This window comes from Nerophis lumbriciformis, linkage group LG20 (assembly GCF_033978685.3).
Source record: "Nerophis lumbriciformis linkage group LG20, RoL_Nlum_v2.1, whole genome shotgun sequence".
Classification (NCBI taxonomy): Eukaryota; Metazoa; Chordata; class Actinopteri; order Syngnathiformes; family Syngnathidae; genus Nerophis; species Nerophis lumbriciformis.
The window spans coordinates 26,494,989-26,567,077 of NC_084567.2; the positions used below are offsets into that span (position 1 = coordinate 26,494,989).

General features: G+C 39.8%; 3 protein-coding genes and 1 long non-coding RNA gene across 4 annotated transcripts in view; 1 reads left to right on the top strand and 3 right to left on the bottom strand.

The window, feature by feature from the left end:
• The window catches only part of june (JunE proto-oncogene, AP-1 transcription factor subunit), a 23,132-nt gene extending 15,294 nt beyond the window's left edge, over nucleotides 1-7,838 (bottom strand). Inside the window, exon 1 of the mRNA XM_061980713.2 lies at nucleotides 7,749-7,838. The gene's annotated coding sequence lies outside the window, so the exon portion shown is untranslated. The remainder of the gene's footprint in view (nucleotides 1-7,748) is intronic.
• A 7,616-nt stretch (nucleotides 7,839-15,454) lies between these two features.
• Nucleotides 15,455-18,771, bottom strand: LOC133619795 (uncharacterized). Its single transcript, XR_009817463.2, has 3 exons — nucleotides 18,643-18,771; nucleotides 17,114-17,168; nucleotides 15,455-15,576 (listed from the first exon to the last, which is right to left on the bottom strand). It is a non-coding gene; the product is annotated as an uncharacterized lncRNA (long non-coding RNA).
• A 7,832-nt stretch (nucleotides 18,772-26,603) lies between these two features.
• On the bottom strand, nucleotides 26,604-54,589 carry LOC133619713 (uncharacterized). Its single transcript, XM_061980953.2, has 7 exons — nucleotides 54,454-54,589; nucleotides 49,800-49,931; nucleotides 45,120-45,528; nucleotides 34,713-34,949; nucleotides 34,413-34,630; nucleotides 27,331-28,776; nucleotides 26,604-26,955 (listed from the first exon to the last, which is right to left on the bottom strand). Exons 2-7 carry the CDS (start codon nucleotides 49,928-49,930, stop codon nucleotides 26,604-26,606), a joined length of 2,793 nt encoding a protein of 930 aa, XP_061836937.2. The 5' UTR covers nucleotide 49,931; nucleotides 54,454-54,589.
• A 10,715-nt stretch (nucleotides 54,590-65,304) lies between these two features.
• Nucleotides 65,305-72,089, top strand: part of ajm1 (apical junction component 1 homolog) — a 30,546-nt gene continuing 23,761 nt past the window's right edge. The window contains exon 1 of the mRNA XM_061980714.2: nucleotides 65,305-65,519. The gene's annotated coding sequence lies outside the window, so the exon portion shown is untranslated. The remainder of the gene's footprint in view (nucleotides 65,520-72,089) is intronic.

Sequence of the window (72,089 nt, forward strand, 5' to 3'; positions counted from 1 at the left end):
AGAGGTGAAGTCGGACTAAGTAGGACATCACTAAAGGTTTAGGTGAGAAACGCACGGCCCGCCACTGATATATATGTGTGTTTTTGTGTGTGTGTGTGTGTGTGTGTATGTGTGTGTGTGTGTGTGTGTGTGTGTGTTCTGGCAATGCTTACTTAATGGGGACATCGCTCTGTTTACACCGTGGGTGTCACACTCTGGCCCACGGGCCAAATATGGCCCTCCGTGTAATTTCACTTGGCCCTTGAGGCGATATCAAATTAACACTAGAGCTGGCCAGCCGATCATATACAGCGGCGGTCAGGGACGTGCACATGATTATAGAGGGGCAGGGGCTCAAAGTCAGAAAAGGGCAGGAAACAATTTTTGGGTTCTTTGCACAATATGGAAATTAATGTAGAATTAAATTTGCTAATAGGAAGCTAACTACTTAGCTGTGTGTCCTTTGTAGGTAAAAGTGATTGCCACTTCTTTTGTGTCAACAAATTATTGTCATAATGAGTTAATTCACATTATCATAGGCTTGGAAGACATGAAAAGCAACAAAACACTGGTTTATTATTAGGCTATTTATTGTTCAAGATAAGCACTTTAATATTGAACATTGAACAGTGCAACATGAACTTTGAAAAAAAATACAAAAATAAATACTCATATGGAAAAAAATTCAATGAGAAAATCTGTCCTTCTTCCCTTAACTTGATGAAAACACCATCAAGTTGTAACTTATGGTCTTTCTCACTTAATGCTCAGACTAAACAACTGAAACGCAATACAGGCCCAAAAATATGGACCAGGGGCCAGTAGAGGGCTGTAGAATGGAGGCCACCCATACCCAAATATGCTCCTCAATGTAAATTCAGGGCTTCCATGATGCTAGTACTTGGTTTTAGCCATGCATTAAGAGGTTTGCTACCCTTAGCTGCTTCCAGCTGTCGCTCCTTCTCTTTCCTTTTCTGTATCCTTTCTTTTTTTGGCATTGTGCTGCAGGCATAATCAACATGAATCAAGTTTAAATACAGATGGTAATATTCCTAACAGATAACCTACATCTTATATCCCCAGAATGCTGAAATTATTATTATTAATAATAATAATAATCATTATTATTATTATTATTATTATTACTTTAATTATTATTATTATTATTATTATCATTATCATTATTCTTCTTATTATTATCATTATTATTATTATTATTTTGTTAACCCACACAGTAATAGCAAAGTCACAATAAACTTTATATCTAAACCTCTACTGTGAGAGAAATGTGATCCGCCGTAAACAGTGCATTTTATTTTGAAAATTAACCTGGTGTTTTATTTTGTATTTTGTACACTACTTCCTGTCCCGCACGATCCGCTCTGCTCTGTGCGGACTTGATGTGCCGTGCTCAATTGATGCGCCGTGCTCCGACGTCCGGCAAAAACAGAAACTGACACATTGAATAATACAGCGTTTTTCTGAAATATTACCCATATTAGATGCTGAATAAGTGGACGGCGACTAGACCATAACTCACTGGTTCAAGTTGCTCCACTGTCACGTGACGTCTCCTCAGGGGCGCAGTTGGCTCTCTCTCCTCTCACTTACTCACTCACTCGCCCTCTCTCTCCCTCTCTGGCGGAAGCGGCAGGCTCAAACAACCCGGTATTACAAGAAAACGTGGAGCTTTTGTACCGCTGTTTTTTTTTTACATCCCTGACAGGAATTTATTGATGTTATTTAAAAAAAAAAAAAAAAAAAAAAAACACACACAGGCAAAGGGCACTTTTTAAGACGAGGCGAAAAAGGGCAGGGGCTCAAGCACCCATAGGGCCCTATGTGTGCACGTGCCTGGCGGCGGTAACACCGCATTCACTGCCAATTCTCATACTTGCCAAACGTCCCGGGAGACTCCCAAATTTCAGTGCCCCTCCCGAAAATCGTCACGTCCCTCTTTCGTCCAGTCCAGTCCAATGATATAATAGGTGCGACTTTAGCACGCACACAGATGTGAATGCAACGCATACTTGATCTTCAGCGATACAGGTTACACTGAGGGTGCCAGTATAAAAGCCTTTAACATTGTTAGAAATATACGCCACACTGTGAATCCCTACCAAACAAGAATGACAAACACATTTCGGGAGAACATCCGCACCGTAACACAACATAAACACAACAGAACAAATACCCCGAACCCTTTGCAGCACTAACTCTTCCGGGATGCTACAAGTTGTGTGTGTGTGTGGGGGGGGGGTGTTTGGTGGTAGCGGGGGTGTATTTTGTAGCGTCCCGGAAGAGTTAGTGCTGCAAAGGGTTCTGGGTATTTGTTCTGTTGTGTTTATGTTGTGTTATGGTGCGGATGTTCTCCCGAAATGTGTTTGTCATTCTTGTTTGGTGTGGATTCACAGTGTGGCGTATATTTCTAACAATGTTAAAGTTGCTTATACGGCCACTCTCAGTGTAAACTGTATCGCCGTTGATCAAGTATGCGTTGCATTCGCGTATGTGTGCGTACAGATGCTGCTCATATCTTGTGACTGGGCCGGCTGTTGTTAGAAGGGATGAAAAGCGGACGTGACGTCAGCTCGTAGAGGACGTTAAAAGGAGTGCCGGTAAGGCACGCCCCCAAGACTGTGGAATACGAGATATAATGACTGATGAACACCTTTGTTCGATAATGAAGGTTGCCTCAGCTCAAAGCCTGAGCCCCGACATTAATGAACTAGCATCCCAGAAAAGATGGCAGGTATCTGGCTTGAGCACATCAGATTGGATCAGTGTGTTGCAAACTGAGCAGTTTAAAGTCCTGAATAGTTGGTTTATTCATTGTTATTTTATTTTCAAATTTATTAGCCTGTGGAAAAAGTTAATGTTGATATTTACCTCAGAAGGCTGCAAATAGAAAAGAGGCATCCAATTTTTATTTGAGTTGAATTTGATATGTCGTTGATATTTTTTTATTATTATTATTATTATTATTATTATTATTTGAAACTCGATTTTGCATGTCACTATAAAGTTATATAAGCCTTGCTTGTTCAATATTTAATGCAAAACTTGTTTGGGTCCTTATTAAAAGGGTTAATTTGTTCAACCTTGGCCCGCGGCTTTGTTCAGTTTTAAATTTTGGCCCACTCTGTATTTGAGTTTGACACCCCTGGTTTACACAGTCCCCTTTAGGGGACCTCTGATGGTATGGGGACAAAAAAACAGGTCCCCTAAAGGGAAACCTTTTAAAATGATAGTCAGATACATTCTGAAGATGCCTAAGTGAAAAGTGAAACATTTGTTATCCTTGCATTAATAGTACTGTGATTCTGTTTGGTATCCATCCTTAGTTAAAACCAATATATTTTTCCAAAAATATGGTTTAGTGTTCCTTAGGATGACATTTTCATACAGCATGATTATAAAACATTATTACCTTAAATTATGATTCACATTCAGAATGTTCCATGTGGTAGTAGACAACTTCATGACTGCTAAATAGCAGTTTTCAGTAATGTCACAGAAGATGCAGGATTTGCTTTAACATTTAAGTGGTGAAACTTCCTATAAGAGGACAGCTGTAGTGCTGTATTCTGACGATTATGTCGTATTTAATTTGAACTTTTTTTTTTTTTTAATGGTCCTCAGTAGTCACAAATTTGTGTGAATTATGCAAAATCATTTAAATTTGGTCCCCATGAACCATATTAACTCTTTTTTCCCCAGGATCCCCGGTAAGAATGATCAGCACATTACTTCATCAATCCAGAGATTTAAAGACGTGTATGAGCTAACTGGGCAGTGGCCATTTTACCAAATTGTTTTTATGCCTCCACAACCTGTAGAAAGGGTGGTCCCCACAAGTGATGATCAAAAACTTGGTCCCCATTCCAAATTATAACCAGTGTGTGTGTGTGTGTGTGTGTGTGTGTGTGTGTGTGTGTGCGTGTGTGTGTGTGTGTGTGTGTGTGTGTGTGTGTGTGTGTGTGTGTGTGTGTGTGTAAATCAAATTTGTATGGCAGATATGAGCATCAACATACTCCCACATTTACCCACATTTGCGGTCCTCTCCAAGGTTTCTCATAGTCATTTTCGTCCCATGGGTTGTGAGTTTTTCCTTGCCCTTATGTGTCGTTGTGGCTTGTGCAGCCCTTTGAGACACTTGGGATTTAGGGCTATATAAATAAACATTGATTGATTGATTGAATAACATGAACAATATGATTTGCCTGAGTGGCTGGACAGGATATATTAAAAAATATTTAAAAAATAACAATAATAATACTTCACGGAAATGTGTTTACTGTGGTCAGGCCTGTAACCAATTATTCGCGATAAACGAGGGGATACTTTACATTATACACTGGGCACCACTGCCTTTAAGGGGTCATGTTATGATTACTTTTTCTTCATTTAAAACACTTCCTTGTGGTGTATATCAGTGTTTTTCAACCACTGTGCCGCGGCACACTAGTGTGCCGTGAGATACAGTCTGGTGTGCCGTGGGAGATTATGTAATTTCACCCATTTGTGTTAAAAATATTTTTTGCAAACTAGTAATTATAGTCTGCAAATGATGTGTTGTTGTTGAGTGTCGGTGCTGTCTAGAGCTCGGCAGAGTAACCGTGTAATACTCTTCCATATCAGTAGGTGGCAGCAGGTAGCTAAATGCTTTGTAGATGCCGGAAACAGCGGTAGGCAGGGTGCAGGTAAAAAGGTGTCTAATGCTTAAACCAAAAATAGACAAAAGATGAGTGCCCCTAAGAAAAGGCATTGAAGCTTAGGGAAGGCTGCAACACAAAATTAAAACTGAACTGGCTACAAAGTAAACAAAAACAGAATACTGGACAACAGCAAAGACTTACAGTGGAGCAAATACGGCGTCCACAAAGTACATCCAAACATGACATGAAAATCAACGATGTCCCCACAAAGAAGGATAAAAACAACTGAAATATTCTTGGTTGATAAAACAAAGTAGATGCGGGAAATATCGCTCAAAGGAAGACATGACGTCTTAGCTAAGTACCGTGACTTGTTGAAGGGTGGACTAGCAAAGTAAGATTTTCATTGTACGGCAAACTGTCTGTTTAACTGTGCATATGACAATAAACAATCTTGAATCGCCCTGTGATGAGGTGGCAACTTGTCCAGGGTGTACCCCGCCTTCCGCCCGATTGTAGCTGAGATAGGCTCCAGGGCCCCCCCGCGACCCCAAAGGGAATAAGCGGTAGAAAATGGATGGATGGATGGAATCTTGAATCTTGAATGAAACTGCTACAGGAAAATACCAAAAAAGAGAAAAAGCCACCAAAATAGGAGCGCGAGACAAGAAGTAAAACACTACACACAGGAAAACCGCAAAAAAGTCCAAATAAGTCATGGCGTGATGTGACAGGTGGTGACAGTACACCTACTTTGAGACAAGAGCTATATTGATGCATGCTTGTTATGCTTTAAAGTCATATCCAACAATTGTGACAACGACTTTTTACTGTCAACTGAGTTTCTTTTTTTAATGATGTCTGCTGGTGGTGTGCCTCCGCATTTTTTCAACGCAAAAAATGTGCCTTGGCTCAAAAAAGGTTGAAAAACACTGATGTATATAACATGTAATGGTGGTTCTTTGGTCAATTTTTTTGCATATTATTATGTTTCGCAGACCGGCTTTCTGGCCGTCTCTTCAGGATGCGCCGTTTTGTGGGCGGTTTTATTTACGTGCCCCTACTTTGACTGTCCACTGTACATCTCAGCATAACTAAACCACTGACACTTTTGTACGTAAATGTATGTGATTCTTGCTGGAAGTGGAAATGTAGTTAATAATAATAATGGTAATTAGCTTTATTTTCTCCGAAGATAAATTTGTCTTGGACATCAAGACACAGCATTTTTACATACATACATACATACATACATACATACATACATATATATATATATATATATATATATATATATATATATATATATATATATATATATATATATATATATATATATATATATATATACATACATATATATACATACATATATACATATATATATATATATTTATACATATATACACATATATACATATATATATATATATATATATATATATATATATATATATATATATATATATATATATATATATATATATACATATACATATATATATATATATATATATATATATACATACATATATACATATATATATATATATATATATATATATATATATATATATATATATATATATGTATATATATACATATATACACATATATACATATATATATATATATATATTAGGGATGTCCGATTTCGGCTTTTTGCCGATATCCGATATTCCGATATTGTCCAACTCTTTAATTACCGATACCGATATCAACCGATATATGCAGTCTTGGAATTAACACATTCTTATGCCTAATTTGGACAACCAGGTATGGTGAAGATAAGGTACTTTTAAAAAAAAATTATAAAATAAGATAAATAAATTAAAAACATTTTCTTGAATAAAAAAGAAAGTAAAACAATATAAAAACAGTTACATAGAAACTAGTAATTAATGAAAATGAGTAAAATTAACTGTTAAAGGTTAGTACTATTAGTGGACCAGCAGCACGCACAATCATGTGTGCTTACGGACTGTCTCCCTTGCAGACTGTATTGATATATATTGATATATAATGTAGGAACCAGAATATTAATAACAGAAAGAAACAACCCTTTTGTGAGTGTGAATGAGTGTAAATGGGGGAGGGAGGTTTTTTGGGTTAGTGTACTAATTGTAAGTGTATCTTGTGTTTTTTATGTTGATTTAATAAAAAAAATAAAAAATAAAAAAACGATACCGATAATAAAAAAAACATCCATCCATCCATGATACCGATAATAAAAAAAAAAACGGTACCGATAATTTCCGATATCACATTTTAACGCATTTATCGGCCGATAATATCGGCAGGCCAATATTATATGGGTGTTGTTGATAAATAAATATATATATATATATATATATATATATATATATATATATATATATATATATATATATATATATATATATATATATATATATATATATCCAGTTGTGTTGTTTATTTTTGCAGGAAGTGCGCACACACACACAAACCCACACACACACACACACACTCACACACACATATATATACACTTATATATACATACACATACACACACACACACATATATATATACACTTATATATACATACACATGCACACACACATATACATTAAAAGGCAGACTTTTATGCATAATGTGTATTTCGCAATTATAATCTAATGCAACAATCAATATAGCTTAATAACTGTATTATAACTGTAATTTTGCATGAAACACATGAAAGGCAGATCATTCATCTGCGCCTCTTTTTAACAGATTATAAGTGTATCACTTAACACTTTAAAAACATGACATCACCGTTAAGTCAAATACTGATAAATCACTCAAATGCATCTTCACTGGGCACAACAAAAAATAAATATTAATATATGATCAACTATATTTGGGTTAAAAAATGCATCATGAAGTGTCATTACCTATATTAAAGTACGCTTTCCTAAATGCTAAATAAAGTATTAAGTCTATTAAAGAACACGTGACAAATACATGAGACGTATAGTGTGAATACGCGCCAGTAGAAAACATGGTGATTGTAAAGACATGGTCACAATATTGCTTAAATAGTTTCATCAAATAATAACACATGTATTAAATGCAATGGATTAAAGTGAAATAATAAAAATACTCACATGGAGAAAACAAAATATTTTCTTTCCTTTTCCAGCAAGTATCCTCACTCACACATGACGCGCGCTCACATACGCTCACGCTCCAACTTGCCTCTCCTCATGAACGTCCACCAGTGACGTATGTGATGACGTATTCATTTTGCTGCCATCAAGTCTTTAAATTGATGTTAAAATACAGTAAACACCAATTAAAGTTGGTATATAATATGTAATATGCATTCTTCACGTAAAGGCAAAAACGTGTATTATATGTATTTACATGCATAAAGTATTCATAGTTATACAGCTAATCATCATGTTCATGGAGTATATGGCAAGGTGCAGTACTAGCGCTCCCCTCTGGCCAACGCTTGTAATACAGCCTTTTCCCCCTGTACAATTTTAAATGTCTGACAGTATTTTACATACAATGGAAACCTGACTTTAATATAAATTCTATCATTATATTTCTAAAGCAATGGTACTCTAATGTTCCAGAAATGGAGGCTCATTCAAATTCTCAGTTTGTTTTCATTCATTCGAGAAAATACAGTACAACGTACGTCAAACCCAGACCTGGGCGAATTAAGGCCCGGGGGCCACATGCGGCCCGTTAAACTTTTCAATCTGGCCCGCCGGACATTCCCAAATATTTTTTTTAGATCTTTAAGATGGAAAGTGTAGCTGCCATTATGATGTGCAGTGATGTTTTCAAATGACCGTAAGTCTTGAACTATGCAACATATTTCAATGGTTGGAATCTGCGCTTTTGCATGATATTTTAGTGACTAGTATTGTCCTGATACCAATATTATTTTGATACTTTTCGGTACTTTTCGATACTTTTCTAAATAAAGGGGACCAGAAACAATTGCATTAGCGTTATTTTAACAAAAAAATCTTAGGGTGTGGCGGACCGGTACTTTTCAGAGGCGGTATGGTACCAAATATGATTCATTAGTATCGCGGTACTATACTAATACCCGTATACCGTACAACCCTCCTAGTTACTATGGTAATTTATGTCACTGCAGGTCAGAGGCACCAAGCAGTGTGGGTGGGGAGTGTTTCCAGAGCGGTCAGCCTGAAATGTGGGTGTCAGGGACAGACTTAGAAGGAGATTTTAACAAGAAAGTTCTAAAGCTTAGTGATGTATCACATATATCAGATTGTAGATGTTTTTTGTTTTTTTTACCCTCTACGTTCATATTTTGCTGTGTTTGTTGCATGTTTGTTGAATGTAAAACATGTCGATTGAGAGGGGGTGTGACTTTCATATGTTCTCAATATTCGGGGTTTTATCGTTCATACAAAAAATTAAAATTCCATTCCGTTTTGAAGGCGGTCCGTCATAAAATTTTTAGCATTCAATCAGACTTTAGTGTGAGGTTTTGTATTAGTTTTCCTAAAAATAGATATACCGGCCCCCAGACACATTTTTTAATCTAAATTTGGCCCCGACTCAAAATAATTGCCACCTGGAAGGGACCGCCCACAATGGTGACAACGGAAGTAAAGCACGCTGAGAACGGAAGTGAATCAGATGCATTTCAAAGAAGGAATAAAGGTGGTATAATTTAATCGCAAATAATGTGATCTTAATCAATTTGTTAATGCAAACAATACGTGACCTAAGAATATAAACATGTATTTAGATAGCTCGTCATTGTAGAAAGCACTTAGCAGAATAATTTGAAAAAAATATGAATTAGGTTCGCCTAATTGTTAAAATTATGTACATATTCATTAGATTATATTTTACTGATATTTAAGAATTTCCAGATGTGTAAGTTGTTTCCAAATGAGAATAATTGAATATTTTGTAATATGGTTATGGTGTTAATTTATTTGTACATCCAAAAGGGACAAGCGGTAGAAAATGGATGAATGGATGTACAAATCCCAAAACCAGTGAAGTTGGCACGTTGTGTAAATGGTAAATAAAAACAGAATACAATGATTTGCAAATCCATTTCAACCTATATTCAATTGAATAGACTGCAAAGATAAGATACTTAACGTTCGAACTGGAAAACTGTTATCTTTTGCAAATATTAGCTCATTTGGAATTTGATGCCTGCAACATGTTTCAAAAAAGCTGGCACAAGTGGCACAAAAGAGTTGAGGAATGCTCATCAAACACTTATTTGGAACATCCCACAGGTGAACAGGCTAATTGGGAACAGGTGGGTGCCATGATTGGGTATAAAAGCAGCTTCCATGAAATGCTCAGTCATTCACAAACAAGGATGGGGCGAGGGTCACCACTTTGTGAACAAATGCGTGAGCAAATTGTTCAACAGTTTAAGAACAACATTTCTCAACAAGCTATTGCAAGGAATTTAGGGATTACACCATCTACGGTCCGTAATATCATCAAATGGTTCAGAGAATCTGGAGAAATCACTGCACGTAAGCAATGATATTATAGACCCTCGATCTCTCAGGCGGTACTGCATCAAAAAGCGACATCAGTGTGTAAAGGATATCACCACATGGGCTCAAAACACTTCAGAACACCACTGTCAGTAACTACAGTTTGTCGCTACACCTGTAAGTGCAAGTTAAAACTCTACTATGCAAAGCGAAAGCCATTTATCAACAACACCCAGAAACGCCGCCGTCTTCGCTGGCCCGAGCTCATCTAAGATGGACTGATGCAAAGTGGAAAAGTGTTCTGTGGTCTGACGAGTCCACATTTCAAATTGTATTTGGAAACTGTGGACGCCGTGTCTGCTGGACCAAAGAGGAAAAGAACCATCCGGATTGTTCTAGACGCAAAGTTGAAAAGCCAGCATCTGTGATGGTATGGGGGTGTATTAGTGCCCAAGACATGGGTAACTTATACATCTGTGAAGGCACCATTAATGCTGAAAGGTTTTGGAGCAGCCCTGCGATGAGATTTTGATTTAATTTAGATTTGTATTAAGGATCCCCATGAGCAGGTTGCCTCAACAACCCACGAGTCTTCCTGGGGTCCACAATTCAATACAATTACAAGTAAAAGCATATAATTATAACTAAACAATACAGAAAAAAATAAAAGCATCAATAAGAAAACAAGCAAACAATTTACAGTCACAGAATAATAATTACCATATAAATATAACTACACAATATAAAACGATGAGGTGGTGACTTGTCCAGGGTGTACCCCACCTTCCGCCCGAATGCAGCTAAGATAGGCTCCAGCATCCCCCGCGACCCCAAAAGGGACAAGCGGTAGAAAATGGATAGATGGATGGGTTTTGGAGCAACATATGTTGCTATTCAAGCAACGTTATCATGGACGCCCCTGCTTATTTCAGCAAGACAATGCCAAGCCGCGTGTTACAACAGCGGGGCTTCATAGTAAAATAGTGCGGGTACTAGACTGGCCTGTCTGTAGTCCAGACCATGACTATTTGCCAAAAAAAATTAAGTTTCTCAGTTCGAACATTAAATATCTTGTCTTTGTAGTCTATTCAATTGAATATAAGTTGAAAAGGATTTGCAAATCATTATATTCTGTTTTTATTTACAAATAACACAACGTGCCAACTTTACTGGTTTTGGGTTTTGTACATTAGATTTTATATTACTGATATTTAAGAATATCAAAGTGTAATTTATGTTTCAAAATGAGAATTAAAAATTCTGTTAACATCAAATTATAGAATTATTAAAGTTTAATCACATGTTTTTAATGCAGCGTTTGCACCTGAAAACATTGTCTCTTGTTCAGATCTCACGTGTAGTTGACTTTATCGACAGTGTCATCGCACCTCAACCATGATTATATTGTATTTTTTAAACCACACTAAACCCACTAATGAGCTAAATCGTATATTTTGTTACTTTCTCTCTGAACGTTTTACATTTCACATCCTGGCTCTAATGATTCAGACTTATTTGTTAATTCACCTTTGAAACAAGTCATGTCATGTGCAGAAAACATTTCAAAGCTCCAACAAGCTGCCAGTGACCTTACTTACCTCCTCTTAGATTACTTTTTCCCTGCTCTTATTAACATGAAGCCCCTTGGCTGTCAATTGTGGGTCCACCAGTGTTCATTTTCCATGTGAATTATTGATCAAATATTATAATTTGTCATAAAATGTGCCTCAATTCGAATTTCCCTCAATATCCCATTACTGCTTTATTTGTAAAAAAAAATTTGAGCTGTGTTTTTCAACCTTTTTTGAGCCAAGGCACATTTTTATCATTGAAAACGTTCTGAGGCACACCACCAGCAGAAAACATTAAAAAAAAATTAAACTCAGTAGCCGATACTGACAGTAAAAAGTCGTTCTTGCACATGTTGGATATGAATTCAAACCATAACCAAGCATGCATCAATATAGCTCTTGTCTCAAAGTAGGTGTACTGCCGCGACCTTTCACATCACGCCGTGACTTATTTTGAGTTTTTTGGTGTTTTCCTGTGTGCAGTGTTTTAGTACTTGTCTTGCGCTCCTATTTTGGTGGCATTTCCTGTTTTGTTGGTATTTTCCTGTCTTCCTTTGAGCGCTATTCCCCGCACCTGCTTTGTTTTAGCAATCAAGAATATCGAAGTTGTGCGGACGCTATCCTTCTTTGTGGGGACATTGTTGTTTGTCATTTTGTCAGGTTCAAACACGGATGACATCTATTAAACAAGACAAGAAGCAAGGAATTAAACAGAGACAGAATTACATTTGACTCAATGAGGAGAAACGCGTACACCTGTACCCTTGTACAGTGTTCCATGCTCTGACGAAAGATTGAACGCCTCCTCTTTTATTTGGACTTTCCCTGATTACATGGCAACAGCTGTTTCTAAGGAACGAGGGTCGTAAACAGCCATCGGCTTTGATTACAAACAGTTCAAAGAAAAGGTCGTAAAACAGCCCAATTTTCATCAATTAATATATTCTGTAGACATACCCTCATGTCAGCAGGCCAGGGAAGCTAGGGTCGATATTCTTCTCTTGACGGTGTGAGCCAAGACATCCAGGGGGTTTTGCTCGCTCGTCTGCGGGAACAAACTGCCGCCATTGCTTGCCGTGCTACCGAGGGCCTTTGTCCCTGAATTGCTCACACACTCCGGCAGATTCAATGGGGGTCTGGCGGCAGATTTCTTTGACTTTATTGTTGGAAATGCATCTGCTTTGAGTGTCGCAGGATATCCACAAATTCTTGCCATCTCTGTCGTAGCATAGCTTTCGTCGGTAAATTGTGCGGCACAAACGTCCAATTTCTTGCCACTTTCGCATCTTTGGGCCACTGGTGCAACTTGAATCCATCCCTGTTCGTGTTGTTACACCCTCCGACAACACACCGACGAGGCATGATGTCTCCAAGGTACGGAAAACAGTCGAAAAAACGGAAAATAACAGAGCTGATTTGACTCGGTGTTTGAGAAAATGGCGGATTGCTTCCCGATGTGACGCCACGTTGTGACGTCATCGCTCCGAGAGCGAATATTAGAAAGGCGTTTAATTCGCCAAAATTCACCCATTTAGAGTTCGGAAATCGGTTAAAAAAAATATATGGTCTTTTTTCTGCAACATCAAGGTATATATTGACGCTTACATAGGTCTGGTGATAATGTTCCCCTTTAAAATAAAACTGACACGGGTGTTATTCGCCGAAATAGCATGTAGGTTAAGCATGAGTCATGACCAGTGGTGTGCCGTCAGGGCCAGCAAGGCCTTCTCTACTGGCCTAACATAACCAGAAATCATGATCATAATTAAATATAAAAATAATTTGTAATTTACTTTCCCTAAATATCTAAAAGTATTCATATTCTCTTCATGTCATATTATGCTCCTTCCAGTGATGTTGATTTTAGGTCAGAGTTTGTATCCAATCAGAATTCAGCTAGCTTGTGTTGCCATGCTGTACCAAATCTGCCCGGGGCCTTCAGAATCAACAATGCAGACACATACAGTTGATAGACAATTGCGATAGCTAATCAGATCACGAGTTGTTGTCAGTAAGGCCTTCTAGCTGGCCTAACGCCGTGATTGGATATTCACTTGGGAGTCCCAAGTGAGTATCCAATCACAAGTTGCGAAAACAGGAAGTGGCACCGGAGCCATACGAGCCATAGAAAGCCACAGAAAAACTCACCGGTACTCACAAAGAAGGAGAGCAACATGTTGATTAGGTGGCAGATTTATATTTGCAAGGCCATTTTTAAGAATAATACTTAAGAGAAACTACATCTTGTGAGACGAGGTCGGCCCGCAACTTTCACACGAATCAACCGACTACGAGGGGTACCCACCGGCTTATACAGCGTCGAGTGTGTGTTACAAATTGTGAGTTCAAATATTTTATTTCTTAATTTTTTCATGTTTCATTTGTTTTATGCAATTCTTTTAATTTTGACAGTACCACATAAGATATGTTTTAATTGCTGAAGCTGGTTTATTGAATGTTAAATGCGCCAAAAAATAGATCGTTTTGTACACTGTTGAGGGGTAACAATACAGAGTAGTGCGCAAGTGGGTTTCTGTATAGTATCTCCAGCCGTGTCCATGTGGTGACATCAATTACGGTATTTTGAGAGGTGAAGTCGGACTAAGTAGGACATCACTGAAGGCCTAGGTGAGATACGCATGCGCCGCCACTGGTCATGACTAAATGCTCAATTCTGTATAATAAATGACAACAGTGCTGTAGTGCAGTGTTTTTCAACCACTGTGCCGCGGCACTAGTGTGCCGTGAGAAACAGTCTGGTGTGCCGTGGGAGATGATCTAATTTCACCTATTTGGATTAAAAAAATATTTTTTGCAAACCAGTAATTATAGTCTGCAAATGATGTGTTGTTGTTGAGTGTCGGTGCTGTCTAGAGCTCGGCAGAGTAACCGTGTAATACTCTTCCATATCAGTAGGTGGCAGCCGGTAGCTAATTGCTTTGTAGATGTCAGAAACAGCGGGAGGCAGTGTGCAGGTAAAAAGGTATCTAATGCTTAAACCAAAAATAAACAAAAGGTGAGTGCCCCTAAGAAAAGGCATTAATTAAAGCTTAGGGAAGGCTATGCAGAACGAAACTAAAACTGAACTGGCTACAGAGTAAACAAATACAGAATGCTGGACGACAGCAAAGACTTACTGTGGAGCAAAGACGGCGTCCACAATGTACATCCGAACATGACATGACAATCAACAATGTCCCCAAAAAGAAGGATAAAAACAACGGAAATATTCTTGATTGCTAAAACAAAGTGGATGCGGGAAATATCGATCAAAGGAAGACATGAAACTGCTACAGGAAAATACCAAAAAAAGAGAAAAAGCCACCAAAATAGGAGCGCAAGGCAAGAACTAAAACACTACACACAGGAAAACAGCAAAAAACTCAAAATAAGTCAGGGTGTGATGTGACAGGTGGTGACAGTACACCTACTTTGAGACAAGAGCTATGGTGATGCATGATCGGTTATGGTTTAAAGTCATATACAACAATTGCAACAACGACTTTTTACTATCAACTGAATTTCGTTTTTTAATGATTTCTGCTGGTGGTGTGCCTCCAGATTCTTTCAACGCAAAAAGGTGAATGCAAATGAAAATTTGTTAGGATAACATGAAGACCTCAATGAGCTATGCTCAAGCAACGTATTAAACAGCATACTAACTAACACATTCACATGTTCATATGTAGTACACAGTGCATGTACAAAAGTTTTTTAGTTTTTTTTTTATGTCAAGGATATAGTTGTGCAGGCAGAATGTTGTATAGCTGGCTGTGGGGGTTGGGGATTTGTTGGCATTTGGCTCGATCTGTTGGTCATTCAGTGAAATTGCTGTAGTGGTGACATTTCATTGGAGATGTCTGGTTTTGCCTGAGTCTGTCGCAGGATTCTCCTGCAATCCCCTCAGTTTGGGGAAAAAAAACAATGGTGGAGTCAAATAAAACAATATTGTTATCATGGACAAATAGTGGGAAAACCATGAAAGTAGAGATGTCCGATAATATCGGACTGCCGATATTATCGGCCGATAAATGCTTTAAAATGTAATATCGGAAATTATCGGTATCGGTTTCAAAAAGTAAAATTTATGACTTTCTAAAACGCCGCTATGTACACGGACGTAGGGAGAAGTACAGAGCGCCAATAAACCTTAAAGGCACTGCTTTTGCGTGCCGACCCAATCACATAATATCTACGGCTTTTCACACACACAAGTGAATGCAATGCATACTTGGTCTACAGCCATACAGGTCACACTGAAGGTGGTCGTATAAACAACTTTAACACTGTTACAAATATGCGCCACACTGTGAACCCACACCAAACAAGAATGACAAACACATTTTGGGAGAACATCCGCACCGTAACACAACATAAACACAACAGAACAAATACCCAGAACCCCTTGGAGCACTAACTCTTCCGGTACGCTACAATATACACCCCCCGCCCCACACCCCACCAACCCCGCCCACCTCAACCTCCTCATGCTCTCTCAGGGAGATCATGTCCCAAATTCCAAGCTGCTGTTTTGAGGCATGTTAAAAAAAAAATTGTGACTTCAATAATAAATATGGCAGTGCCATGTTGGCATTTTTTTTCCATAACTTGAGTTGATTTATTTTGGAAAACCTTGTTACATTGTTTAATGCATCCAGCGGGGAATCACAACAAAATTAGGCATAATAATAATGTGTTAATTCCACGACTGTACATATCGGTATCGGTTGGTATCGGTAATTAAGAGTTGGACAATATTGGAATATTGGATATCGGCAAAAAAGCCATTATCGTACATCTCTACATAAGTGTCAAAATGCAGGCATTTACAAGAAGTATCTATATAAATTAGAAGAACGATTCTTAATTTACTGTAAAAATGTGACAATAGACAAGCGATAACTTCTACCTCACCTCCCACCCTAGAATGTCTGATAAATGCCTGCTTTTAAATCCCAGGCCTCTCCCAGCACAGCACAAAAAAATCCAAATTTACCATTTAATAATGTATACATGAAATAAACACACTGTTCTGCTAAAATCGGAATGTACAACATTCTGAATAATATAGCAAACCAAATAAAAATGGAGTCTACTGACAGATATAAGTTAGAACTGTCATGACCTGACAGGTCTAGTCTCATTTTGTTGTGGTTCTCCTATATTTGAGTCTTTTTGTGTCATTTCTTGTTGCTAGGTGCGATGATTAGACACTCCTGTTTCTGTTTAGTGATTATTGTCCTCACCTGGTTCTGCCTAATCACTCCTCTTTATATTTGTGTTTCTCACAGCCTCAGTCTCTGGGTCAATGTTCACCGTTGGCAACTGCTCTCAAGTTTATTTTTACCTTCTGCCTTTTTAGTGCACAAGTTCCGTGCGGCATGCTTTAGTTTGTATTTGTTGCTCTAAAGTCCTAGAATTAAGTAATGTATCTCTTACCTGCACGTTGCTACTGCTGCTGCATGTCCTTTTTCCGTGCCGTGAAAAACCCAACCTGCACAGCAACACAAACCAGATCGCAACAACAACTATGCGCTACTTTGTATTGGAAATGGCAACAGCGAAAGATGCATGTGCATGTACGAAACAGTCTGTCCCACAACAAAGAGGATAAACAAAAAGGAGCATATTGATTAAAGCAGTGGTCAGCAACGTTTTCGAGCCCAAGATACCTGGTCTCAAAAAAAACAAAGCAGAATCTACCCCAGTGTCAACCATAATTTTTACATAAAAGTTAAAGTTAAAGTTAAAGTTAAAGTACCAATGATTGTCACACACACACTAGGTGTGGCGAAATTATTCTCTGCATTTAACCCATCACCCTTGATCACCCCCTGGGAGGTGAGGGGAGCAGTGGGCAGCAGCGGTGGCCGCGCCCGGGAATCATTTTTGGTGATTTAACCCCCAATTCCAACCCTTGATACTGAGTGCCAAGCAGGGAGGTAATGGGTCCCATTTTTATAGTCTTTGGTATGACTCGGCCGGGGTTTGAACCCACAACCTACCGATCTCAGGGCGGACACTCTAACCACTAGGCCACTGAGTAGGTGTATACTGTATATACTGTATATACTGTATATATAGATATGTATCTATATATACAGTACAGGCCAAACGTTTGGACACACCTTCTCATTTCAATGCGTTTTCTTTATTTTCATGACTATTTACATTGTAGATTGTCACTGAAGGCATCAAAACTATGACACCTTTGACGTGAAAACCCTACCTCTTGAAGCACATCGAGAGAATGCCAAGAGTGTGCAAAACAGTAATCAGAGCAAGGGGTGGCTATTTTGAAGAAAGTAGAATATAAAACATGTTTTCAGTTATTTCACCTTTTTTTGTTAAAGGGGAACATTATCACAATTTCCGAATGGTTAAAACCATTAAAAATCAGTTCCCAGTGGCTTATTTTATTTTTCGAAGTTTTTTTCAAAATTTTACCCATCACGCAATATCCCTAAAAAAAGCTTCAAAGTGCCTGATTTTAACCATCGTTATATACACCCGTCCATTTTCCTGTGACGTCACACAGTGATGCCAATACAAACAAACATGGCGGAAAAAACAGCAAGGTATAGCGACATTAGCTCGGATTCAGACTCGGATTTCAGCGGCTTAAGCGATTCAACAGATTACGCATGTATTGAAACGGATGGTGTAGTGTGGAGGCAGGTAGCGAAAACGAAATTGAAGAAGAAACTGAAGCTATTGAGACATATCGGTTTGAACCGTATGCAAGCGAAACCGACAAAAACGACACGACAGCCAGCGACACGGGAGAAAGCGAGGACGAATTCGGCGATCGCCTTCTAACCAACAATTGGTATGTGTTTGTTTGGCATTAAAGGAAACTAACAACTATGAACTAGGTTTACAGCATATGAAATACATTTGGCAACAACATGCACTTTGAGAGTGCAGACAGCCCAATTTTCATCAATTAATATATTCTGTAGACATACCCTCATCCGCGCTCTTTTCCTGAAAGCTGATCTGTCCAGTTTTGGAGTTGATGTCAGCAGGCCAGGGAAGCTAGGGTCGATATTCTTCTCTTGATCATCTTCGGTGGCATAAGGGACGGTGTGAGCCAAGACATCCAGGGGGTTTAGCTCGCTCGTCTGCGGGAACAAACTGCCGCCATTGCTTGCCGTGCTACCGAGGTCCTTTGTCCCTGAATTGCTCACACACTCCGGCAGATTCAATGGGGGTCTGGCGGCAGATTTCTTTGACTTTATCGTTGGAAATGCATCTGCTTTGAGTGTCGCAGGATATCCACACATTCTTGCCATCTCTGTCGTAGCATAGCTTTCGTCGGTAAACGTCCAATTTCTTGCCACTTTCGCATCTTTGGGCCACTGGTGCAACTTGAATCCGTCCCTGTTCGTGTTGTTACACCCTCCGACACAACACACCGACGAGGCATGATGTCTCCAAGGTACGGAAAACAGTCGAAAAAACGGAAAATAACAGAGCTGATTTGACTCTGTGTTTGAGAAAATGGCGGATTGCTTCCCGATGTGACGTCACAACGAGAGAGAGCGAATATTAGAAAGGCGTTTTATTCGCCAAAATTCACCCATTTAGAGTTCGGAAATCGGTTAAAAAAATATATGGTCTTTTTTCTGCAACATCAAGGTATATATTGACGCTTACATAGGTCTGGTGATAATGTTCCCCTTTAATGTCTTTAATGTCCTTTGTGTTCTTTGATATTTCCTTCTTACGCACATGTTTATGTGTGCTATGGCTATGAGGTTTTTTCCCCCATGGCCTCATTCTGGACCCCCTCTCCAGGGGCCGAGGCTTAGACTGATTTTTTTTTTTCTTACCACCCAAGCCCCATTGATAATTCAACATGATACCAAGTTCCAGTTCCAAGTTCCCTCTGTGTTCCAGATTTATAAAAAAAAAAAAGGATCATTACATATCAATTCAGAAAATGTAGGAAGTTTGCAAGCACTGAATGATTCACTATCAGTTATTTCATTTGTTTGAACGTCTTGTTAGGGCAACATGATTCATTAATTATGACGCTGTTAATTAAAAAAAGCCAATTGTTTGTCTATCATGTCTTGCACCTCCAAGCTCGGCTTCTCCTTCCTACAAGAGTGCTCATTTTGTAACACTTTGCCCTCCTGGAAAAAATGTAAACCAGGGATTTAAAAAATGTAGCACAGGGGTCATTTGTTGATCACAGCTTTTTATGGACCTTAAGCACATTGTAGAGATACAAAAAAACAAACAATCAAATAGAAAATACAGCAAAAAAGCATTGCATAATCAAGAAAAGAAGTTGATACAAATAATGAATAAAAGACACAAAGATTTGTCTTTAAATATATGTTTAAGAGTTTAAAAACAACAACTTTTTATTAAATAAAGCCTCTTTCATGAAAAATAACATGACATTAGCCATCATCACCCATCTCTTGTCTTTCGTAATTCTTTACAAAAAAAAAAAAAAACATTGTTGAAAATCGGGTTTTCAGAGAAAGAAATTGGGAATTTTTTTTTTTTTTGCCAAAGTCTTGTCCATGTTTTTGTCCCTAACATTATTTTATATTGTATTTCTGGTGGGAAGATGAATTGCCCAGCCCTGATGCAGAACCATTAATACACCACTGTAACAATATGTCCTCTTGTGGTTTCCAAAGATCCGTATTGTGTTAAATGTTTGACTGGTCTGGTGTTCAGTTCCATCATTTATATTCCACGCTTTTATGAAGCCAGTTATGTTTACATACTGTACTATTATTATATAATACTGCTATTGCATATTGTACATGCAGTAAACAACTGTGTAGACATCCGGACATTTACTCAATTCACTTCTGAGTCCATCCATCCTCTTCCGCTTATCCGAGGTCGGGTCGCGGGGGCAGCAGCCTAAGCAGGGAAGCCCAGACTTCCCTCTCCCCAGCCACTTCGTCCAGCTCTTCCTTCTGAGTCCATACTTTTGAATTTTATTTACACGTATTAAATACACATTCCACTTATTTTCATTAAATGTTTCACATTGTACACATTTTCAAATTTAACAGGATTTAGACATTATTTTACACATTTACAAATGTGATGATGCATCCAATTTCAATTAAGCGTGTTTTAAATACAAGTGCTGCAATGACAGCTTCATAAACAAACTAATAAATAAATAAATAAAAAGTTTCTTAGGTGTTGTAACAACGTAAAATAGAAACTATTTCAATGATGTTCATATCTGTGAGGAAAATGCCTTTGGAGGATATGGAGTGTCAATGTCAAAACGTTACTGCTACGGACGTCAAAGTGTTCTGTTTTTGTTGTTGACTCGCTTTAAAATGCTGATCTTTCAGTACCAAATTTTCCGGACCATAGGGCGCACCGGATTATAAGGTGCACTGCCGCTGAATGGTCTATTTTCGATCTTTTTTCATATAAAAGGCGCACCGTATTATAGGGCACATTAAAGGAGTCAAATTATTATAATTGTTTTTCTAAATGTAAAACACTTCCTTGTGGTCTACATAACATGTAATGGTGGAACTTTGGTCAAAATGTTGCATAGATTATGTTTTACAGATCATCTTCAAGCCTCTTTCTGACAGTCTCTTCCGGATGCGCCGTTTTGTGGGCGGTCTTATTTACGTGGCTCACCTTCGGCAGCGTCTTCTCCCCGTCATCTTTGTTGTAGCGGTGTAGCGTGCAAGGACGGGAGTGGAAGAAGCGTCAAAAGATGGAGCTAACTGTTTTAATGACATTAAGACTTTACTTAAATCAATAACGGAGCAGCATCTCCTCATCCGGAAACAACAACAAATGTGTCCCATGAAAAACCGTCCGACCGGAATTTTCTAATAACTTAAGTTCCTTGGGTGAATAATATAGACTCACTACACCGGTATGTTTCATGGCGAGTTTACTGACAGATATAAGTAAGAACTTTACACTACTTTATATTAGAAGTGACAACAGCGTAGGATGAATATCACATAACAAGAAGATAGGCTTCTTCTTTTTCTCTATCGACTATGTCGTCGGTACAGACTACATAGGTGCAATTTTTCAGGATTTATGCAGATCCCAAATACAGATCAGCAGGTACCAGAAGGTAAGAAAAGTTGCTTTTACATAATATTGCGAAACAAAACACCAGGTAATATGTCTTACCTTATACACACACCTAATACTTGTATGTTTAATGCGCCGACAATCCACCAAGCGGTGCGGCTTCATAGCTTACCAAAGTCGTACTAAAACATTTTGATCGATCTTTAAGCGCCGTGTGTAGAAATGTTCTATATTTTCAATGGAACATATAACATGTTGGTGTTGTTTACTTGAGTCATATTGCAGTCAACGCGTATCTCTTATGTATGACTGCCATCTACTGGTCACACTTATCATGTCCCGATGTACCAAATAAAATTGCTTCGAGGTCGGTGAGCAAAACCAGAATTATTCCGTACATTGGACGGTTATTAGGCGCACTGTCGAGTTTTGAGAAAAAAGAAGAATTTTAAGTGCGCCTTATCGTCCGGAAAATACGGTACTTGGAGACAATATTACTACTACTACGTATGTTTCCAAAATATTGCACAGACCCATACCTCTTCAGACATCTTACCCACTAAATTTCTGGCTGACAGGAGACCAGCCATGACTGCTTTACATCGGCCTGCTTATCTGCCATGGAACATGAAAATACAGCAAATGGTTATATGTATATCAGTGGCGGGCCGTGCGTTTCTCACTTAGGTCTTCAGTGATATCCTACTTAGTCCGACTTTACCTCTCAACATACCGTAAATTATGTCACCACATGGACACGGCTGGAGATACTGTACAGAAACACACTTGCACACTACTGGGCTCTCAATCCCCTCAACAGTGTACAAAAGGATCTATTTTTCAGCGCATTTGACATTCAATAAACCCGCTTCAGCAATTAAAACATATCTTACGTGGTACTGTCAAAATGAAAATATTTGTATAAAATACATGAAACATGAAAAAATAAATAAATTAAATATTTGAACTCACAATTTGTAGCATCCACACTGCAAAAAGTCAGTGTTCAAAAACAATAAAAAAAAATAAAAAAAATTGGGGGTATTTTATTTGAACTAAGCAAAATGTTCTGCCAATAGAACATGAAAATTTGGCTTGTCAAGACTTTCCAAAACAAGTAAAATTAGCTAACCTCAGTGAACCCAAATATACCTTAAAATAAGGATATTCTCACTAATAACAAGTGCACTTTTCTTGGTAGAAAAAAAAGAGATCTTTTTGCTCAATATGTTGAAAAATATTCTTAAATTAAGCAAATGCTAGTGCCATTATCTTGACATAATGATATGCGCTCGGCATCATAATTTTTTTTTTGATGCTTGAAGTAAGAAATTATTACTTTAAAAAAGTAGTTTTATACTTGTGAGTGTTGATGACACAGCTTTGCAACAGTTGATATTCTAGTTTCAAGCATGTTTTACTCAATATAGGTCATAAAATCTCAGCTACAAGCTGTAATATCTTACTGAGATAATTTAGGACCAAAACCCTTAAAACAAGTAAAACACTCTAACATAAAATCTGCTTAGTGAGAAAAATTATCTTATCAGACAGAAAATAAGCAAATATCACCCTAATTTGAGATATTTAATCTTACTTAGATTTCAGTTTTTGCAGTGCATCCGACGCAGTACAAGGCAGTGGTACCGTCGTAGTCGGTTAATTCGTGTGAAAGTGGCGGGGAAACCATTTCGCCGCCGGTGTTGTGCCAAAATGTGATTGCCTGCCAAAAATGCATTTCCTTCGCGGTAGCGTGCACCGCTCGCTAAACCTGCATTGCTTGGCTTCGTCTGTCCACAGCGGATGGGTGTAAGACAAACACTTTATCTTCATGGTTATTGTACCGGTGAGTTTTCTATGGTTTTCTACGGCTCGTATGCTTCCTGTTTTCGCAACTTGTGATTGGATACTCACTTGGGACTCCCAAGTGAGTATCCAATCACAGCGTTAGGCCAGCTAGAAGGCCTTACTGACAACAACTGGTGATCTGATTGGCTACGGCAATTGTCTATCACCTCGATGTGTCCGTTTACTTACAGTGCAAAGACGCCCGCATTGTTGATTCTGAAGGCCCCGGGGAGATTTGGTACAGCATGGCAACATAAGCTAGCTGAATTCTGATTGGATACAAACTCTAAACTAAAAACAACAGCATTGGCCTTGACGCTGCAACAACAGGAGCAGGCTGTTCTGTAATCATCCCCGACTCTCAAAGATGAACACTTTTGACCTCCCTACCTCCTCAATGACACCTGGAAGTCGAACTTTGCTTGCATTGCATGTTGAACGACCCCGGGCCTATGGACACAACACCACTACACCCAAAGACAATGGGCATATACACAAACACACACCCCACCCCCACCCAACGCCTTCACCACCGCTTGATTCCCCTTTGGGGTGATGGACGGTTGAATAGCGCTTTATTGTGAGTTGTTGTGATTATATGTAACTTGTTTATGTGTGCTATGGCAGATGAGGCTTTTTCCCTTGGACTCAGTCTGGACCCCCTACCGAGGGTCCAGCCTTTGACTGATATTTTTTACTCTTCCCCCCTTTCCCAATATCCCCTTTTTTCCACCTTTTTTAAGGAGCGCCGTAAGTGGCTGATCCGTTGGCGGTCCCGTCTTGTCCCCCTGTAACGTATGGCTGCTCTTAGTGGGACTGTGCCGAAAATGTAAATTCAGTTCTTATATGTCTTGCACATGTTAAAGAATGGACAATAATAAAGCATCCTGATCCTGATCCTGATCCTGATTGGATGGAGCATAATATGACATGAAGAGAATATGAATACTTTTAGATATTTAGGGAAAGTCAATTAAAATGTTTTATCTTTAATTATGATCATGACTTCTGGTTATGTTAGGCCAGCAGAGAAGACCTTGCGTGGTTTGGCACGGGGGTTTGGCGGGGTTTAGCGGGGTTTAGCGGGGGTGTATATTGTAGCGTCCCGGAAGAGTTAGCGCTGCAAGGGGTTGTGGGTATTTGTTTTGTTGTGTTTATGTTGTGTTACGGTGCGGATGTTCTCCCGAAATGTGTTTGTCATTCTTGTTTGGTGTGGGTTCACAGTGTGGCGCATATTTGTAACTGTGTTAAAGTTGTTTATACGGCCACCCTCAGGGTGACCTGTATGGTTGTTGATCAAGTATGCATGCATTCACTTATGTGTGTGTAAAAGCCGCATATATTATACAAACCCCGTTTCCATATGAGTTGGGAAATTGTGTTAGATGTAAATATAAACTGAATACAATGATTTGCAAATCATTTTCAACCCATATTCAGTTGAATATGCTACAAAGACAACATATTTGATGTTCGAACTGATAAACATTTTTTTTTGGGCAAATAATCATTAACTTTAGAATTTGATGCCAGCAACACGTGACAAAGAAGTTGGGAAAGGTGGCAATAAATACTGATAAAGTTGAGGAATGCTCATCAAACACTTATTTGGAACATCCCACAGGTGAACAGGCAAATTGGGAACAGGTGGGTGCCATGATTGGGTATAAAAGTAGATTACATGAAATGCTCAGTCATTCACAAACAAGGATGGGGCGAGGGTCACCACTTTGTCAACAAATGCGTGAGCAAATTGTTGAACAGTTTAAGAAAAACCTTTCTCAACCAGCTATTGCAAGGAATTTAGGGATTTCACCATCTACGGTCCGTAATATCATCAAAGGGTTCAGAGAATCTGGAGAAATCACTGCACGTAAGCAGCTAAGCCCGTGACCTTCGGTCCCTCAGGCTGTACTGCATCAACAAGCGACATCAGTGTGTAAAGGATATCACCACATGGGCCAGGAACACTTCAGAAACCCACTGTTAGTAACTACAGTTGGTCGCTACATCTGTAAGTGCAAGTTAAAAACTCTCCTATGCAAGGCGAAAACCGTTTATCAACAACACCCAGAAATGCCGTCGGCTTCGCTGGGCCTGAGCTCATCTAAGATGGACTGATACAAAGTGGAAAAGTGTTCTGTGGCCTGACGAGTCCCCCGGACTGTTGAACAACTTAAGCTGTACATCAAGCAAGAATGGGAAAGAATTCCACCTGAGAAGCTTAAAAAATGTGTCTCCTCAGTTCCCAAACGTTTACTGAGTGTTGTTAAAAGGAAAGGCCATGTAACACAGTGGTGAACATGCCCTTTCCCAACTACTTTGGCACGTGTTGCAGCCATGAATTTCTAAGTTAATTATTATTTGCAAAAAAAAATTAAGTTTATGAGTTTGAACATCAAATATCTTGTCTTTGTAGTGCAGTCAATTGAATATGGGTTGAAAAGGATTTGCAAATCATTGTATTCCGTTTATATTTACATCTAACACAATTTCCCAACTCATATGGAAACGGGGTTTGTATGACTGAGCCGGCACGCTGTTTGTATGGAGGAAAAGCGGGCGTGACGACAGGTTGTGGAGGACGCTAAAGGCAGTGCCTTTAAGGCACGCCCCCAATATTGTTGTCCGGGTGGAAATCGGGAGAAATTTGGGAGAATGGTTGCCCCGGGAGATTTTCGGGAGGGGCACTGAAATTCGGGAATCTCCCGGGAAAATCGGGAGGGTTGGCAAGTATGACAATGAGAGACATCAACAAGGGGTGCAACGATTCTACGACATAGCTGACAAAACTCAACAGTTTGCTGTCAATAATATATGCGAGAGGTTTTGCCTGTTCAAAATAAATTAAAATGTTACATTTATGAAGCATCACTTTGCATCATTTTGTGTTACGTTGAAAAACCAACTAAAGTAATATGGGAAGCATTACTTCGATCAAGCACTTTTAGAATTATGATGGAGCTCAAGCCTGAGCAGGAGAACAACTAAGATGATGATTTATGCCATTGTTGTGCTTTAGAAATCATGAACCATTTTCATCTTCTTGTTTAGTGTCATTACTCTTCTTGGTTGTCTTCCAACTAAGAGTCCATTCCCCCTTCAGCAAGTCGTCCTCCTCAAGGAACAATGTGTCGTGTCTCGCACTCCGATGCCTGCTGGAGAAACACAACACCTCATCCTCGTCTGCCTTCTCCAGGCGGCAGATCCTCCATGATTCTCTCCAAGCTCGCACCGCCTCTTGCCCCTCCGTCTGGTTTTCCTCGTCCTCATCGTCATCCCCCACTCTGTGAGCCATTGCCACAATCCAAGACTTCTTCCAGGAGGAGAAGGAGGCGCTGACTTTGTGGAACTGCAAATGCAGCGGCACCTGCGATCTGCATTTGATCGCTTCTGAGGACTCTTTTCTCTTTTGCTTTTTTCTTTCTCCATCTAACGTATCTGAAGTATCGATGTTTAATGTGTCTGAAGTATCGATGTTTAATGTGTCTGAAGTATCGATGTTTAATGTGTCTGAAGTATCGATGTTTAATGTGTCTGAAGTATCAATGTTTAATGTGTCTGAAGTATCGATGTTTAATGTGTCTGAAGTATCGATGTTTAATGTGTCTGAAGTATCGATGTTTAATGTGTCTGAAGTATCAATGTTTAATGTGTCTGAAGTATCGATGTTTAATGTGTCTGAAGTATCGATGTTTAATGTGTTTGAAGTATCGATGTTTAATGTATCAAACGTATTGAAAGTATTTAACAAGTCTTCCTCTTGTTCTTCTTGGTGGTTTGTGTTCATCATCTCTGCAGCTTTAAGTTCTTCGTCCTCTTCCTTATCTTGTTCGTCCACTTCGTTGCTTTCATTGTCGTCTTCTTCTGTTTTGGGGCATCTTTCTTTTTCATCATCGTCTTCATCATCAGCGTCATCCTCATCATCGGCATCCTCCTCCTCCTCTCCTACAGTTTCATCTTCCTCCTCATCATCAACATTATAGTTCATGACTCCCAAGTCTTCTGTGTCCTCTTCCGTGTGTTTGCTGACACAATCATGCCATTCTTCATCCTCTTTCTCATCCTTTTCTTCATTTTCTACTACATCTTTCTCTATGTTGTCATTCTGGTGTTTTTCTTCTTCATCACCTTCTACTTCCTCTTCACTTTCCTCTTCCTCCTCCTGGACGTCCTCTTCCTCAGTTTCTTTCCTCTCGTCCTTTTCAACCCCGTCCCCTTTGTCCTCCTCTCCTCCATCTTCCTCTTCAGTGTCATCCTCCTCTCCTCCATCTTCCTCTTCAGTGTCATCCCCCCATCCTCCATCTTCCTCTTCAGTGTCATCCTCCTCTCCTCCATCCCCCTCTTGTCTCGTTCCCCTGTAAAGATTTGCCTCTCGGTCTTTTCGGAGTACCTCAGGCTGAATTCGTTCCTCCGTTTGAATCTCCTCCATGTTCACTTTATCGTCAACATCCAACTCATCTTCCTCTTCCTCCACTCCATTCACCACTTCCTCATCTGTGTCCACTCTATTATTCTCTTCCTGCCCAAGAAATACCTCCTCCTCCATGCATCGTTTCTTGCTCCTCTGGTCTTCCCCTTTCTCCTTCTCTTTGTTGTATTTGTCATTAATCTTCTCTTCAGTCATTCCATTGTCCTCATGTTCCCCATAGACGTCATTTTTCTTCCCCTTTCCCTCATCGTCTGCCTCATTTTCTACTTCCAGCTCTTCATTATCCTCCTCCTCTTCATCAATCTCTTCCCCATCGGCCTGATCATCTTCCTCTTCTTCCGTCTCATCATTTTCATAATCATCTTTTTCAATCTTTTCTTCTCTGCCTTCTTCACTATCGCCATCCCTTTCCTCTTCCCCATCAACTCCCACATCCTCCTCTACATGTATGTCGCTCTCTATCTCTTCTTCTTGCATTTGGCCTATTTTCTCCTCTTCTTCCTCGTCATCTGACCATTCACTGTCCACTCCGTCCTCATCCTCCGTGTCGTTGAACATTTCGTCATCTTCGTCACCCAAGCCCTCATCCAGGACCTCCTGGTAAGGTGGGGTCCATCTTTTCTGGGTCTTCCAACAATCTGACCATTCAGCGGCATCATTCATTGCAAGATGCAGTTTTGATGTGAGGAGAACGTTGAGAATGTCACGTCTCCTTGTCAGCATGTTGTTGTGTTTCGTTTGGCTTTGTAGTGAAGTCATGCACCACCTGTGGACACAATATCATTAGGTTTAAAGGGGAACTGCATTTTTGGGGGGGATTTTGCCTATCATTCATAATTCACAAGTACAAATTCTAACTGGTAAATATATGCGCTTACAATGGAGCCTATGGGAGTCGCTCCATTCTGCCTATAAAGTGCTTAAAAAAACACTTCTGTCAAGTCAGGACTTTCAATCGATCGCAACTGGACTGCGGCGAAACGTCTTCTCAGACAAACCAAACAGTCCAGTTGCGATCGATTGAATGCCCTGAAATGACAATGAATGAGAACATTCAAAGACACACTTCTATGAATACACTTCTACTCCTAATTGGATGCCAAAGTTGACCAACTTGTCGGATTATGTCCTCATCCTTCTACTATTAATGTGAAATAAATAAATAAAACAAATAATAATAATAAAATATCAAGCCTGAAAAAATAAACATGTTTGTACATATGTGTAAAAAAAACAATATATATATATATATATATATATATATATATATATATATATATATATATATATATATATATATATATATATATATATATATATATATATATATATATATATATATATATATATATATATATATGTGTATATATATATATATATATATATATATATGCATACATATATATATGTGTATATATATATATATATATATATATATATATATATATATATATATATATATATATATATATATATATATATATATATATATATATATATATATATATGTATGTACTGTATATATAGTACAGGCCAGAAGTTTGGACATACCTTCTCATTTCAATGCGTTTTCTTTATTTTCATGACTATTTACATTGTAGATTGTCTATGATTGCTCAATGAACAGCTCAATTTTTGTTTCATCTGACATCACATGGAAAGTTCTGTGGTCAGATGAAACAAAAATGTTGCTATTTGGCCACAATACCCAGCAATATGTTTGGAGGAGAAAAGGTGAGTCCCTTAATCCCAGGAACACCATCCCACCGTCAAGCATGGTGGTGGTACTTTTATGCTCTGGGCCTGTTTTGCTGCCAATGGAACTGGTGCTTTAAATGGGACAATGAAAAAGGACAAATTCTTCAGGATATCCTAAATTTATCAGGCCGGAGGTTGGGTCTTGGACTCATTTAGGTGTTGCAACAGGACAATGACCCCAAACACATGTCAAAAGTGGTAAAGGAATGGCTAAATCAGGCTAGAATTAAGGTTTTAGAATGGCCTTCCCAATGTCCTGACTTAAACGTGTGGACAATGCTGAAGAAACAAGTCCATGTCAGAAAACCAACAAATTTAGCTGAACTGCACCAATTTTGTCAAGAGGAGTGGTCAAAAATTCAACCAGAAGCTTGTGGATGGCTACCAAAATCACCTTATTGCAGTGAAACTTGCCAAGGGACATGTATCCAAATATTAACATTGCTGTATGTATACTTTTGACCCAACAAATTTGGTCACATTTTCAGTAGACCCATAATAAATTCATAAAAGAACCAAACTTCATTAATGTTTTTTGTGACCAACAAGTATGTGCTCCAATCACTCTATCACAAAAAAATAAGTGTTGTAGAAATGATTGGAAACTCAAGACAGCCATGACATTATGTTCTTTACAAGTGTATGTAAATATATTGATCGCGATTGTATATGTGTTGTCTTGTGTAATCATAAAAGATGCATACGAGGCGTGTTGACTGAGTTATTAAAGTTTACTCCACAGCGTGCCCGTCAATACCATCCATGGCTACATTCAACAACTTAAACGGGGCTAGTGCGAATGAGCTTCACTACTGTGGCATGCTGGGTAATGGAGTTCTTATGTTACCTAGCTCAAAACATCATAATATATATCTGCCACCTAATCAACGTTTTTTTCTCCTTCTTTGTGGGTCAACACTTCCTGCTAAGTTGCAACTTGTGAATGGATACTTACTTTGGAATGACAAGTGAGTATCCAATCACAGTCCCGTTAACATCAGGCTACCCAGAGAGGCTACTGTCAACAACTTGTGCTCTGATTGGCTATCGCAACTATCTATCAACTCTGTGTTCTCAAATTAATCCACTAACGGTCCTGATGAGTATCCAATCACAGGATGGGTTAATGTCACGTTCAACGGGAGGCCAGCTAGAAGGCTTTACTGACAACAACTTGTGATCTGATTGGCTATCGCAACGGTCTATCACCTGTATGTCCCCGCATTGTTGATTCTGAAGGCCTCTGGCAGATTTCGTACAGCATGGCAACATAAGCCAGCTGAATTCTGATTGGATACAAACTCTTAAAGTCTTAAATTCCAAATGGCTAGTTTTGAGCAAATTTGGCAGAAGGCAAGATTGCTTCATAAATATCTCCGCCATGCCTCCATGGTTTTATTTTACATTTCCGAGACTTATGGGGATCCTAAATACACAAAAACAGGTACCAACAAATTAAAAAAAAAAAGAAGCTGGTTTTGCATAATAGGACCCCTTTACAAAGAAAAAACAACTCTCAGATAAGAAATAGTCTCTGAAAAACAATACAATATTCATAGATTCTGTATTATCACAACCATCAGCTGCCTTAAATTGAATACAGACTCCTTGTTACGGCGTACGCGTAGTCTGCTTCTCCCTCCTCTGCGGGAACACCTAGAGGCTCCGCTGTGAGCTCCACAGGACACGCCCCCGCATTTGTCGCGCAGACCGCGCCCACGCGTTGCCGCAGTCGTAGACAATCTGCAATCTGCGCACCTGGACCTGATGAGAGGGAGCTGAATAAAGGACCAGTGGACCCAAGGATCCTGGCGGGAACTTAGTTTCTCAATTGTGTACCGTAAGCCGACACAAACTTTATGCTCTCTCTCTCTTGCTCTGCGTTTTCCCTCCGTGTCTGACATCCTTGTTTGTTCTTTCGTTGTTTTCCCCTGTGGACTTTGGACTGCCTTCCTTGATCCTTGACCCTCACCCGGACACGGACTTTGTCACTCCTCTCCTGCCCTGGACCACCTGCCTGTCCCACGGACTGCCTCGTTCCGTCGCTCTCAGCACTTGGTAACACACACCTCAGCTAACTACACACATAGCTTCACACACTCACACACACACTCTTGGGTTGTTGACACTCTCCATTTCCTTAGTGTAGTTTATTAGTTAGTATTCCATCTATCCATCCATTTTCTACCGCTTATTCCCTTCGGGGTCGCGGGGGGCTCTGGAGCCTATCTAAGCTACAATCGGGCAGAATGCGCTTACACCCTGGACAAGTCGCCACCTCATCGCAGGGCCAACAGAGATAGACAGACAACATTCACACTCACATTCACACGCTAGGGCCAATTTAGTGTTGCCAATCAACCTATCCCCAGGTGCATGTTTTTGGAGTATTGTTTATTATTATTATATATATTGACTATATATATAATAAATTATTAAACGTTACTGCCCCCTGGTGTCTGAGCCGTCATCTCCCTCTGCAAACATAACACTCCTGATGAAAATTTTAAGACCAGTTGAAAAATTGCAAGAATTTACATTTTGCACTGAGGGATTTTAAGATTGTTCTAAATAGAGTTTGAAAAATGCAAAAAAAAAAAAAAAAAAAAAGACAAGGAAGTGAGGGTTCTTTTTTTTTTTTTAAAGAACCTGTACTGAGTAGCTGCATCATTGTTGTCAATCACTTCAATACAATTGTTTTAAGCATGCTTGATGCCAGTGTTTGCCCTTGACATCATGACATCATGACAGTGTGAACACTGACAAAAAATTACATTGAATTCACATTTCTGTAACAATATTGGCTATTAAAGGCCTACTGAAACCCACTACTACCGACCACGCAGTCTGATAGTTTATATATCAATGATGAAATCTTAACATTGCAACATGCCAATACGGCCGGGTTAGCTAACTAAAGTGCAATTTTTAATTTTGCGCAAAATATCCTGCTTAAAACGTCTCGGTACGATGACGCGTGACGTCACAGATTGTAGAGGACATTTTGGGACACCATGGTGGCCAGCTATTAAGTCGTCTGTTTTCATCGCAAAATTCCACAGTATTCTGGACATCTGTGTTGGTGAATCTTTTGCAATTTGTTCAATGAATAATGGAGACAGCAAAGAAGAAAGCTGTAGGTGGGAAGCGGTGTATTGCGGGCGGCTGCAGCAACACAAACACAGCCGGTGTTTCATTGTTTACATTCCCGAAAGATGACAGTCAAGATTTACCATTGGCCTGTGGAGAACTGGGACAACAGAGACTCTTACCAGGAGGACTTTGAATTGGATACGCAGACACGGTACCGTGAGTACGCATGCAGCTGCGGCTTCCAAACATTTGATCGCTTGCCCGTACGTGCGTGCCGCTATGTGCATGTCACGTACGTAACTTTGGGGACTTTGGGGAAATATATGTGCTGTATGAATTTTGGGGAGGTGAACAATACTTTGGGCTGTGGGATTGAGTGTGTTGTGCAGGTGTTTGAGTTGTATTGGCGGGTTATATGGACGGGAGGGGGGAGGTGTTTGTTATGCAGGATTAATTTGTGGCATATTAAATATAAGCCTGGTTGTGTTGTGGCTAATAGAGTATATATATGTCTTGTGTTTATTTACTGTTTTAGTCATTCCCAGCTGAATATCAGGTCCCAGCCGCCTCTCATAGCATCTTCCCTATCTGAATCACTCCTACTGCCCTCTAGTCCTTCATTCTTCTTCATTCTTGGGGCGGCATGGCGTAGTGGGTAGAGCAACCGTGCCAGAAACCTGAGGGTTGCAGGTTCGCTCCCCGCCTCTTACCATCCAAAAAAAATCGCTGCCGTTGTGTCCTTGGGCGGGACACTTCACCCTTTGCCCCCGGTGCCACTCACACCGGTGAATTGAATGATAGGTGGTGGTCGGAGGGGCCGTCGGCGCAAATTGCAGCCACGCTTCCGTCAGTCTACCCCAGGGCAGCTGTGGCTATGAAAGTAGCTTACCACCACCAGGTGTGAATGATTGATGGGTTCTATATGTAAAGCGACTTTGGGTACTTAGAAAAGCGCTATATAAATCCCAGTTATTATTCTCACTTTCCTCATCCACAAATCTTTCATCCTCGCTCAAATTAATGGGGAAATCGTCGCTTTCTTGGTCCGAATCGCATTCGCTGCTGGTGGCCATGATTGTAAACTATGTGCGGATGTGAGGAGCTCCACAACCTGTGACATCACGCACATATCGTCTGCTACTTCCGGTACAGGCAAGGCTTTTTTATCAGCGACTAAAAGTTGCGAACTTTATCGTCGACGTTCTCTACTAAATCCTTTCAGCAAAAATATGGCAATATCGCGAAATGATCAAGTATGACACATAGAATGGACCTGCTATCCCCGTTTAAATAAGAAAATCGCATTTCAGTAGGCCTTTAAAGGCTGTGGCCTTAAACTTTTGATTCGTTGATAATCAGTCTGTTTCAATTTGATTCTGGTTTGCAATAAATTGCTTACTCAATTTTGTTTTGTCCCACTCCCATTCACACTCACATTCACACACACCAACAGTGCAAACTGTAAATTCTTGCAATTTTTTTTAACTGGTCTCAAAGTTTTGATCAGAGTGTGTTATGGTAGAAATTTGTCACCTGACATTTATCACCCACCTGATCTGTTGCCTGTAACTCCAACATCCCCAGCTCTTCTCACACTCTTCCTTTTCCTGCAGAGGAATTTCAGAGATGAGCCAGGACTGGTCCCACCCAGGCAGGAACACCTCATGGATCTTCATCATTTCAGCGCTGAGCTCCGCGAGCGTACAATCTTCAGCAGGAACTTTAGGTTTTGAGAGCCTCCATGAGTCTGTCCATCCCGACAGCTCATCCTGAACAGAACATGTTTGTTGTTATTATCTTTCTATTTCACTCAAATATATAAAACTTGTTTTTTCTAACGCTCCACCCCACCTGTTCCAACAGCTCGTGTGCCTCGCTCAATATGCTGTGACTTTTTTGTTGGAAATCAGGCCAGACGTGATCCCACTCTTCTTTCTGTTGTCTGAAGGCGAAGTTCATAATTTTCCAGGTGCCGGCCCAGACAGGAAGTGCATATACTTCTATTTCTGGACTCGGGATCACATTTCTGGTATAAATAATATACCATAGTTTCTCTCCAGACCGCTCTGTCAGGCTTGTAACCTTCACCTGTAAACACACATTAAGTCACTATATCATAATATTTTTCAATATTAATTTTGCCAAAACCTGAAGTAAAAGTGAATTTTTTCTTTAGAGCAGGTGTCCTTAACAGGAGGTCTGCGACACCCCCTCAATTTTCCCACAAATTGGAATGTGTTTAAATACACATTAACATTGATCTAGCACACGATAGAGGAGTTTAGAAATGACATTGGTATGGCCACCTTACTCACAGTGCCTTGCAGGGTTAAAATAGAAACATGAATACATACTACAAAAACAGCTGAGGAAACCAATTTTTGAAGCTTTTCAGGTGGAATTATTTCCCATTCTTGCTTGATGTACAGCTTAAGTTGTTCAACAGTCCGGGGGTCTCCGTTGTGGTATTTTAGGCTTCATAATGCGCCACACACGCTGTTGTAACATGTGCAGAATGTGGCTTGGCATTGTCTTGCTGAAATAAACAGGGGCGTCCATGATAACGTTGCTTGGATGGCAACATATGTTGCTCCAAAACCTGTATGTACCTTTCAGCATTAATGGTGCCTTCACAGATGTGTAAGTTACCCATGCCTTGGGCACTAATACACCCCCATACCTTCACAGATGCTGGCTTTTGAACTTTGCGCCTATAACAATCCAGATGGTTCTTTTCCTCTTTGTTCCGGAGGACACGACGTCCACAGTTTCCAAAAACAACTTGAAATGTGAACTCGTCAGACCACAGAACATTTTTCCACTTTGCATCAGTCCATCTTAGATAAGCTCGGGCCCAGCGAAACCAGCAGTGTTTCTGGGTGTTGTTGATAAATGGCTTTCGCTTTGCATAGTAAAGTTTTAACCTTCACTTACAGATGTAGCGATGAACTGCAGTTACTGACAGTGGTTTTCTGAAGTGTTCCTGAGCCCATGTGGTGATATCCTTTACACACTGATGTCGCTTTTTGATGCGGTACCGCCTGAGGGATCGAAGGTCCGTAATATCATTGCTTGTGTGCAGTGATTTCTCCAGATTCTCTGAACCTTTTGATGATATTACGGACCGTAGATGGTGAAATCCCTAAATTCCTTGTAATAGCTGGTTGAGAAATGTTGTTCTTAAACTGTTCGACAATTTGCTCACGCATTTGTTCACAAAGTGGTGACCCTCGCCCCATCCTTGTTTGTGAATGACTGAGCATTTCATGGAAGCGGCTTTTATACCCAATCATGGCACCCACCTGTTTCCAATTAGCCTGTTTACCTGTGGGATGTTCCAAATAAGTGTTTGATGAGCATTCCTCAACTTTCTCAGTCTTTTTTGCCACTTGTGCCAGCTTTTTTGAAACATGTTGCAGGCATCAAATTCCAAATGAACTAATATTTGCAAAAAATAACAACGTTTCTCAGTTCGAACGTTAAGTATCTTGTCTTTGCAGTTTATTCAATTGAATATAGGTTGAAAAGGATTAGCAAATCATTGTATTCTGTTTTTATTTACGATTTACACAACGTGCCAACTTCACTGATTTTGGGTTTTGTAGATTGAAAATCATAAATATGACCCCTAATGATACCGCTGCTCAGACACCGCCATACAGTGGAGTTTTTTGATGCATGTGCTGGAGCATGGAGCATTGTCCTGCATACAAATGGTCTTCTAGAAGCTTGAAGAAAGTATCTTCTAATTGGCAGAGGGCGTTCGTCCTTTCTTACCTTTGCCATGTGGAGAACAATATGCATTATGATAAAAGGTTAATAGTTTTTTCTGGCAACCCTGTTGACTATTTGCACGTTTTGTGACCACAACCTGCGAGTTTAGCAATTTCAAGTGTGTTCCATCCCTCTAAAATATTTTCTTCACGTTTGATGTTTTCCCAACCATTTTGCCTAAGGAAAATACTATTGTGCACAAGTTAACATAAGGTATAGGCCACACCCACCTTCATAATACAAATCTATATCACAAAATATGATTAAAAAACATTCAATTTCAAACAGTTTGGAGTTGGGTAAAATTCATTACAAAAAAAGATTATATAGTGAAAATACGTACTTATTTAATAGCTGTAAATTCAGTGTAGTCACTTTTTAGTTGGTTGTATGAACTTTTATAGGAACTTTCCAATTTACCCGGGTAAAGGAAATACTCCCCTGTGTTTCTCCCAAAAACTACTCAGGTAAAAATGTTCCACCAGGAGAGATTGGAGTTCCTCTTGGCCCCTATGTACTTTGGAAAATTTTGATGGACGGGCTGAGCTGTCGAACACTGATTGGTTGAACACAGTTGGGGTGTTTCTAAAACATTCTATTCAAAATTTTAGCCCCTATTTCTTATGTATTTATATCACAAGTAAGTAAGTAAGTAAAGTTTTATTCTTCGGTCAATGGTCAACAAAATAAACAAACAGTTGTACATTCATAGATTGAAAATGAAAACGTTGCAGACCGAAAGGGTTTAGGCTGAAGTTGAACTCTTATAGCGCCTAACCCTATAAACAATGTCAAGTACAAGATGAACTTCCGAAAATTATGGAATGTCTTTTGTTCAACATATTATAAATACACATTATACACAACAACATTTGTGAGGAGAACAAAAGGAACTTTCGAATAACAGGAACTTTTGTGGAGCATTTATGTGCTGAAGAACACTGATTAATGGAACACTCTTGCAGTGTTTTACTCAGCCGTAGTGTTTTAAACACATTTTCAGTTGTAGTATCTGCTTGTCTAAAAAATAACATGTTTTGCGTATAGTGAAAGATTACATTCCACTTGGAGCAAGCAGCCAGCCAGTTCTTGTAAGATGGGGTCCATCTACTTGGGCAGGTAGTAAAGTATGACCATGAAGTATGACATGCGCTCTAGCCGCATGTGGCTCTTCAGTGCCGCCCTAGTGGCTCCCTGGAGCATTTTTTTTAAAGAAGGATAGGGTAAAAAATGTTTTTTTTGTTTTAGTATATTTTTTGTTTGAGGACAAACATGACACAAACCTTCCCAATTGTTAGAAAGCTCACTGTTTAATATGTTTGTGTGTGTGTGCTTCACTGATGAGAGTATTTGGTGAACATCGTTTTGTCCTACTAATTTCGGCGGTTCTTGAACTCACCATAGTGTGGACTGTGACGCAACAGTTTGTTTACATGTAAAATCTTCCACTCCTTCTTTGTCTCATTTTGTCCACCAAAAGTTTCATGCTGTGCGTGAATGCACAAAGGTGCGCTTTGTTGATGTTATTGACTTGTTGGAGTGCTAATCGGGCATATTTGGTCAGTGCATGACTTCAAGCTAATCAATGCTAACATGCTATTTAGGCTAGCTGTATGTACATATTGCATCATTATGCCTCATTTGTAGGTATATTTGAGCTCATTTAATATCCTTTACTTTTATTCTCTTTGTATATAATTTAGTTTTGCATGTCTCATGACACATTATCTGTATGTAATATTGGCTGCATTTCAGATAGTGGTTAGTGTGCCATGTTGTTCCAGACCACAGCAAACATTACAGAGCTTGCCAAACATTGTAATACATCTATTAAAAGAAGAGAGCCTACCATTTCCTTTAACTTGGACACACACATGTATACTTTTGGCCATTAAAAGCCAGTAATTTCCAGGAGTTATCTCATCTTCTGAGTAGCCTCTGATTTACTAATGGTTTCTAATGTTGTAAAAACGTGTAGAATAAATCAACATTTCTGTCAACGAAGATTTGCTTCAGCCTGCGACACATAGTCATTTTGATAGTAGGCTATTATACCTAAATATAGACACTTACGTCATGTGTTGCCTTCATTATAACAATTTATATACGGCTTTTAATTTTTTGCAGCTCCAGACAGGTTTTTGAGTTTTGTATTTTCGGTCCAATATGGCTCTTTCAACGTTTTGGGTTGCCGACCCCTGTGCTGGTGGGTAGCATACACTTCACCAATGCAAGGAATTAGTAAATCTGTTGATATAGGACTCTCCAGGCAGGTGTCCAAGAATAACAGACATAACGCTTAAATAATGTCAACGGACACTCGGGAGCACTTACGCACACATGAACATGCCTTACGTATTTAATTGCAGTATTATTAACTCAAAGCCCTGAGATGACATACTTTGGGGTTATTATGACTGGTTGCCTGGCTCCTTAAAGGGTGAGATATCCTTTGGCTCGATATCCTCTAAGTGCTGCAGAACTTGCTATGATGCTCGCTGATCAATAAAGTACACTGTTGTTCAACAATTCCTCAACTGCGTCTGTCTCGCTTCATCACACACACCCACGTCGCCCTTCCGCCCAGGAGAAGGTGGCAAGGCCAGCGTTCCTCCACACAGTTTAATGTTGTTCATTCAGTTTTACAAGCTTCATTTCGAAACGCAAAGCTCCGAGAAGTGGACAGACTCTTTTAAACAGAGGAAAATTGAATATTCAGCCAGACTTCAAAGTGGCGACTAAAGCTACTGACTGGTACTTGACGACCTCATTGTTTGAGGCAGGGGTCCCCAAACTATTGCCCGTGGGCCAAATAGGGCCCGCCAGCGTTCAAAATCTGGCTCGCGGGAATAATAATAATAATAGATTTTATTTGTAAAAAAAAAAGCACTTTACATTGAGTAAACAACCTCAAAGTGCTACAGTGTATTAAAAAAATAAAAATAAAAAGATAATAAAAATATATACAAATAAAAAATAGAACAGCCAAATAGCTAGAACTAGTATGCATACATCTAAAAAAAAGGCTTTTTTAAAAAAAAAAAAAAAAAGAAGGGTTTTTAAGCCTTTTTTAAAAGCACTAACAGTCTGTGGTGCCCTCAGGTGGTCAGGGAGAGCATTCCACAGACTGGAGCGGCAGAGCAGAAAGCCCGGTCTTCCATTGTTCGTAGCTTTGTGCTCGGAGGTGTCGTGCTTAGGATTTGGGGGTGAGTAGTTCTTTGAGGTAGAGGGGAGCATTTCCATGGAGGCACTGGTGGGTTAGTAGGGAGACTTTTATTCAATCCTGAGTGGAACAGGAAGCCAGTGAAGGGATTTGAGAATTGGTGTGATATGGTCATATTTCCGCACTCTCATCAGGATCCTAGCAGCACTAGGGAAGTCTCAAGTTTTTTTTTAAATTTGTCAGACCGCTTCTATGTTAGCTACCTCTCTTTGTTTATAATATATATTTTCTGCTTGATCTACTCTCTATTTTTATGATGCCCTTTTTTTTGCTGCAGCTGTTACATATACTGTAATATTGTACATCAGGGGTGTCCAACTCATTTTAGCTCAGGGGCCACATGGAGGGATACATCTGTGTACACGTGGGCCGGATGATCAAAATCATGGCATTAATACTGTCACGGCCCGGGCGCATACCAATGCCCATTCCTCAAGGAGCCCCGCCGAGCGCACCTCGGGACACGCCCACGGCCGCTCCTCTCCTGCACGCGTCACGCAGCCGGCAGCTGCATTCAATATGCAATCAGCGCACCTGTCGGTGATGATCTGGCTGGGCTTCTTAAGCCAATGCAGACCTGCGTTCCTGGCCACAGCGTAACCATCCCTTCCCGTACAGTAAGCCTGATACATGCTTGATGCAATCACTCCGTTTTCCCCTCCGTGTTTCATTGTCGTGTCGTGTCGTTCCTGCAGCAGATCCCCGTTCTTGTTTTCGAGCTGTGCGTCTCGTCTCAACCCCGCGTTTCCTTTGCTTCCCTGACTGCCTGTTGGATCTCAACCACACGCTTGGACACGGACCTTCTTCGCCCCGCTTAGCCCCCGACTTCCTGCTTGCCTTAAGGACATCCCCCTGATCTTCCGCCTCTCGCCCAACATTCCCAGTAACATACTCATTAAATCGTACACATAGTCTCACACCATACACACTCTTGGATTCTTGTCACACTCCATTTCCTTAGTTTATATTATTATTGTTTGATTTTTATATATATTTTCTATATATAATAAATCATAGAGCTTTACTGCCCCCTTGTGTCTGTGCCGTCTCAACCCCTCCTGCAAAACATAACAAAAACTAAAAAATAGACAACTTCAGATTGTTTTCTTTGTCTTACTTTGGCCAAAAATAGAACAAACACATTCTGAAAATATGACAATAAATGTATAGAAAAAAATACCCGGCAGAGGTAAAGTTTTGATCAGGGGACCCCAAACGACGGCCCGACGACGACGCTCAATTTTTATTTATTTTTTGTGCTTACTAACCTATTTTCTACCGCTTGTTACTCTCGGTGTCTCCTAGTGGCTCAGGCAAATCATATTGTCTAAAAATGCATTTTCCCATCGATAACGTGACATCATCGCACTCACGCCGCAGTGTCGGGCGAGAGTGCTGCAAGTGCGCACTCTTTTAGTTAATTAGTGTGTGAGGAATATATATATATGTATGTATGTATGTATATGTATATGCATATGTATATATATGTATATATACATTAGGTCAGGAAAAAACACAAGAGGCTATATCATCCCTGCGATTTTGTTTATATTCATGAAATCTCCTGACGAGCAGGGAAACCTGTGAAACAGGCTTGTAGGGATGATATAGCCTCTTGTGTTTTTTCCTGACCTAACGTATATTCCGCTCTACCCCGGTATTGAGTCCTGTATAATGGATAAACCACAGAAACCGCGACTATATATATATATATATATATATATGTATATATATATATATATATATATATATATATATATATATATATATATATTTTTTTTTTTTTTTTTTTTTTTTTATATATATATATGTGTTCATGCAGTCGCCATGAGATTAACACTGATGTTTATTTTTAATGTATTATTATTTAAAGTTAAAGTGCCAATGATTGCCACACACACACTAGGTGTGGTGAGATTATCCTCTGCATTTGACCCATCACCTTCGGAGGTAAGGGGAGCAGTGAGCAGCAGCGGTGGCCGCGCCCAAGAATCATTTTTGGTGATTTAACCCCCAATTGGAACCCTTCATGCGGAGTGCCAAGCAGGGAGGTAATGGGTCCCATTTTTATAGTCTTTGGTATGACTCGGCCGGGGTTTGAACTCACGACCTACCAATCTCAGGGCTGACACTCTAACCACTTGGCCACTGAGCAAGTAAGGACTCTTCTAATCCTCATAAATTAATCAATTCCTGTTAGGACGACTTTCTGACTGAGTTGGACACTGTGGGGGAAAAAAGCCTGATTATTTTTGGACAATTTGGTACACATTGTTTTCATATCGTATTTGTATGTTATTGCTTGGTATTTCATTTACTTACACTTCGATTAAATAAATCTAACCTACCGGTAATATTGTCTACTGGTCTACTTACATGGCATCAACGTAGAAATATACTGTACCACTCTGCCATACGTCACCCATCAACCTGATTTATATAAACTATGCAGATCCACGGGAACGTATAGTTCCAAGATCTTAAAGTTTTTGAACTTTTGGTGGAAAAGGGCCTTTTGCAATCAAATAATGAATATGTGTGATAAAAGCAGGTTTTATTTGGTGCTTTCCTGGCTCTCACTGCCTCTTGAAGGTTAGCTATTAAGGTATTGAGGTAGATCCTTTCTATCCCACTCAAGAATTCTACCTAACTCTGTATTCAAATATAATTGCCGTAATACACATTTAAGATACTGGAAAAATAATGTTATCTAATGAGTTTGTTTTAGCTGAAATGGAACAGAAAATCATTTTTAAAGGTGCCATATGTAATAATTTAATGTCAAGTCATCATTAAATGGCCTCGATATGTCAAAAGTCATTAATAAATCATGTTCTTTTTGAAGACCTCTATAACTGATAACAGTAATTCGGTCGGGATATGCTCATTTCAAAACTAGATTTACAGCCCCAAAATCTTATTGTTCTCATTTCAATGCCCCGCCCTCCGCCGTTTTAACCAATTACAAAATCCATATGTGTTACATCCAGGTTGCCAGTTACGCACCGCCACCTTCCTCGAGCTACTGCCACTGGTAAAGTTACTAAACATGTCAGACCTTAATAAATCTAAAAGGCGTCGTTACGATTCTCAAGCTATTCATGACAAAGCCAGGAACAAAACGAGGATTTGTATAGGGGATGCCTTTGAAAGATGGAGACTATTGAAGGCGGAGAAGATTTTTTCATCTGACGGCAAACTTACTAATTTCGTCCTTTATAGGTAAGTAAGGCATTTACGTTTTCTTATTACTTGTAATGAATGGAAATTGACATTTCATATGTAAACTATACTATGCTAGCCCTGATGACACATCGACATATAGGCTGTGTCATCCAACTGACAGGGCCAAATATATTTTCGACAAATAAAACTTATGTGGTTATTAGTGATGGGTCCGGCAACACCGATGCATCGGGGCATGCATCGAGCTCATAGAGCAAAACCCTGTGTCGGTGCGCGTACCGCTTTTAGAAAGTCACGTGGCCGATCATGAGCTGTTTCGGTCACGTGACCGATACACGAAACTGTGTCGCACTGACGCCTCCTCTGTGGCCTGTGAGCGGGTTTTTTCTACAGCCGGAGAAATAATAACTAAGAAGAGAAATCGTCTAAAATTTAATACGTTGGAAAAACTGTTTTTTTTTAAATAAAAATGTGTAAAACAATAAATAAAAAAATTCCCAGTCCACAAGCATCCTCATTCACAACATGTTCTCTTAGATTTCCATGTTATGATACATGTTCACATTATTTATTGACTGTATCTAAAAAAAAGATAAAAATATATTTTTATTTAAATGAAGATATGAAATAATCCTAAATGAAATACAATGACTTGGTTTATATTATTGTATATACTAGGTCAGTGGTTCTCAACCTTTTTTCAGTGATGTACCCCCTGTGAACATTTTTTTAATTCAAGTACCCCCTAATCAGAGCAAAGCATTTTTGGTTGAAAAAATTTAATAACTCAGTTTCTGAGTTATTAAATTGTATAACAGTGCAAAATATTGCTCATTTGTAGTGGTCTTTCTTGAACTATTTGAAAAAAAAGATAAAAAAATAACAAAAAACTTGTTGAAAAATAAACAAGTGATTCAATTGTAAATAAAGATTTCTACACATAGAAGTAATCATCAACTTAAAGTGCCCTCTTTGGGGATTGTAATAGAGATCCATCTGGATTCATGAACTTAATTCTAAACATTTATTTTGTTGAAGTATTATTCAATACATATATTTATAAAGGACTTTTGAATTGTTGCTATTTTTAGAATATTTAAAAAAAAATCTCACGTACCCCTTGGCATACCTGCAAGTGCCCCCAGGGGTACGCGTACCCCCATTTGAGAACCACTGTACTAGGTCATAAAATCAGTGTCAGTTGAGTCGGTCCATAGGTTGCCTGTAGGGATTTTTAATGTCCAGCAGATGTCAATATTTAGTGACACAGTATCGACACAGTATCAATACAGTTTTGCAATGTGTCGAAACGCTTCATGACGCCTCATCAACCCATCACTAGTGGTTATGGTTAGTGTCAGTGCCTATTTCGTTCTCAATATGCCGATATGCTGAGGAAATGTGTTCCAAAATTAGCACGGCTAATTGCAGTTTCCGGTACTGTATGTGCATCAGGCACATATGGGGTGGTACATGCAATGATTTTCTACTTGGGTATTGACATGGTAGTAGGCTATATGATTTATGCGTAACGTGGTTTTTGCGTAACGTGGGTTGGCCCATAGAATCGCACTCTGCACTGAAAGATGGTGATGTGCGTACATGGAAGAGAATGCAGTTGTGTCAGGTTGGATGCAACATGGGGTTATGCTGAACGAAATGTGGCGGTCATTTTTACAGTTGGCCTTGACTTGCCATCAAAGTAGGCCTATGCGATATATAATATATATTATTTCAAACTCGACATTTTAGCAAGGTAATGCCAATAATCTGGTTCGACTCCCGACAAAAATATTGCTGCGTAACTTTAGAAATACATTTGGCTAATCGACATCAGCAAAATGTGTCATAATTACTTCTTAAACCATCTTGCAAGAAGCATAAACAAGAGAAACCAACAGCGTAGGACTCGTCGATTGCCATTTGAAGTTCCTTGGAGTAGGATTCGGATTCGACTGCGTATCTGGCAACCTCAGTCCTGGAGAGTGGTTGGGGACTACAGAATTTTGACCATTTCTGGCCACATTACTACATATGGCTCCTTTAAAAAATGTTAAAACAGCTAGTTTTTCTACCTGCTTCCATGACTGACTCCAATCACCAGTGGATGTACATTCGGGCTGTGGTGCGTATCCCAAAAGTTTGGACACCTTGTTGTTGACCAGTTCTATGGTTGTAAATCCTTGTATGATTGCTTTCGACTCTTTGGCTTTGAGAAAAAGATACTTTGGTGGTTTCACGTTCATCCAAGATTCTTTCCAGCATAACCGGAATACATCCACTTCCACTTTACGCTTGAACTTAAGAGGTTTGGGAGATGGTGTCCTCTTGGGAGGAGGTGCTAGAGTAGGCTTAGTTATGGGTTTGGGAGGAGGAGGTGGTACAATTTTGAATTTGATTTTTGGCTGGGGTTTTTCTGCCTGTTCTGAGCTTGTGTCTCCAGTGGCCCCCAGAGACCAGTGATAATTCCACTTTGAGCAAAGCCTGCAGGGAAACAAACCAGTGGTGTAGAGATTAATTTATCTGCCAGGAGGTTGTACAATCATTGCTGTTGGTTTGTCTGTCAGTCAGTGAGCAAAATAACTCAAAAAGTTATTGGCGTATTGTCATTAAACTTTCAGGAAATATCTGAAATTGGATAAGGAACAACTGATTAGATTTTGGGCCTGATCTGTTTACATTTCTGTGTGTGTGTGTGTGTATGCTAGCAGCCTCATAGACACAAAAACAGTGGATGACTGACAAAAGTGTTTATGCCGTTTCTTTCAATCCGCTATATATAACTCATAGAGTTAATGGAGGATTTCTATCTAACTTTCAGGAAATGTCCCAAACTGGAATTCAGAACAATTCATCACATTTTGGGGCTGATCTGGATCATTTCTACTACATTACTTTCTGTTTACGTTACAAGCTTCAACCTCCACTCACACAGACAAGGAGAGTAAATAACTGACAGGAGGCTTCACTATGTCTCTTTTATTCCGCGAGATAGCTCAAAAATAAATACGCCCATTTTGCTGAAACTTTCAGGAAATGTCAGATATTAGATTAGGAACAAGTGAATACACTTCGGGGATAATCCGGATTGCTGTCGGGATTTTCAACTTTTTTAATATCAAGAGGTAGAGCCTAGTTTTATTTATTATACCACTACTGTGTCTTCCAAATAAGAATGATTCTGTATGTCCATATCCATATCCATAAAATTGTATTTCTTCTTGTCGTAGAATGAGAGAACGGTGCTTAAATGTGCTCAGTGCATTCATAAGTCACTTTGCAGTGACCTTATATGGTGATTCGAGATGTGTAGCAGGCACGACCTACATACGCACAGTTCTCCACAAATTGGGTGGAAGTGTGAGTATGCATGGTTTCATAGGTCTGAATATTTTTGTACGTTTGCAGATTTGGACCATCTGAAATACGACTTTAGTTAGAATTCCACGCAGCATAATAGATGAGACACCAGTCCTGTACTGACCCTAAATCCTATGATAGCTGTGGATGGCAATGCTTCAGCTTTGTGATTTGCTCAACAAACTATATTTTGTATAAGCGAGGTCTTAGTCGTGGATTGGCCTGATGAATTTACTTTTTATGTATACCGTGGTTAGGGATGATGTTTGATAAGAAATTATCGAGTTTGAGCCTATTATCGAATCCTCTTATCGAACCGATTCCTTATCAATTCTCTTATCGAGTCCAGATAGGTTGTTGTATATGGAAAAAAAACCCACAATATTTGGTTTAACAAAAGCTCACTTTTATTATATAAGAAAAAAATCAAATCTAATAAATAAATAAATATTGACTGTTACCCCGCTAAAAAAATAAAATAAAATAAATAAATATTGACTGTTGTTACCCAAAGTATATTAAGTGGGATTTTTCAGAAAAACAAATATAAACAGTAACACAAAAACAACCTGTCTCTGTGATCACTACAAGTGTATAAATAATAATATAGTGTTAAATAAAATCAGTCCCTTGGGCACAAAACTGAAAATAATACAGCTCTCCAAAAAGTGCACTTCTGCTGTTATGATGCTTTGACATTTTTGCACTTTATTTCTTTATTGAAAGAAAATTCTAATGAAGAGAAAATGTGTTTCCAAATGTGGTTACAATGCTAAAAAATTAAAAGTTAAAGCTAAAAAATAAAACGCTTTATTGAGTTAACATTATTTCTTTATAAGGGGAAAAATGTGATGTTACGAGCTAGGGAATATAACAACTACACTACCCAGCATGCAACGGGAGTGACGAGCATGCGTGGTAGCCCCGAAAAGTGTTGTTGCATGTCGCCACCCAGCAGCTAAGAATGAGGTTATGAGCACGCTGTGAAAGTAAACGTCAAGAACTCAGCCAACACGCCTCGTCTGCATTATTTATAATTAGACAGACAACACATATACAGTGTGATTTTGTTTTGTTTACAAGGAAAGAAAAACAAAAGTTAAAAAAGGGAGATCATGTCATATATGTTGTATCAATATGTATGTGCTACGGTTGCTTTAAGAACGTTGCGACAGCTGCCGTAAAGGAGGTGCGTTGCTAGCCTGGTTGCTATGTTTCCGGTTGGTCGTAAAAGTGTTCGTCATGTGTTTGTACCCTGCTCAAATCTCTCAGTAAAGTTATTCATTGGATTATACCTTTTGTTTTGAACTTTATTACACCTCGGAGCTCTTTTTCCGGTCCATTGTTTTTCCTGCTTTCCCTATCTGCGCCTAATGACTGAGCTATGTGACGTCATTTCTTGTGATGTCCCACGGGGCATTTCTGGTCGGGACGGGATTTGTTCCCAGGGATTCGAATAAAGAACCAACTCTTTTTCTTTACTATAGTGGTCTCGATAACGGGTACCGGTTCTCAAAAAGGGATTCGAGTCCGAGGACTCGGTTCTTTTCTTATCGAACAACCGGGAAAATCGGTTTCGAGTATCATCCCTAACCGTGGTACATTACCTCAAATTACGAATGCCCCAATTTATGCATATTTTAGGATAAGAGTGGTCTCTCTGCTTTTTGTTATGCATTAAGTTGCGAGCATAAATTTGAGTTACAAGCCTCCCTGCAACTGGAGTAGTGAATGCCACAGTGAACCCTGTAAGATCCGCCCCAAAACTTCCAGTTTTACTCACTGGAATGATATTATAGCTAGAGATTAAAATAACTTTGTTTGCGGTCCAGCTTCCACAACTCGACAATCCTTTGTTAACGCTGCTGAGGCCTGCTCCTCCATCCACGGCTTGGCTTTCTGCGACGCCTGAAACAGCTCTGGGATGCGGTGTCTAGACGCTACAAACCAGCGGCATCCTCCTCTTCTGTCTTCCTGCTGCTGAGGCTAGTTTGATAGTAACTCTCCCAACACATCGCCTGAAATGCGTTCTCTCTTCTCCCCCACTACGGATTGTGGGAGATAGCGAAAGTACGAATATCTGCTATTTCAACGCCATTACCCACTGCTCAGCTCTCACTGGATCGGTTCGCAGCCGAGTGTGTAGCGACTGGGATGAGAATCAGCACCTCAGTGTCCATGGTACTCGCCCGGAAAAGGGTGGAGTGCCATCTCCGGTTTGGGAAGGAGATCTTGCCCCATGTGGAGGAGTTCAAGTACCTCGGAGTCTTGTTCACGAGTAAGGGAAGAGTGGATCGTGAGATCGACAGGCGGATCAGTGCAGCGTCTTCAGTAATGCGGACGCTGTATCGATCCGTTGTGGTGAAGAAGGAGCTGAGCCGGAAGGCAAAGCTCTCAATTTACCGGTCGATCTACGTTCCCATCCTCACCTATGTTCATGAGCTTTGGGTTATGACCGAAAGGACAAGATCACGGGTACAAGCGGCCGAAATGAGTTTCCTCCGTCGGGTGGCGGGGTTCTCCCTTAGAGATAGGGTGAGAAGCTCTGTCATCCGGGAGGAGCTCAAAGTTAAGCCGCTGCTCCTCCACATCGAGAGGAGCCAATGAGGTGGTTCGGGCATCTGGACAGGATGCCACCTGAACGCCTCCCTAGGGAGGTGTTTCAAGCACGTCCGGCCAGGAGGAGGCCACGGGGAAGACCCAGAACACGTTGGGAAGACTATGTCTCCTGGCTGGCCTGGGAACGCTTCGGGATCCCCAGGGAGGAGCTGGATGAAGTGGCTGGGGAGAGTGAAGTCTGGGCTTCCGACCTCGGATCAGCGGAAGAAAATGGATGGATACTCACTGCTATCCCAGCCTTATTGACCACCCTTCCATCTTTGGTAACCAATTGGCTCATTATTGTACGTATTGGAACTAATGAGAATGCAACATGCCAAACAGAACAGACTAAAAATTATTTTGAAGTCCTCTTCAGTCTGCTAGAAGAGGTGAATGCTTTACATCATTATTAGATTACTTCATCAAACTACTGTAGTTTGTTATACACACAATTGTATTGTTTTCAAAACAATATTCCTTATCTAAAGGTTAGCTTTGCTTTTTAAAAGGCATGTTACATGTTACATGTGTGGTGTTTTGGGGGAACAAGCACCAATTAATATGATTTCAAATCATTTTAATGGGCGGCGCTGATTTAAAATATAAGTGTTTTGAGTTAAATGCTTGGTCATAGAACTAATTGAGTTTGTAAATTGAGGTACTACTGTGTTTGTATTTACTGTATCTACTCTGTCTCTGCTCTTCCTGTAGTAAAGCTATTATTAATGTGTATATACTGTAGCTACTCGCCAGTATAGATGATGAAAGTTGTGTTAATTCTGTAAATTACTCACAGTTTGAGGGAACTTTTCTCCTTCAGTTCTTCCTTTTTGCACTTGTCTTCTATGGTTTGCACTCTCTTCTCCCATTGGTCTCTCAGCTGCCTGTTGCTGAAGGACCTCTGCTCCCCCTTCTTTGACAACATCCTGTTTCCAAGAAGAAATACATCCATTTAGACCTTAACAAACACTTGATCAACTGTAGTTTTGTCTGCCGTTGATCATTTCACATATAGATTATAGGATTGGGAGTTGAAGGCTGAATTTTCTTTTATCATGTGACCCTTTTCAAATATGCATCATGGCGGTGTACGCAACAAAATACAAGCATTGAACTGGATATTTGTCAAATGTGCAATGTTGTGTGATCTGTCAGGATTGTGTACCCAGTTGGACCAAAAGGCAAGATTAAGTCAACAAAATTGATCGTGGTTTACTTAGAGCATTATTTTAGAGAAATATTACCCAATCCCTAATTTTGTGAGTGGTATGCAGATGTATCGTGACTCCAAACTGAGGGGGTTTTATCCTCTATCTCACCTTCTCGGAAGCCTGACTCTAAATTGTCCTGCAATTCCATGTAAGACAATGAAGGGGCCTCCAGTATGGGTACAGTTGTTGGTGAAAAAATAGTCGTCTTGTCTGTAGCTTTGTAGCCCAAAAGATTTTGCAGAAAGTCTGATCGTGAGTCCCCACTCCTTCTTGAACCTTGTGACACAGGTGTTTCCCGTATTTTTGGATTGTCGAAATCCAAAAGTAGTGGTTGAACTTGTCTTGGAGAAGGAGGCATTCAATTCAGAATCCCCAACTCCTCCCCCTTTGGACACAAAATCCCTTAAGGTGTTGGACTCCAAGCCATCGGCTGAGAACATGGACAAGCTCTCCCACTACCTCCAACTGCACGACTCAGTCGACTGCTTCGCAACCTCCATTGGTTGAGACGCCTGTGCTGGTCTGTCAGCAAATGTCGGAGGTTCCTCTGGTTCTTCTCCAAAACCCACAGTGGTCCTCTGAGGTTGTCCACTCCGTGTGACTTACTACTTCTTGTCGGTTTTTAAGGGACCCATATCAATGCTACATTAAATGCCCCTTTCCAGTTATTGTCCTCGTTCTGGGCCATATCCTTTAAGCCTCCTCCAGTCTCTACATGTGGTAGTCTTAATATCATTATGGTACTGTAATCCCAGTTTTTTAGCGTTTCTCATGATAATATTGGTCTTCACAGAAGGAATGGCAGGCTTGACCATCTCTGTGATAATCTCTACCATGTTTGAGATTGCTGGTGGTCCTTCATACGCACTCATTGGTTTTATATTGCATCCTTTTACTGACACTATAATTTCTCTAGTTGTCTGACCAAACATAATTTCCTCCTCTGTAGGTTCCATCCGTGGCTCCCAACTTAGACCCCAGTTCTCATACACACAGAGAAAATATCACATAGAACGGGGCCCAAACCCGGTGGGAAGCACCGGCCGCGTATGGTTAGACAGTAGGGCTGCGAATCTTTGGGTGTCCCACGATTCGATTCAATATCAATTCTTGGGGTCACAATTCGATTATAAATCGATTTTTTTCGATTGAACGCGATTCTCGATTCAAAAACGATATGTTTCCGATTCAAAACGATTTTCTATTCATTCAATACATAGGATTTCAGCAGGATCTACTCCAGTCTGCTGACATAGATTTTTGTAAAAAGCTTTTATAATTGTAAAGGACAATGTTTTATCAACTGATTGCAATAATGTAAATTTGCTTTAACTATTAAATGAACCAAAAATATGACTTATTTTATCTTTGTGAAAATATTAGACACTATTGTTCATTTTTATTTTTTTTATTTTTTTTATAAATGTCTAAGGATAATGTCAATGAGGGATTTCTAATCACTGCTATGTTGAAATTGTTACTAATATTGATACTGTTGTTGATAATGTTCATTTTTGTTTCACTACTTTTGGATTGTTCTGTGTCGTGTTTGTGTCTCCTCTCAATTGCTCTGTTTATTGCTGTTCTGAGTGTTGCTGGGTCGGGTTTGGTTTTGGAATTGGATTGCATTGTTATGGTATTGCTGTGTATTGTTTTTGTTGGATTGATTAATAAAAATTAAAAAAATGGAAAAAAATATAAATAATAAATAAATAAAAATAGATTTTTGAAAAATTAGAATAGATACTGAATCGTACAACATGAGAATTGCAATTTGAATTCGAATCGATTTTTTTCCCACACCCCTATTAGACAGTGTCTCAAAAATAGGCCGAGAATATGACTCTTGTAGCCTTCATAAAATCCTGTTTTTGTGTACAATTTATGGCCACTTTAGTCACTTTGCGAGGTGCCGCAATGATCATGATTTCCCCGACTTTATGAGCTACCACTGTATCACTCATCATTAGGCCTTATTTGGCAAAGTCTTTGCATTTTCCACGCCCTGAAAAAGTGATGTAAAAATATATATTACACAAGTTTTGGAAAAGTTATGAAAATGTAACTAAAGTTTCGTTATTTCAAACAAAATCGATGTTGTAATGAAAGGTAAATAGCTGCAAACGATCATGATATTTGGTGCTGTGAAAAATGTATTCAGTTTAGTCTGTGTGGCTATGCGGCTTGCAAGCGTTACCAACTGCAAGCACGCCTACCAGATGGTTACATCTGCTGGCGGAGAAACAATGCTAAAAGAAAGTATAGCTTCTTTGTTTATGATGTATATTTTCTGCTGGATCGACTCTCTATTTTATGCTGCAGCTGTTACATATACTGTAATATTGTACATGGTAATTGGGATTTGTTATGTATTGTATATATTATATAAAAACATAATATAATACAATAATATAATATATCAGTATATATTTGTGGAGGGGGGGCGTGGCCTGTGGGCCTGCAGCGAAGCAGGGTGTGCCAGGACCGGCCTCGAAATCAGCGACAGATGCGTAGATGGCCCACCTGGGCCTTGTTATCTAATCACCTGTCGCTCTGTTATAAGTCAGGAGGAGAGACGGGGTGGGAGCTGGAGTGAGAACGAGAGCGTGACAGACACGGACAGACAATTGCTGAAAAGCAACACAAAGAGACTGTATTGAGGAAAATAAATCTACATTGTGAACCTGAATCTCATGTCGGTGTGTGGTGGTCCAAAGAACCCACTGGGGGGCAACCTCCACAATATTATATACTGTATATATAATATGTAAATATTACATATATGTTATATTTTATATTGCTACCATGGTACATTTTTAGTCTACTTTATACCTGCCTTATCCTTTCCATCTTTACCCTTTCCATTCTTTGTAACTGAGCTACGGTGTGGAACAATTTCCCTTGTGGATCAATAAAGTTTGTCTAAGTCTAAGTCCAGGCTTCAATAATACATGGCTTTTTAATGAAAAATAAACATAGTGGCTGACCTAAGGCGTGCCAAATGCAGACATTTATTTTTCATAATATTATTATTTTGGTCATAGAAATTCAGTAAAAGGTTTTGGAGACATCATGGAAAATCAATGATAAAAAAAAAAGTGTACAAACCCTGCCACTAAGCACTGACAGGCTCATATGTTGACATCAAAAATTGACCCAAAGTCTGAACCATATTCAATAACACCTCGGTATTATGTGTCATAAGGGTCAGGTTTTTGGTTCCTGCGTATTACACCTTGAAGTATGACTCTGCAAGAAGTCACAAGACACGTAAATGCAGCAACAGACAGCAACACCACTAAACTCAACAATTGACAACTTTTGGGGGTCTGGGAACATTTTTAAACAGTAACATTTGTTGTGGAACTTGAAAATATCTACTGATTTTCAAATGATGAAATAATAATAATATAATAATAAGAATAAAATTAGGTATATATGTCTCCATGAACGCTATAAACAATAATCCCCTCCAGAAAAATGAACACAATGTTGCAACACACACAGACTTTGAAACACACAAATGAATAAAGAGCAGGGAACCCCGATAAGAGGTTGCAACAATATGCGTAAGAATATTCAGACAAGTTACTGAGGTGTAAATTGAAGGCCCAAGCCTTTAATCCATGTTAGCAGGATGAGGTCAGCAGTGTCTGCGATGAGAAGCTGACTAATGCAATAATTATTTAAAATTAGGGAATGAGGTCAGATCTCAAGTGAAGACGCTCCTATGAAATGTGAGAATGAAATAACAGTGTGGTGACGTGACAGACAAACACATGTGTTTGTCCTCAGCTGACTCTGTACATTTTATGGGGTTTTATGACAGGAACATTCTGTTTTTGTTCTGTCTTAGCTTCCTGTATACTGCAGTCCAGAACATGTTGGACATTTTAGACCTTTCACAATTCAGTCCAACAGGGCAAAAATGTGGCTCACATAGAGACCAGGAATGACTATGTAAACCTTTGTTTATAGGCAACACCATTGATTCTGCAGGAACAGTCGTATCATTATAGCCTCTGCTTCTAATGCCAAAAAATATAGGCATTGTTGAAAATCTAAAATTATTTCTTCACAAAAAAGTTATGTTTGTCAGCCCTGTTTGCCCACAAAATTTGGATTGCATAGATGTTCCAATAAGTTGCTATTGGTTATGTAAAGTGTTCAAATAATTCCCACAATAAGAATACAGATTAACATAAGTGGCTGCATGAACAAAACAGTGTAAATTTACCTGATGTCTTGTGTTCAGTCCGCTGGAGAAGTTGTAAGGGTTTCTTTTCACGGCAACATCAGTTCCTGGACGTAAACGTTGAGAGCGTTTTGCTTCCTACGCATCTGTTTTGGCTGTTAGCAAGCATAGGCTCAGTCTGTCCAAAATATTAGCGGTGCGGCAAGTCTACCTCCTTGCTATTTATACTTTGTATGGGAGGAGATTCTGAGCTGCTTCTCTAAATTTAGCAAGCAATGCCCAACCAGCCTGCTGTTAAAATGGAGCGGCATTAAATGAATGAAACTATAGTAATAAAAATAATGGGCCCCATTCAGCGACCGTTCTTAACCCTTGTGTGGTGTTCGGGTCTGTGGGACCCGTTTTCATTTTTTATTAATTTATTAATTTATGTATATCATTATATATATATATATATACATATATATATATATATATATATATATATATATATATATATATATATATATATATATATATATATATATATATATATATCGCTACATTTATGTATATCATTATATATATATATATTTGTATTTAAATTGTTGCGTCTCACCAGTCTTCCTCTCAGGGAATTAAAGTCACTGGTCAATCCCAAGTTCTTTCAGATGACATATATGTTGAGTAAGAAGGACCATCAAGACAGAATAGGAATATTATAAATTTTTGCTAAAGCTTTAGGAGACCAGTCCTACAGTCCGTTAATAGCGGCATCTAGAAGCAGTCTGAAAATCAAACGGGAAGAGACAACTTATTGAATACGAAAACAGCCCCCACCCTGTCCAGAAAGGAATACAGCCTTATTGTTCTAATACTGATAAGATAAAAAGGGAGTATCCTATTCTCCCACATTCCAACCCCTTCAAGGTAAAGCACAGAGTTTACTTGCGGACATAAGATACAAGCAAAAAGAGTAGACATGGGAAAATATTAACCACAATATATATAAATGTACATACATAGATAATGAAATACATAAATGTAGCGGTCGGAGTGAAACTCAATGTAAAGTAAAAGTAGCATTCTTGATTCAGATTTTAGACACAGCTGTCTAAAATGAATGTGAACAATCAACATCTTTTGCAACATTGTGTGATGATTTGCTTTCTCAAAGACGTTAATTATGTCAACAGTCAGTGCAACAGCTCTCCAGTGAAAATTCCATTTTAACTGCAGAATAATGAGTTTATTTAATCTGATGCAGGTGTTAGCTTTAGAAATGAAAATTTACGGGGTGATTTCTTAATATTAAATTTGAGTGATTCCATATTTTTTTCTTTTTGCTTGACGTAAATATTTAAACTGTTACTGACTGCCACAATTTATATTCTTGATTCATTTTACTGTTTCTTAAAGCCTTAAAGTTGCCATTTAAAATTACTATATTTTCCTGTAAAATTAAACAACTTAATGAAAATCCTCCAAGACTGGGGATTCCATCATTTTCCAGGGGTTGTGCTTGCTACCAGCTGCTCCGAGCAAAATGTTGCAGCCAGTTATCGACCAGGCACATCAATTGTGTCTAATATTGTCAGAGGCGAGTCGTGGGAAACATTTAATTCAGACATTGGCCTGATTTAAATTTGATGATATGCTTTGGTGGCAAAAGGCAGATCACTGTTACATGTAATTTGGGTATTTTGTGACACAAATGCAGTCTGCACGGTCATAAAGTTTTAGCTTTGCACGCACAGGCCGAGCCGATGTCCGCGCTGAGTATGCGCAAATCTTTGAGGACTATCGAGTGTGTCTGGGCCTTTAATCTACTATGTGATATGCAGTAATTCGGTTAAAAAAATGTTACCACAAAGATTTTGAAATTGACACAAATGCGCTAGAACTGAGACCTACTAGAATTTGAGTCATGTTTACTTGCATAAATTGCGTGTGACGTCACATATGAGGACAATATTCAGAATTGCCTCTCACACATGTTACTGAAACAAATGGTAAATGGGCTCTACTTGTATAGCGCTTTTCTACCTTCAAGGTACTCAAAGCGCTTTGACACTATTTCCACATTCACCCATTCACACACATTCACACACTGATGGCGGGAGCTGCCATGCAAGGCCCTAACCACGACCCATCAGGAGCAAGGGTGAAGTATCTTGCTCAAGGACACAACGAGGTTGGTAGAAGGTGGGGATTGAACCAGGAACCCTCAGGTTGCTGGCACGGCCACTCTCCCAACTGCGCCTCGCCGTCCCCAAACACTCTTACATACACTACTGAAATGCTCTCACATAAACAACAAAAAAATTATTCACTCACACACTACTGAAACCCTCTCATACACTGTACTAAAACCCTCTCATACACACTACTGAAACACTGTCATATACACAAGTGAAACACTGTCTTACACACTACTGAAATGCTTTCACACACACTATTGAAACACTCTCATACACTGCTGAAACACTCATGTACACAAGTGAAACTCGCATACACACTACTGAAACGCTCTCATACAGTGCACACTACTAAAAACGCTCTCATACACACTACTGAAATGCACTCACAACATTTTGCATGAACTTATAAAAAGCTTTTCTATATACTAGTAAAATGCATACAGTTAAAATGATCTGATATAGAAAGGTAAACTATAACAGTTCAGTGATGAATATTAGGTATATAGTTAAACAGATAGGCCTTCCTGTCATGTGCTGGAAACATGTTTTTTCCACCAAATGTATTTCAATAACAATATAGTACAGGATGATATTTTAACAATGTGAGAATAAAAAAAATGTTGTCATTAAACATTTTCAAAATGAGTATACACAACGTATTTTCGTCATAATTTAATAAAACTGAACAATATATTGAAACAAGACTAACATGAAGAGAGAAAAACAAAAGAAACAAGAAACGTGAGGATAACACTTAAAAAACAAAATAAAAAAACAATAAAAGCATCATATTACACATTACATATTGTATTTTTCTTTGATGTATTTTGGAATGTGGTACGTATTCATGCCCTTTTTATTTTTCTTTGTTATTATTAGTGAGTTACTGTATATTTATTTTATGATTTTTATGTTATGTTTCTATGTGAAATATTTTGATTATTCCAAACAATATATTTGTGTCGAGAGATGTTAAGTTTGTAAGCCAACTTCCATGAATGGCTTGTTTATTCCGTCCTTGTAGAAATGATCAGGTTGCTGTGTCCTGACTCTGAAATAAGAATGTAACAATCAGATCAGATGAAACCCAATATTAGTCATACTGCTACAATGCATACAATACATAATACTAATTCTAAATATAACAACTTGGTCAAACTTGGTCGGCAGCACCGAGTATCACAAACCATGATTTTTCAGTTTAATCATACAAAATTAGCCAAAAAAAAAACCTAGCATAAAATGTTCGCATGCTAACATTCAATTCTCTTTTATCGCCTTCGTACAATAACTGTTTTTTCTGGCACTGCTCTGAGATGGTTCCGGTCCTATCTCGCTGTTAAAGCTGATTATGTGGCCTTGGGGGAGTTTAAATCTAAGACTCACACAGTCTCTTGTGGAGTTCCACAAGGATCGGTTCTTGGGCCGACCCTCTTTAACATCTATATGCTCCAATGGTGGGCCGTGCGTTTCCCACCTAGGCCTTCAGTGATGTCCGACTTCAGTGATTACCTCTCAAAATACCATAATTGATGTCCCCACATGACCATTGCTGCAGAAATACTATACAGAAACACATTTACGCGCTACTGCGCATTGAAGAACATCAACAACGGGTTATTTTCTGGCGCATTCAAAAATCAATAAACCCGCATCGGCAAATAAAACATGTCTTATGTGGTACAGTCAAAATTAAAATGGCAAAAAACATATTAAACGTGAAAAAATAAAGAAATAAAATATTTAAACTCACAATTTGTAGCACCCATTCGACGCCGTATAAGCCAGTGGTACCGCTCGTTGTTTCGAGTGGAAGTGGCGGGCATTTCCCCTTTTCATCGCCGGACAGCTGAGCTAGCTTGCGGGGTTGGCCGACATCGTCTCACAAGATGTAGTTCCTCTTCAAATATCCTTCTTGAAAATGGCCTTGCAAATATATATCTGCCACCTAATCAACGTTTTGTTCTCCTTCTTTGTAGGTTAAAAAAGAGATTTCTTCCTGCTAAATTGCAACTTGTGACGGGATACTCACTTTGGAATGACAAGTGAGTATCCAATCACAGTCTCGTTAACATCAGGCTACCTAGATAGGCTACCGTCAACAACTTGTGATCTGATTGGCTATCGCAACTGTCTATCAACTGTATGTGTTCTCAAATTCATCCGCTAACGGTCCCGGTGAGTATCCAATCACAGGATGCGTAAATGTCACGTTCAACGTAAGGCCAGCTTGAAGGCCTTATTGACAACAACTTGTGATCTGATTGGCTATCGCAGATATCTATCAACTGTATGTGCCCGTTCGCTTACAGTGCACGGACCCCGCATTGTTCATTCTGAAGGCCTGGGCAGATTTCGTACAGCATGGCAACATAAGCTAACTGAATTCTGATTGGATACAAACTCTAACCTAAAAATAACAGCACTGGAAGGAGCATAATATGACATGAATAAGAATACTTTTATTTAGGGAAAGTAAATAACAAACTAATTTTATCTTTAATTATATTCATGATTTCTGTTTATGTTAGGCCAGCAGAGAAGACCTTGCTAGCCCTGACGGCCCACCACTGATATGCTCCCTCTGGGCCACGTCATTGCCAGGCATTGAATGGTGTTCCATAGCTATGCCGATGACACTCAGCTCTATATGCTGTTCTCACCTCCTGCCTGGAAGACATAGAAGGGAAACAGTACCAAAACCGAAGCTCTCCTACTCGACACCACCCACCAACTCCTTCCCCTTTCTGTGACTTGCATCTGTTTCTCTGGCCATACCACTACCACTACTAACTTGGGTGTCAAGTTCGACCCCCATCTCACTTTTGATTCACTCGTCCAACATCTTGCCAAAACTGCTTACATCACCACTCTCTTTTCCTCTGTGATGCTAAGAAGCTGGTCCACGCCTTTGTCTTCTCCAGGCTGGATTATTGTAATGCACTCCTCGTCTGAATCCCGGGCAGAAGCCTTCAAATGCTTCAACACATTCAGAATAGTGCTGCTCGGGTCTTGACAAGGACACGTAAGTTCGATCACATAACCCCATGACTCCATAAACTCTGTGCTCTAAATATATATATATGCTATATTCTATATATATATACATATTCTATATATATGCTATATATATATATATATATATATATATGCTATATATATGCTATGTATATATATGCTATATATATATATGTGTGTGTGTGTGTATATACACACCTATATATGTGTGTATATGTGTGTGTGTGTGTTTGTGTATATATATGTATATACTGTATATACACATGTATATGTGTGTATGTATGTATATACATGTGTATGTATATATATACATGTGTATGTATATATATACGTGTGTATGTATGTATGTGTGTGTATGTATATATATGTATGCATGTATGTACTGTATATGTGTATGAATGCATGTATATATGTATGTATGTATCAGTGACGTGCGGTGAGGTTCATGACTGGTGAGGCACAGACTTCATCACAGTCAGATTTACAAACATATGAACCCTAAAGAGTATCTTATTCACCATTTGATTGGCAGCAGTTAACGGGTTATGTTTAACAGCTCATACCAGCATTCTTCCCTGCTTGGCACTCAGCATCAAGGGTTGGAATTGGGGGTTAAATCGCCAACAATTATTCCCGGGCGCGGCGCCGCTGCTGCCCACTGCTCCCCTCACATCCCAGGGGGTGAACAAGGAGATGGGTCAAATGCAGAGGACAAATTTCACCACACCTAGTGTGTGTGTGACAATCATTGGTACTTTAACTTAACTTTAACTTTACACATACAAACTGTAGCACACAAAAAAGCACATTTAATTAAAAAAAATGTTATTATGGTCTTACCTTTACTCAGGGCCGGCCCGTGGCATAGGCTGTATAGGCAAATGTTAAGGGCGCCGTCCATCAGGGGGCGCCACGCCAGTGCCACAAATGTTGGAGAAAAAAAAAAGTTGGTACTATTATTTCTAAATACAAAAAATACCACGTTAATTAAAATGCAAAGTAAAGCCCCCCCCCCCTCGCACGGTGCGCCCCCTCCCTTCCCGTATCATGACTCTTTTTGGACGTCACCACAACAAAAAATCAACACAAGATGTCAAAACGGCCAAAACTGTCAGGTGCCCAGGGAAGAAAAAAGAGAAAAGAAGAGGAGGAGAAACGAGAAAAAGACAGGTAGCAGGTAGGTAACGTTAGCCTACATGAAATTATTTGTCTGTTACAGAATGTGATAGTAACCTGGCTTTTTAGCATTAAGCTAATGTTACATGATTCGGCAATTGCTAATCAATAAATAGCTAGTTCTGTTTTAACGTCGGGTTAATATTGTGGAGGGGGCTAAATTGTTATGGAAAATAATAATGTAACGTTAGGTAATTACAGTACTCCCACCTTACATTCCTCAGGGACATTTGTATTAGATCTTTTAAGCAGGTGTTTTTTGTTTACATTGTTATTGCCTTCTGGTTAGCTAATGTTTGCCCTGCAGGTAATAGTCACTTTTCCACCCCTTTATATATTAGGTATAGTTGTAAGCCTAGTTGTTAAAGTGCACATCATTAATGTTAATTAAGCAATATGTATGTAAAAAATATTGTATTTCATATATTAATTTTTTATTTTTTGCATTCATTTATTTATTTATTCGTCACGAGGGAGGTGCTGGACATTGAGTCCGAGTGGACGATGTTCCGTACCTCTGTTGTCGAGGCGGCCGATTGGAGCTGTGGCCGCAAGGTAGTTGGTGCCTGTCGTGGCGGTAATCCTAGAACCCGTTGGTGGACGCCGGCGGTGAGGGATGCCGTCAGGCTGAAGAAGGAGTCCTATCGGGTTCTTTTGGCTCATGGGACTCCTGAGGCAGCAGACAGGTACCGACAGGCCAAGCGGTGTGCGGCTTCAGCGGTCGCGGAGGCAAAAACTCGGACATGGGAGGAGTTCGGGGAGGCCATGGAAAAAGACTTCCGGACGGCTTCGAAGCAATTCTGGACCACCATCCGCCGCCTCAGGAAGGGGAAGCAGTGCAGTGTCAACACCGTGTATGGTGGGGATGGTGCTCTGCTGACCTCGACTGCGGATGTTGTGGATCGGTGGAGGGAATACTTCGAAGACCTCCTCAATTCTACCAGCACGTCTTCCTATGAGGAAGCAGGGCCTGGGGAATCTGTGGTGGGCTCTCCTATTTCTGGGGCTGAGGTTGCCGAGGTAGTTAAAAAGCTCCTCGGTGGCAAGGCCCCGGGGGTGGATGAGATCCGCCCGGAGTTCCTTAAGGCTCTGGATGTTGTGGGCCTGTCTTGGTTGACAAGACTCTGCAACATCGCGTGGACATCGGGGGCGGTACCTCTGGATTGGCAGACCGGGGTGGTGGTTCCTCTCTTTAAGAAGGGGAACCGGAGGGTGTGTTCCAACTATCGTGGGATCACACTCCTCAGCCTTCCCGGTAAGGTCTATTCAGGTGTACTGGAGAGGAGGCTACGCCGGATAGTCGAACCTCGGATTCAGGAGGAACAGTGTGGTTTTCGTCCTGGTCGTGGAACTGTGGACCAGTTCTGTACTCTCGGCAGGGTCCTTGAGTGTGCATGGGAGTTTGCCCAACCAGTCTACATGTGCTTTGTGGACTTGGAGAAGGCATTCGACCGTGTACCCCGGGAAGTCCTGTGGGGAGTGCTCAGAGAGTATGGGGTAACGGACTGTCTTATTGTGGCAGTTCGCTCCCTGTATAATCAGTGCCAGAGCTTGGTCCGCATTGCCGGCAGTAAGTCGGACACGTTTCCAGTGAGGGTTGGACTCCGCCAAGGCTGCCCTTTGTCACCGATTTTGTTCATAACCTTTATGGACAGAATTTCTAGGCGCAGTCAGGGCGTTGAGGGGATCTGGTTTAGTGGCTGCAGGATTAGGTCTCTGCTATTTGCAGATGATGTGGTCCTGATGGCTTCCTCTGGCCAAGATCTTCAGCTCTCGCTGGATCGGTTCGCAGCCGAGTGTGAAGCGACTGGGATGGGAATCAGCACCTCCAAGTCCGAGTCCATGGTTCTCTCCCGGAAAAGGGTGGAGTGCCATCTCCGGGTTGGGGAGGAGATCTTGCCCCAAGTGGAGGAGTTCAAGTACCTCGGAGTCTTGTTCACGAGTGGGGGAAGAGTGGATCGTGAGATCGACAGGCGGATCGGTGCGGCGTCTTCAGTAATGCGGACGCTGTATCGATCCGTTGTGGTGAAGAAGGAGCTGAGCCGGAAGGCAAAGCTCTCGATTTACCGGTCGATCTACGTTCCCATCCTCACCTATGGTCATGAGCTTTGGGTCATGACCGAAAGGACAAGATCACGTGTACAAGCGGCCGAAATGAGTTTCCTCCGCCGAGTGGCGGGGCTCTCCCTTAGAGATAGGGTGAGAAGCTCTGTCATTCGGGGGGAGCTCAAAGTAAAGCCGCTGCTCCTCCACATCGAGAGGAGCCAGATGAGGTGGTTCGGGCATCTGGTCAGGATGCCACCCGAACGCCTCCCTAGGAAGGTGTTTCGGGCACGTCCGACCGGTAGGAGGCCACGGGGAAGACCCAGGACACGCTGGGAAGACTATCTCTCCCGGCTGGCCTGGGAACGCCTCGGGATCCCCCGGGAGGAGCTGGATGAAGTGGCTGGGGAGAGGGAAGTCTGGGCTTCCCTGCTTAAGCTGCTGCCCCCGCGACCCGACCTCAGATAAGCGGAAGAAGATGGATGGATGGATGGATTTATTTATTCATATTTTTTTTAAATCTTGTTAACTATTCTGATTGTTAATTTGCTTTCTTTAAGTAAAAAAAAGGTCAAAGACAAAGCTATTCGGTTTCTTGTGAGTATATACACTTCACTGCCGATGTGGGGGGGCGCCACCTAAAATCTTTCCTAGGGCGCCAGATTGGTTAGGGCCAGGCCTGCCTTTACTTATAAGTGCGGGAACAGTGGTGTTGGTGTTGGAGGAGTTGTGAATGAATGAAATATGAAATCCGTGCTGCAGTCTGCAGGTGTACCTAATGTTGTGTCCCTGCAGTCGTTCACGGCTCCTCCGGCGCGAGCAATGTTGTTTTTGCACTTTTTGGCTTCTTGTTAAGTGACTTTTTTTGGGTGGATTCGGGTTTGGGTGTGGGCTTTGGTTGGTGTGGCGCTCCCGTCGGGGGGTGCACTCTGCGGCGGAGGTGCATTAACCGGCACCAGGAGGCGGGATTACGCGAGCCTCACACAGTGCGTCTTTGCAGCAGTTTTATGATCGCTCAGCACAAGAAATACGTTACACACATACAGTTGTTGACAAAATACACTGTACATTATATACCTCAGCTAACTAAACTATGGAAATGTATAATATAATTCATATAGCAATACGGTCTCACTGCACAGCAGGCCAGCAGTTAGCCGAGTCCGCAATCCATGTTGAGGCACAACTGAGTGACGTGCCTCAACTGGCTGCTGATCACCGCACCGTCTCTTCTCAGTATTTGAACGGCAAATGTGAAAATTCAGCGATTTTGAATAAAAATAATCTAAAACTGGTGAAGTTAAATGGAAAATAACTTTATAGTATAATCACTGAATACATATAACAATTTAATTTCTTTTTACATTTTTTTTCTTTCGATGATGGCAGGTGAGGCCCGCACGTCACTGATATATATATATATATATATATATATATATATATATATATATATATATATATATATATATATATATATATATATATATATATATATATATATATATATATATATATATATATATATATATATATATATGTATGTATGTATGTATGTATATATATATATATATATATGTATATATATATATATATGTATATATATATATATATATATGTATGTATGTATATATGTATGTATATATATATATATATATATATGTATATATATATATATGTATGTATATATATATATATATATATATATATATATATATATATATATATATGTATGTATATATATATATATATATATATATATATATATATATATATATATATATATATATATATATATATATATATATATATATATATATCACATCCCGGCTGCCTAAATTTTTTTAACCCAATGCGTCCCCCGAATCAAAGAGTCTGGGGACCCCTGCTTTAAGATTACCTCATTGGCCGCATTCACTGGAGGGGTAAATACATCCTTTTGGGTGCTTACGTTGACAACTTGAAAGGGACTTTGTTTTCCTGGGACAGCGTAACAAGTGTGCATCAATCATTAATGCCCCACACCACAACACGTACAGAGCGAACATTGGTTCCGCCATGGAATAAACCCACATACCGCATATTTACAAAGCATATATACAAAAACAATATATTGTGAATATAATTATTTATACACTTCACAAAAACACTTTAGAAAACTGTCTGTTGTCATATACAGATAAAATGCATAATTATTATTATTAATTAACTACAGGTCATAATTAAATACAGGTCATAATTAATTAATCTGTTTTTTTTTTATCGCTAACAATAATAATAATTTATGGAAATTTTTTGTGACGGGTGCCTTTTTGGGGGGGGGGGGGGCTTGAGCACCTGCCCCCTCCAAAATGTTTGCTACGTCCCTGCCTCGGTGGAGAAAACCTTCCACACTGCAGGCGCAAAGAGCGGCGAGTTGGAGGGAGGGAGGGGGGGGGGCTAGTGGGGGCTTGGTTAGAGAGAGAGAGGAGGGGTTGTGGTTGCGGCAAAGATAGAACCTGATGGTGCAGCGAGCTTTTTACCAGCAATCCACGGGACAACACGCTATCCTTGCAAAAAAAAAAAAAAAAAAGAGAAGAGGAGAGGAGAGGGGGAAAACACCTAAACGTCGAACCAATAAGGTGGATTGAGCTCTTTTGCTGATTGCGTCACCGGAACATGGACAAACGCAGACGGTGTCTCCGGAATGATGCGGTAAGAATGAATGACGATGACGACATCAGAAGATGGAGCGAGAACGCACTTTACCTATCCGACCGAAATGTACTGTATATGTTACATATTACATATATATGCATTCATACATTCATTTTTTTTCGGAGCTTGCAAACGTGTGAGCGTAAGATATGCTGCGATGCTGTTATCGCGGTTGCTTGCATCCGTTGACACACATGACATCATCCTTAGAATTCTCCCCAGGCAACCACCGAATCAAACCGGAAAGTAATTTAACGTATGACATGGATGTGCATAAAAAAAAAAACCTCAATCGCATTAAATATAAACACATTTGAATCAACAATGAATAGTTTTATATATATATGTACCACAGACTATATTAATCAATATTTATGCTCGCGTGATTTGGTTTTAAATCAGTTCAATCCAAATTGTCAGCACTATGACGTATTATTTATCATAGTGACATAATGTTATATATTTTTGGGGGCTGCAGTGCATCGTGCAACAGATGCCATACTTGCATCTTGCATGATATGTCCACTAGCCTACGTTATGTTCTGGTTGGTGCTGTGCAATATGGACGAAAACATGTATATCTCGATATACAGTCGTGGTCAAAAGTTTACATACACTTGTAAAGAACATAATGTCATGGCTGTCTTGAGTTTCCAATCATTTCTACAACACTTTTTTTTTTTGTGATAGAGTGATTGGAGCACATACTTGTTGGTCACAAAAAAACATTCATGAAGTTTGGTTCTTTTATGAATTTATTATGGGTCTACTGAAAATGTGACCAAATCTGCTGGGTCAACAGTATACATACAGCAATGTACAGAACAGAACTTTCCTCCAGAATAGAGATGTCCGATAATGGCTTTTTTGCCGATATCCGATATTCCGATATTGTCCAACTCTTAATTACCGATTCCGATATCAACCGATACCGATATATACAGTCGTGGAATTAACACATTAGTATCCCTAATTTTGTTGTGATGCCCCGCTGGATGCATTAAACAATGTAACAAGGTTTTCCAAAAATAAATCAACTCAAGTTATGGAAAAAAATGCCAACATGGCACTGCCATATTTAATATTGAAGTCACAAAGTGCATAATTTTTTTTAACATGCCTCAAAACAGCAGCCTGGAATTTGGGACATGCTCTCCCTGAGAGAACATGAGGAGGTTGAGGGGGGCGGGGTGTATATTGTAGCGTCCCGGAAGAGTTAGTGCTGCAAGGGGTTCTTGGTATTTGTTCTGTTGTGTTTATGTTGTGTTACGGTGCGGATGTTCTCCCGAAATGTGTTTGTCATTCTTGTTTGGTGTGGGTTCACAGTGTGGCGCATATTTGTAACAGTGTTAAAGTTGTTTATACGGCCACCCTCAGTGTGACCTGTATGGCTGTTGACCAAGTATGCCCTGCATTCACTTGTGTATGTGAAAAGCCGTAGATATTATGTGACTGGGCCGGCACGCAAAGGCAGTGCCTTAAAGGCACGCCCCCAATATTGTTGTATGGGTGGAAATCGGGAGGAATTCGGGAGAATGGTTGCCCCGGGAGATTTACGGGAGGGACACTGAAATTCGGGAGTCTCCCGAGAAAATCGGGAGGGTTGGCAGGTATAACTGGGAGACGCAACTGCTCTGTACTTCTTCCTACGTCCGTGTACCACTGCGTACAGCGGCGTTTTAAAAAGTCATAAATTATACTTTTTGAAACCGATACCTATAATTTCCGATATTACATTTTAAAGCATCCATGTGATGAAACAAAAATTTAGCTGTTTGGCCACAATACCCAGCAATATGTTTGGAGGAGAAAAGGTGAGGCCTTTAATCCCAGGAACACCAAACCTACCGTCAAGCATGGTGGTGGTAGTATTATGCTCTGGGCCTGTTTTGCTGCCAATGGAACTGGTGCTTTAAATGGGACAATGAAAAAGGAGGATTACCTCCAAATTCTTCAGGACAACCTAAAATCATCAGCTTGGAGGTTGGGTCTTGGGCGCAGTTAGGTGTTCCAACAGGACAATGACCCCAAACACACGTCAAAAGTGGTAAAGGAATGGCTAAATCAGGCTAGAATTAAGGTTTTAGAATGGCCTTCCCAAAGTCCTGACTTAAACGTGTGGACAATGCTGAAGAAACAAGTCCATGTCAGAAAAGCAGCAAATTTAGCTGAACTGCACCAATTTTGTCAAGAGGAGTGGTCAAAAATTCAACCAGAAGCTTGCCAGAAGCTTGTGGATGGCTACCAAAAGCGCCTTATTGCAGTGAAACTTGCCAAGGGACATGTAACCAAATATTAACATTGCAGTATGTATACTTTTGACCCAGCAGATTGTCACATTTTCAGTAGACCCATAATAAATTCATAAAAGAACCAAATTTCATGAATGTTTTTTGTGACCAACAAGTATGTGCTCCAATCACTCTATCACAAAAAATAAGAGGTGTAGAAATTATTGGAAACAGCCATGACATTATGTTCTTCACAAGTGTATGTAAACTTTTGACCACGACTGTAGGTCTTAAAAAAAAAAAAAAAATCCAGATAACGACAATATACTGTATTTTCATAAAATTATGTAAAAAATTTTCCATATAACAGTTACTGTGACCAAAATAACGGTTATTATTATTATCACGGTATTGTTGAATGTGCTCAAAAAGTACTTTTAGGCACACACACTGAAATATTTAGTTTAGTTTAGTTTAGTTATATACAAAACCCAAAACCAGTGAAGTTGGCACGTTGTGTAAATGGTAAATAAAAACAGTATACAAAGATTTGTAAATCCTTTTCGACCTATATTCAAATGAGTAGACTGCAAAGACAAGATATTTAACGTTCGAACTGGAAGACTTTGTTATTTTTTGCCAATATTAGCTCATTTGGAATTTGATGCCTGCAACATGTTTCAAAAAAGCTGGCACAAGTGGCAAAAAAGACTGATAAAGTTGAGGAATGCTCATCAAACACTTATTTGGAACATCCCACAGGTGAACAGGCTAATTGGGAACAGGTGGGTGCCATGATTGGGTATAAAAGCAGCTTCCATGAAATGCTCAGTCATTCACAAACAAGGATGGGGCGAGGGTCACCACTTTGTCAACATATGCGTGAGCAAATTGTCCAACAGTTTAAGAACAACATTTCTCAACCATCTATTGCAAGGAATTTAGGGATTTCACTGAATGATGCAAAGTGGAAAAGAGTTCTGTGGTCTGACGAGTCCACATTTCAAATTGTTTTTTGGAAACTGTGGACGTCGTGTCCTCCGGAACAAAGAGGAAAAGAACCATCCGGATTGTTATAGGCGCAAAGTTCAAAAGCCAGCATCTGTGATGGTATGGGGGTGTATTAGTGCCCTTACACATCTGTGAAGGCACATTAATGCTGATGTTGATATGTTGCCATCCAAGCAACGTTATCATGGACGCCCCTGCTTATTTCAGCAAGACAATACCAAGGCAAGTGTTACAACAGCGTGGCTTCGTAGTAAAAGAGTGCGGGTACTAGACTGGCCCGTAGTCCAGACTTGTCTCCCATTTGAAATGTGTGGCGCATTATGAAGCGTAATATACCACAACGGAGACCCGGAACTGTTGAACAACTTAAGCTTCGATGTACTGTACATCAAGCAAGAATGGGAAAGAATTCCACATAAAAAGCTTCAAAAATGTGTCTCCACAGTTCCCAAACGTTTACTGAGTGTTGTTAAAAGGAAAGGCCATGTAACACAGTGGTGAACATGCCCTTGTTCCAACTTTTTGGCAACGTGTTGCCGCCCTTAGTGTGACATGTATGGCTGTTGACCAAGTATGCCGTCATTCACATGTGTGTAGTATGTTCAAAGTCAAGATGATTATTTTAATGGTTCTTGATCAGGCATAAGGAAGTCTTGTTTGGACTTTGCCAATTATAGACCATTCTTAACACACCCCTTGTCTTAATGCTGGTGTGTAGTAAAGCACTTAGAGCTTTCACTCATCCTACGGGGATGATAATTGTAATAAATATACTTGAATATGTCTCCATGGCGACAAGGATTAGTGAATTTGAAGTAGTTACAACACTGTTGACTGTGGACGAACACTAGCCGCTGGCTAGCCATTTTTAGCACCTCTTCCTGTTATAACTTCACCTTTATCATTAATTATTAAGCCAAAATGTGTCCGTTCTCCCTTTTCTGTCAACGCTTGTAAGTACTCCGTGATTATGAATTGGCGAACATGCTCGTCTGCATGACACGACGTGACGATGTGGGGGACCGGTAGTTTTTAGAGAAGGTATAGTACCGAATATGATTCATTAGTATCGTGGTACTATACTAATACCTGTATACCGTACAACCCTACATACGATATACATTTTCATGTCATAGTATGATATGTGTACCCTGCGAATGGTTGGCGACCAGTCTTGAGTGTACCCCGCCTCTCGCCTAAAGTCTGCTGGGATAGGCTCCAGCTAACCTACAACCCTAGTGAGGATTTTTAATTTTCCTGAGGAAACTCTCCTGAAGGAATCAATAAAGTACTATCTATCTATCTAGGACAGTGGTTCTTAACCTGGGTTCGATCGAACCCTAGGGGTTCGGTGAGTCGGCCTCAGGGGTTCGGCGGAGGTCAAAACACACCCGACTCATCGTGTAAATAAAAACTTCTCCCTATCGGCGTATTACGGATACGGCAACAGCTGACTGATTTGCAGGTGTGTAATTTGTTGTGAGTTTATGCACTGTGTTGGTTTTGTTCTTTGAACAAGGTGATGTTCATGCACGGTTCATTTTATGCACCAGTAAAAAAACATGGTAACACTTTAGTATGGGGAACATATTCACCATTAATTAGTTGCTTATTAACATGCAAATTAGTAACATATTGGCTCTTAACTAATCATTATTAAGTACTTATTAATGCCTTATTCGGCACAGCCTTATTATAACCCTAACCCTCTAACCCTAACCCTAACCCTAACCAAATAACTCTAAATGAAGTCTTTATTACTTAGAATATGTTCCCCTAGTGTCCAAATAACTCCAAATGAAGTCTTTATTACTTAGAATATGTTCCCCTAGTGTCCAAATAACTCTAAATTAAGTCTTTGTTACTTAGAATATGTTCCCCTAGTGTCCAAAAAACTCTAAATTAAGTCTTTGTTACTTAGAATATGTTCCCCATACTAAAGTGTTACCAAAAACATACAACTTTGTCTTGAATTTGAAAAAAAAAACATTTTATTTTTCACTAAAGAAGGGTTCGGTGAATGCGCATATGAAACTGGTGGGGTTCGGTACCTCCAACAAGGTTAAGAACCACTGATCTAGGATAAGCGGTACATAAAATGGATGGATGGATGGAGTATATATATGTAAATGGTAAATAGGTTTTGTTTCAGTGACGTGCGGTGAGGTTGATGGCTGGTGAGGCACTGACTTCATCACAGTCAGATTTACAAACATATGAACCCTAAAGAGTATCTTATTCACCATTTGATTGGCAGCAGTTAACGGGTTATGTTTAAAAGCTCATACCAGCATTCTTCCCTGCTTGGCACTCAGTATCAAGGGTTGGAATTGGGGGTTAAATCACCAAAAATGATTCCCGGGCGCGGCGCCACTGCAGCCCACTGCTCCCCTCACCTCCCAGGGGGTGATCAAGGGGATGGGTCAAATGCAGAGGACAAATTTCACCACACACAGTGTGTGTGACAATCATTGGTACTTTAACTTAACTTTAACTTTACACATACAAATTGTAGCACACAAAAAAGCATATTTAATTAAAAAAAAACGTTATTATGGTCTTACCTTTACTTATAAATGTCCATGTGCAGATCCTTTTGAACAAAAGCATCGATAACTTGTTTATAGAAGTCTTCCTTATCTTTCCTCAGTTTTAAAAGTCTCTCTGTCTCGATGGAGATCTTCCTTTAAGTATTACCTCCTGCTTCGATTGAAAGTCCAGTTTAGAAAACTGTTTTATTTTAGATATGTAATCCTCCATGTTAAAAGTCCAGGCGAGAGGAAAAAAATAAACGATCGCTGCTAACTGTTGCTGCTTGTTGTCACTTCTTCTGCAGCCGAGTAGCCGCAGAAATGCTCCCTGGGATCACTAGCGCCCTCTACCACCAGGAGGCGGGATTACTGCGAGCCTCACAGTGCGTCTTCGCTGCAGTTTTATGATTGCTCAGCACAAGAAATACGTTACACACATACAGTTGTTGACAAAATATACTGTACATTACATACCTCAGCTAACTAAACTATGCAAATGTATAATATAATTCATATAGCAATACGGTCTCACTGCACAGCAGGCCAGCAGTTAGCCGAGTCATTGCGCAATCCATGGTGAGGCTCAACTGAGTGACGTGCCTCGACTGGCTGCTGTTCACCGCACCGTCTCTTCTCATGTGCCTCACAATACGAAGGTCCTGGGTTCCCAACTTCCCACCTCCAAAGACATGCACCTGGAGATAGGTTGATTGGCAACACTAAATTGGCCCTAGTGTGTGAATGTTGTCTGTCTATCTGTGTTGGCCCTGTGATGAGGTGGCAACTTGTCCAGG

Bases quoted from the DNA above. Each gene is read 5' to 3' on its own strand.
- LOC133619713 (XM_061980953.2), bottom strand. From the start codon at position 49,930: ATGTTGTCAAAGAAGGGGGAGCAGAGGTCCTTCAGCAACAGGCAGCTG. The intron at 34,631-34,712 runs GTGGGGTGGAGC...TGTTCTGTTCAG, and splicing joins CACACGAGCTGTTGGAACAG to GATGAGCTGTCGGGATGGAC. The intron at 28,777-34,412 runs GTGGGTGATAAA...TTGTGTCCACAG, and splicing joins AGTTACAGGCAACAGATCAG to GTGGTGCATGACTTCACTAC.